General features: G+C 38.9%; 1 protein-coding gene and 1 non-coding gene across 2 annotated transcripts; both read left to right on the top strand.

The window, feature by feature from the left end:
• The first annotated feature begins 61,031 nt into the window (after positions 1-61,031).
• LOC107894544 (uncharacterized) lies at positions 61,032-65,497 on the top strand. The gene is made up of 7 exons (XM_016819806.1): positions 61,032-61,202; positions 61,752-62,247; positions 62,572-62,834; positions 63,361-63,394; positions 63,548-63,803; positions 64,107-64,174; positions 64,821-65,497. The coding sequence occupies exons 1-7, from the start codon at positions 61,032-61,034 to the stop codon at positions 65,495-65,497; spliced, it is 1,965 nt and encodes a 654-aa protein (XP_016675295.1).
• A 6,304-nt stretch (positions 65,498-71,801) lies between these two features.
• Positions 71,802-71,908, top strand: LOC121213200 (small nucleolar RNA R71). The gene has a single exon (XR_005908572.1). It is a non-coding gene; the product is annotated as a small nucleolar RNA R71 (small nucleolar RNA).
• Positions 71,909-72,089: the final 181 nt, after the last annotated feature.

Below are 72,089 nucleotides of genomic sequence, written 5' to 3'. Positions count from 1 at the left end.
ATTTGAGTTTCATAGGCCCAAATTAGGAACTTTTAGAAAAAAAAGTTTTAAGTTTGACCAAGTTTTCATAAGTCGTAAATGATTGTATGCATGTGGTTAAGTCAGGTAATGCCTCCTGCCAAGTCCCAGCCTCGGACTCGGACTTGGGTGAGGGGTGTTACAACACAGTTCTAAAATAAATTAGTACCATGGCCAAATATGCATTAAGCTTATCATAATGAACAATCATAAGCCATACATATAATTACTTTAAACCGTAAGCATATAACAAGCACACCACATATATATGACATGCATATTACTTAACTAATATATTACTGTAAGCATATACCAAGCACACCACACATATATGGCATGCATATTACTTAACTAATATATTACATACTATAACTCAACAAGTATCCACCATTTATCTCATTGCCGAAACACATGGCCAAGCACCACAACATATATACCATGAGATTACTTTCCATATAAGCTTAAACCATGACCGAATTTACACAACCATTAGCATTATAATCAAGCCATTTTTGCATGGCTAAATATATACATACTTTAAGATAAAACATATTATCTAGCCTATACATGCCATAGGTTCAAAGTTCAAACTTATAAAATACCGAAAAAGCGATCGATAGTGTGACGAAGTTCCTTGACGATCCCCGAGCTCATAACTAGCTTCCAAAATCTATAAAACAACTAACGAGCACACACATAGTAAGCTTACATAGCTTAGTAAGTCATAAGCAAATAAAATTATTAAAAGAAAATTAGCATTATAATTACAACTAGGCCGAATATGAACAATCTCAGATACATATAAATCACTCTTTTAACATGCATAGTTCATATCATCATATCAAGTACGATAGTTACCTTATTTTCATGAACAATAAAATTTGCAAGTACCTGTACCATTTAGATTGATTTCACATTCGATCTTATCTCAACATTGCCCGTTGAACCAGTCGGAATCAATAAGGATACTAGGATAACTCGAAAAGCTCGTATAATGCCAACGTCTTCGATGTGGTCCTACATGTAATCAACTATTGATGCCACTGTCCAAAATAGGGTCTTACACGTAAACTCTCTAATCGATGTGAATGCCTCAGACGTGGTCTTACATGAAATCACTTATCGAAGTCCTATGTTATAACATCTATTACTAAGGTTCATACAGGGCTTTCAGACGTCGTAATTCGATCTATTCGTGCTCGTAATAAATCATTCCATGCAAAATTCAATTCTGCAATGTAGTTATACATACATACAATTCAATTCGGCTATGTACATAATAAATTCATTCAATTTAACATCATTTATTCACTTATGAACTTACCTCGTACGGAGACGAATGGACTGGAATGATTAATCGACAACTTTTGATTTCCCCTGATCCAAATCCGATTTCCTCTTTTCTTGATCTAAATTAATACAATTTTGACTTGTTTAATCATATATTCATTCAAATTCATCCATAAACACATAAATGGGCAAATTACACTTTTACCCCTAACATTTCATATTTTTCACAATTTAGTCCCTATTTCACAAAACACAAAATATTCAAAATTTCACCACACCCAAGCATAGTCAAATTTTACTAAGGTCCCTAGCAGCCAAATTCTTTTATTTATTTCACATTTTGACCCCTAAATTTTCAAATTTCACAATTTAATCCTTAATACACATTTTTACCAAAAATTCACTTAATTAAACATGATAATCTAACAACATGTATTTATTTTTCATCATCAAACAACAAAAACCACAAGCTATTGATACGTGATATTCACAACAGGTTTTAAAAATTTATAATTAATCATTCTTGAAACTAACTATTATCACGATGAAGGCAAGTGTACCTATCGAACAGTAGTATAGCTTTAGCAAGACCGGATTGTCGAACCCAAAGGAACCAAAAGTACTAGTAATTACTTCCTTTTTATTATCTAGCCTAAAAATTAAGGGGTTGGTTTATCTAAACTAATTAACTAAAGTAAGGATGCACAGAGAGAAAATTGGGGAAAAGCTTTTGAGAAAACTCAATTGATTAAGACAATACCTAAGGAAAAATCCACCTAGACTTCACTTGTTATTTGACTCTGAATCAGACGATTTATTCATTTGACTTGATCTGTAGAAATCCCTAAGTTATATTATTATCTCTCTCAAGACTAATAACGTCTAATCCAAGGTTGATTAATTGAAATCTGTTTCTAATTAACACTTAGTGTTGCATTAACTCGATCTATGGACTCTCTTATTAGGTTTCACCCTAATCTGGCAAAATCTTGTCACCCTATCTCTAGGCGTGTAATCAACTCCACTTAATTACAACAAATTTACTCTTAGACAGGGACATTTCCTCCTCTGAATAAGAGCAATAACTTGAAACAATATCCTGGAATATTAAAACAAGAATTAAGAACAGATAATTAGGAACAAGTCAAATACTTATCATACAATTCAGATAATAATAACAAGATCTGTCTTAGGTTTAATTCCCCTTAGGTATTTAGAGGGTTTAGTTCATAATTATGAAATAAAACATCTCAAAAGAATAAAGATAACAAAACATAAAGAAAACCCAAAACCCCTGAATGGAAATTGAAGGGAGATCTTCAGTCTTGACGATGAATCCAGCTTCTGAGATGGATCAATCGGCTTCCCTTGAGTAATTCCTTGCCTCCTACTCCGTGTGTCCCTCCTAAGTGCCTCCTCAGGTGTTTAAATAGGCTTTAGAATGCCTAAGAGCCCTCAAAAGTAGCCTTTTCTGAATAGTACTATACTTGGGCTCGACAGGGACACACCCATGTGCGATTGCTCCAACCTGTGGTCAAGGCTGTTAAATAGGCGTAGACTTGTAGTCTACCCTAAGTTGTGCTTCGATCCTGCCCATGTGAGGAAGTCCAAGCCATGTTGATTTCCCATGTGGGTCCATTTTCTCTGTTTTCGGTCTGTTTCTCACTCTTTTTAGTCTCCTATGCTCACTTAAGTATAAAACATGAAATTAAAGAATTAGGAGCATCGAATTCACCAAATATAAGGAGAAACCATCCATAAATGTGCTAAGCATGGCATAAAAATATGTATAAATTACGATTTATCAGCTATCATCAATGGCCATTCATGAATAAATTAACAAATTCAAAAATTCAGTATATTACAAACATCTAAATTCAGTATATTACAAAGTATACAAACATTAAAGGTCTCACCCATAAAGAGCCATAAAAAAATCATACAAGTACTTTAATTATTTGAGCATAATACAAATAGTCATTTATGCAATTATTTGGTACAATGTCCATTCATGCATGAGGATATTTCGGTCACATAGGACTTTTTGGCTTGTAGCGTTATGAGGCTTAGGACAGGTATGTAGTTCAAGAACAGTAAGCATCAAGAGGTTTACAAATAAAAAAATAGTTTGGCACATCCTATCAATCCCTATTCTTCCTCCCTTAGTGACCCTTACTTGCTTATCGACTTTTTTCTCATTCTCTCACCCTCCTTGTTTCTCCATATAGGAAATCATAGCATAACAAAGTAACTACAGCTAGCCTACGAGTTTTTATGCATTAATGAATGAGTTTTTCTTATGCCTGTGACTTTGTCACGTTTCTATTTTTCTCATGCATCTCACTTATGAATGCTTTTTCACTGTTTCAAGACTTTTTCTTCTCGTACTACTTTTGCTTTTTGAATTTTTCTGTTGTTTTGTACTTTCAGGCTAACCTATAGTTCCCATATTGCACCAATATTTCCTATTTAACTCTTTTTTTACAAACCTCACCATGATGTATCTACTTAACCCTTAATACATATGGCCAAATGTCTATAGTCGTGTAGTACAAGACCAAAGAAAAAGGGTAAATACAAATTAACATTTTTAGGCTTGGGATTTGTTATGAGGTTCATCAAGAAGTGTCAAAAGACTCAAAAATTGGTACTAAAGTTGAATATGAATAGATCAAATTTTTGGCTCTGGATGTGTTCGAAACAATGCCCTAGGTCATCCCTTAATATATCACTATGAACAAATTAAATCCACCAAACAAACTCACATTCAACCATTTATCATTCATACTAGCATGCTCGTTACCTTGTATTTTCTATATCATTTGGTACAATTGATTACTTAATACCTATTTACAATGTAACATATAGAACTTAGTAGTTTAATAATCAAAATTTTAAAATCACCTATCATCATGCAAAATTTATTTGTAAACACAAGCAACCTATGTACATGCTCCTAACCAATAACTTGTATTTCTACAAGCTCAAGCATGCAAAAGTTAAAAAATCAAAGAAAAATGTAGAAATTGAAAACAAATAAACAAATTTTTTATGTTACCCCCACAATTTAGTTGATATATTGTCTTTAATGTGTAGCCCCTAAAGAGATAAGAAAATAAGTTACCCGATTGATCGTGGTCGCTCCAACTGCTAATGGTGGATTCCTTTGTTCGTGTAACGCTCGAATTGTTTGTGTCTCTTTCGTGTTGGGTTCCTTCATAGAAAACTTAAGCAAAATATAACTAAAAATCTACCATTAATTCTACTTTTACTTTGTCTGAATCAGTATCATCTAAAAACTAATACAAGTCTTTAAGAACAAAATTAAAAAAAAATTGTTCAATCTTCTTCTTCAAAATCCATCTCCTCACTTCTGTCATCCTCTTCATCCTTTCATTCCCCTTTGCTTTCACTTCTCTCTTCTTCTTGTTCAAGATTTGTTGGCCCAAACATGTCAGGTGTATTATTGGGGACTTGGATGTTGTTTTACCTAGAAATTTCCAAAAAAGTGGTCCCGACTCTTGTATCCATTGAATCATCCAATCTAACTTTGGATGACTACTCTCATCAACTTCTAATTGAGCTTGTGCCAACCTTTGTGATGAAGTTGGTGTAGTTGTTACTTGTTCCAATCTTTTATCTGTTTGGCTCATAGTTCTATAAATTGTTGGAACATTGTGTCCTCAATAATACTTCGGGAAGGTTTCAGCGACTACTCAGTAGATGTCATAGATACACTCATATTTTTACACAAGGTCGTCACTAGATGGGGAAAGAAAACTCCCATCTTCTGGACATAAATGCATCTCTTCATGTTTTGGTGGATCCATTTGCTAATACATACCTACCTTTTTTGCAAGATTGCATATAGCAAAACTACTCGAAAGGTATTAACATTAGAAACATTTAAAGCTGGCACTATTTGTGTGCACACAAATTGAATCCACATTTTAGCCTCTAGAAACATAATAGCTGGATGAAAGGACACGGGAACATTAGTACCTGAGTGATATTTCCATTCGCCCTTCCTTCAGTTAGAAAATCTATAATGTTATCCATGTCTATGCCTCGAACATACTCTAGATTAGTTTCCTCAATAAAAACTTTTTCATAATATGCAACATTATAAAAGTCGCAAATAATTCGAGGGGTTACTTGCACATCTTTCCCTTGCACAAGTACTGATTACCACATACAACCTTCAGTGCTCTTCGACTCTTGGTCCCATAATGATGCATAAAATTCTTGAGCAATAGGGACCACAACACTATCTTTAAGGATCGTCCAAAAAGGTTCCTACCTATGATATCTGATTAAAGGCCATATTTCTTTACACACAATCATGGATGGATCAATTCCTCTCTCTTGAATGAATGTTTTTCCCTGAAGTTCATTAAAATATTTTTCAACATTTAGATTTGGTAAAATAGAGAGATTTTGAACCATCGATGGCTCCATTTCCATAGCTCGCCTAATTTTTCTAGGAGGCATGATGTTTTAATTCAACAAACTAATGAAGTACTAAGCAAACAAACTCAATGGAGCAGTAAAAGTTGAATTTAGGAACCCTTAACCTCAGATATATTGTTGGATTCCTTGTCACACTTTGTTTTCTCGTTGTTCCTTAGATATTCTTTCATCTTTTCCGGCATCACATGAGTTTGAGAGAAGAAATACCTCTACTTAAATCAAGAAGCAAAAGAAAAGGCTGAGTTTTTAAGGTTTTAGGGGTATGGGGAGATTTAAGAGATTGAATGGGGTAAAGTGTGTTTAAATATGAGTTAAGAATGTTTTTAGGTTAAGGAATAGGTGTTTTAGGTGTTTAAAATCGAGTAGATGAAAAGTTAGTTTGTTGGGTTGCGTGAACAAGTTGAGTCAACCTTGTAAAAAAATTACAGTGATGTGCGACACAGGGGTTCCATGACGTGACAGATCTTTTAGTTTTGAAATTTGGGGATATTGTCCCCCATGTCCCTACTCGCTTCTTCCATGTCATGGCATCGGGTGGTTTCTTGTGTTCCTGTATTCTGCATGATATGTCATGACATAAGGTTGCCGTGTTGCAACACCAACTCTGTGTCAACCTAAATTTCCATCTCTGAAGAGTTTTAAATCTTGAATGAACATATATCAAAAAAAAGTTAACATCTAAACTTTTTGGTTAGTTAAATATACAATAATTTACAAAATTTAAGCAATTCAAATATTTTAAGTTTTACTGCTAGATTCATTTGACAATATCATCAGTTCACCAATGAATGATTCTTTAGTTCTATCAACATTAGTCCAGCTTCCATCGTGTCATTCCACTTGTGCCAACTTGTCCCTTTCCTTAAACTTGTTAATTCTTCCTACATGCATAAAAGGAAGTGTCTCCATTGACTTGGGGATGTTAGAAGTAAATAATTTTTTGCATTGCTCCCCTAACTATCTCCAACCTTCCTCACTTAATTGATGGCCACATTTAAAAGTTTCAAACTCACCATTGATTTTCATAGTTAATTCATTTTTCTCTAAATCAATGGTAGACCTAGAAGTAGCCAGGAAATGTTTACCTAATAATATCAGTATTTTACGATCTTCCCCAAAATCAAGTACCACAAAATCTACTGGGATAATGAAACTATGCACTTTAACTAACACATCTTCTAATATACCTCTTGGATGTACTAAATATTTGTCAGCTAACTATAGTGTTATATGTGTATTTTTATGATCCCCTAACTCGAGTTTTTCAAAGACAGATAAAGGCATCAAATTAATACTAGATCCTAAGTCACATAGAGCTCTATTTGTAACACCCCGTACCCGAGTCCGTCGCCGGAGTCGGACACGAGGGGTTTGCAGACTTAAATCACTTCTTTGCACAATCCATTTTAAATTTTCCAGGCAAGCTGGCTAACTGCGTCACTGTCACCTTAAAAATCATATCTTGAGTTTCACAACTCAAAAATCAGCTTCGTTATTTTTCCCTGAATCTAGACTCATATATGCATCTACAAATTTTTTCTAGAATTTTTGGTCGGGCCAATTAGTACAGTTTATTAGTCAAAGTCTCCCATGTTACAGGGATCGACTACACTGACCTTTGCGCATTACGACTTGGATATCTCCCTGTACAAAGCTTCAATACTGATGTCGTTTGTTTCTATAGAAACTAGACTCAAAAAGGAATCTATGCATATATGGAATGACTTCTAATTATCTCTGGTTAATTTATAATGAATTTCCAAAGTCGGAACAGGGAATCCAGAAACTGTTCTGGCCCTGTCTCACGAGAACCTGAATATCTCCTAACATACTGTCCATATGATCGTTTCGTTACTTTACTATGAAAATAGATTCATCAAGGTTCGTTTACATAATTTATTCACTATTTAATTCCATTCCTACTATTTTTAGTGATTTTTCACATCCACATCACTGCTGCTGCCAGCATCTGTTTTTTTAGGTAAACTTTACCTATTTCATGATTCTCCATGGATCAACTAGAGTTTGTCATACATATTACAAAAGTAATCAAGAATAACCCTTCCCATGGCTAACCATTACCAACATTTCCATACCTCTCGACGAACAACATACAAAACGATTATAATGCTATGATCAAAGTATATTTAAGCCATTTTCGCATGGCTATCCAAATTTACACAAAACCGAAGGGTACTTGACCAACAACAAAAGGGTAGTCCTATACATGCCATTTCAAAGTTCAACCAAAATTGTACCAAAAGGGGGCTTTGATAGTGTGGGAGACTTCGACTTCCAAAAATCCCGAGTTCGATAGCTGACAAGCCAAAATCTATAGAACAGAGAAACAAAGAAACGGAGTAAGCAATTTATGCTTAGTAAGTTTTGAGCAAGGGATTCCAGCACAACAAAAGTATAGCATTCATATAGCTAAACGGATAATTTCATATGCACAAATTTTCAATATCATACTTACTTCACATTACCAACCCTTATGTTCATACACAAAAGATCAACTTAGCCAAAGGCCGGTAGCTCATTTATCGACTGAGCGAATATAGATTTGTAAGGGATCAACTAATTCAAAGCACACACGAAACATACCTCATCGCTGGGATTTTACGAGCGTATTAATTTAAATTTTTACAGCAAGATCGCTCGTTCCCAAATCAAGCATCTTCGGGGTTTAGCCAGATATAACCACTCGCACAAGGCCTTCGGGTCTTAACCCGAATATGGTCACTAGCATAAATGCCTTCGGGACCTAGCCCGGATATAGTCGCTAGCACAAATGCCTTCGGATCTTAGTCCGGATGTAGCTGCTTAGCACAAAAGCCTTCGGGACTTAGCCCGGATATCATTCGAGTAACCATCCACATATATCAATAAATCATGACACATTCATATTTCATTTTCATTACCAAAGCTCAAACATAAGACACTTATCACATTTACAATTTCGGCTCAATAGCCACATATAAGAGCATGATTTTGATTTACTTAAGAAATAATCTAATCGAATCATAATTTAAGTCCCATTACTCGAAAACTTACCTCGGATGTTGTCGAACGATTCCGATGACTATTCGACCACTTTTTCCTTCCCTTTATCGGATTTAGTTCCCCTTTGCTCTTGAGCTTAATTTAACAAATAAATTGATTTAATCATTTGAGCATCGAAAAGAGGAACTCAAGGTACTTGGCCCACATATATTCATTAGACATTAAAGTCACATATGTACGGAATCATGAATCAAACTCAACACATTAGTTAATACTCTCCTTAGCCGAATTTTCTAAGTCAAGATAAAGCCTTCAATATGCTTACTTATGGCCGAACAACACATCAACCTATGTACTCATTCATGTGGCCGATTATGCATGTCTATGTTGAGACCAATTATATACTCAATACCACACACAAATGGCATACCTTTTACTAACTAATGCATTACATATTATAACTCAATACGCATCCATCATGTACTCCATAACCGAAACACCATCATATGTAAATATATACCTTGAGATATTGTATATGTCATACCAATACGTCATGTGCAAACATATATATATATGTGCAAGAGCCGAATCTCAAAGTTGATTATAACTAAACATGAACATAAATCCAAAACACAAATCTTACCTACCATGCAATAAGCATAAATCATACTTATGGATATACCATGGCCGAATACATCACAACACCAAACCATTTCAATTTTGGTCATGGTTAAACAAAGAACTTAATGTCTCACTCAAAAATGCTAAAAAGAAAATCCAAGAGTCATCAATCCACCATCACATGTATCATTAACAAGCTTCATATTTAGCATGCAATGGCATTAACACAAAATCCACCTAGGCCGAATATCATCCCCATGACATAGCAAAGATTTGAACCATGGGCTAATTAGAACTCAAGCTAGCAACTAAAAACATGCATGAATCTCATGGCACAACCTCAAACATACCTTAATCTAGATACAAGTATGGCCAAACCTCCTCCTAATCCTCTTCCAAACCAAACATGAAGCAAGAACTCCTTCCTCCTTCCTTAGAATTTTCGGCCAAAAGAAATGAAAAAGGATGAACAATTTTTTTTTCTTTTCTTTAACTCACGGCAATGGGGGGGAACACTCACACACATTCTTTCTTTTTTTTCCCATTTCTTTATTACCCATACTTCTTATTTTATTTTTCCTAACATACCTCACTAACATAACATGTTTGTGACATGTTTCCACTCATAGCATGGCCGGCCACTACTAATTAGAGGGGGAAATTTGACATGCAAGTCCTCCCTTTTTATTACATGCACTATTAGATCCTTATAGATTAGCCTATCACATTTCAAAAGTGTCACACAAATCCTACTAACTGAATTCACATGCAATCGACTAAATCGAAGCTTGAAATTTTCACACATTCATAATTACATACTCTAGACAATAAATATCACATTCAAACATTTCGATGACTCGGTTTAGCGGTCCCGAAACCACTTCCCGACTAGGGTCAATTTTGGGCTGTCACAACTCTGCCCCACTTAAGAAATTTTCGTCCCCGAAAATCTTACCGGTAAATAAGTTTGGGTATCGTTCTTTCATGGCATTCTCGGTTTCCCAAGTAGCTTCTTCGACTCCGTGTTTGAGCCATAACACCTTTACTAACGGAACCCTTTTGTTTCGCAACTCTTTCACTTCACGAGCTAGGATACGAATCGGTTCTTCTTCATAACTCAAGTCAGATTGAATTTCAACTTCTGATAGATTAATCACGTGTGACGGATCGGATCTATAACGTCGAAGCATCGAAACATGAAAGACGTCGTGAATCTTTTCAAGTTCAGGGGGCAAAATCAATCTATACGCAACTGGACCAACTCATTCGGAGATTTCGTACGGCCCAATGAATCTCGGACTCAACTTGCCCTTACGGCCAAATCTGAGTACCTTTTTCCAAGGCGAAACTCTAAGAAACACTTTATCTCCCACCTGATATTCAATGTCTTTTCGTTTCAAATCCGCATACGATTTCTGACGATCTGTGGCTGCCTTCAGACTTTCACGGATTACCTTTACTTTCTGTTCGGCATCTTTAATCAAATCAACTCTGAAAATTTTACTTTCACCGAGCTCGGTCCAAAACAATGGTGTACGGCATTTACGACCGTACAAAGCCTTGTAAGGTGCCATCTTAATACTTGATTGAAAACTATTGTTGAAAGCGAATTCAATCAAAGGTAAATACCGTTCCCAGAAACTACTAACTCGAGGATGCAACATCTCAACATATCCTCAAGTATCTGAATTATCCGCTCGGATTGACCATCGGTTTGGGGGTGAAAAGCAGTGCTAAAATGCAGCTTGGTACCCAAAGCTTCTTGCAATTTCTTCCAAAATCGTGAGGTGAATCTCGAATCTCTATCCGACACGATAGAAATAGGTACCCCGTGTAATCTCACAATCTGAGAAATGTACAATTCAGCTAGTTTATCCAATGAAAAATCCGTACGCACGGGGATAAAGTGAGCCGACTTAGTCAGTCTATCAACAACAACCCAAATGGCATCCTTCTTACTTGCTGACAATGGCAGTCCGAACACAAAGTCCATTGTGACTCGATCCCAGTTCCACTCGGGTATCATGATCGGCTGAAGTAATCCTGAAGGCACTTGATGTTCCGCTTTCACTTGTTGACATATTAAACATCTTGAAACAAAGTCGGAGATGTCTCATTTCATACCATGCCACCAAAATCGACGTTTCAAATCGTTGTACATTTTCATACTCCCCGGGTGAATTGACATTCGGCTACAATGGGCTTCGTTCAGAATCATCGAAATGAGTTCCGAATTCTTTGGAACATAAAAACGACTTCTGAACCTCAAACAATCATCATCATCAATTTGAAACTCCGATTCCTTGTTCAGAACACACTCAGCCCGTTTTGCAACCAATTCATCGTCGACTTTCTGAGCTTCACGAATTTGATGAATCAATAATGGTTCGGCCTTTAATTCAGCTACTAACACATTGTCGGGTAGAACAGACAAGAGTACATTCATCGCTCGTAAAGCAAACAGTGATTTCCGGCTTAAGGCGTCCGCAACCACATTAGCCTTTCCCAAGTGATAGTCAATGACAAGCTCATAATCCTTTAACAACTCGAGCCAACGTCTTTGTCGCAGATTTAAGTCCCTTTGAGTCATCAAATATTTGAGACTTTTGTGATCCGAAAATACATGGCACTTTTCACCAAATAAGTAATGTCGCCATATTTTTAAAGCGAATACGATGGCAGCTAGTTCGAGATCATGGGTCGGATAAATTTTCTCATGTGGCTTTAATTGTCTCGACGCATAGGCCACAACTCGACCTTCTTGCATCAATACACAACCTAACCCAAGTAGGGACGCATCACTATAAATGACAAACTCTTTGCCTGATTCGGGCTGCACTAGAATTGGAGCTTCGGTCAAATAAGTTTTCAGTTGATCAAAACTTTTCTGACATTTTTCCGTCCATTCGAACTTAACATCTTTTTGAAGTAGCTTCGTCATCGGTGTGGCTATCATCGAGAAACCTTTTACAAACCGTCGGTAGTAACCGACAAGTCCCAAAAAGCTCCGAACCTCAGTAATATTTCTTGGAGGCTTCCAGTTAAGTATGGCTGAAATTTTGTTTGGGTCAACTCGAATACCCGATGCGGATACCACGTGGCCCAAGAAGCTAACCTCTCTTAACCAGAACTCACACTTACTGAACTTAGCATATAACTGCTTATCCCGTAAAATTTGCAACACTAATCTCAGGTGCTCAGCATGTTCGGTCTCATCTCTTGAATAGACCAAGATGTCATCAATAAACACAACTACGAACCGATCCAAATACTGTCTGAAGATCCGATTCATCAAGTCCATAAATACCGCAGGGGCATTAGTGAGCCCAAACGGCATCACTAAGAACTCGTAGTGGCCGTATCTCGTTCTGAAAGCAGTTTTGGGTATATCCGAATCTCGAATTCGCAACTGATAATAACCCGATCTCAAATCTATCTTTGAAAACACTGAGGCTCCCTTTAGTTGATCAAACAAATCATCAATACGCGGTATCGGATATTTATTCTTTATTGTCACTTTATTCAGCTGACGATAGTCGATGCACAACCTCATGGTTCCGTCCTTCTTCTTCACAAACAATACTGGTGCACCCCAAGGTGAGAAACTTGGTCGAGCAAAACCTCTATCAGTCAACTCTTGCAACTGAGCTTTCAACTCCTTTAACTCGGTTGGTGCCATACGATACGGAGCTATCGAAATTGGCGTAGTTCCAGGTACAAGCTCAATACCAAAATCTACCTCCCGAACAGGTGGTAAACCCGGTAATTCTTTAGGAAAAACATCCGGGTATTCACAAACCACCGGCACAGATTCGGGTTTCTTTTCTAATTCTTTGTCATCAAGTACATATGCAAGGTATGCTTCGCACCCTTTTCTTACATATTTCTGGGCCAACATTGAGGATATTACAGCTGGCAACCCATCCAAGTCCGTAGACTCAACTCGGATCATCTCGTTATTTGCGCACCTCAAATCCATAGTCTTGCTTTTGCAATTCACAACCGCATCATGCACGGTCAACCAATCCAAACCAAGAATAACATCAAATTCATCAAACGGCAAAACCATCAAGTCCGCCGGAAAACAGGAACCTCGAATTACTAGGGGACATTTCTTACACACTTTGTCGACAAGCATGTAACGACCCAAGAGATTTGACACCCGAATTACGAACTCAGTAGACTCAATAGATAAAGTCTTACTGGATGCTAAGGTTTCGCATATATAAGAATGAGTAGAACCAGGGTCAATCAAAGCAATCATATTAGTATCAAAGAGAGTAAAAGTATCGGTAATAACATCTGGCGAGGAAGCATCCTCGCGTGCGCGTATAGCATAAGCCCTAGCAGGAGCGCGAGCCTCGGATCTGGTCGTAGCATCTCTAGATCCTCTCTGACCACCACTAGCATTGCCCGTATTTCTAGATGGTCTACCTCGAGCAGTGGTAGCACCCAGTTTCCCACTCTGATTTACATTCTGTTCAGACAACCTCGGGCAATCTTTAATGAAGTGGTCAACTGATCCGCACTTGTAACAGGAGTGGTCATGGAATCTACAACTCCCCGAATGCCATTTACCGCAATATCGACATTCCGTTCTGTCCCAACGATCATTTCCAACACTGGCGACCGAAGTGACTCGTGTGCTCACAGGGGGTCGATCGCGATCTCGTCTAGAGAAACCTGAAGTGTCCCTAGACCGGCCTAAGTCATCTCTAAATTTCTTCGATGACTGTGGGAAGGGCTTCCCCGAAGACCTCTTACGAAACTCCTTTGCTCCCATATCAGCTTTTCTTTTCTCCATACTTAGCTCCTCGGCTTTACAAGCTCGCTCAACAAGTACCACAAATTCTCGGATTTCCAAGATGCCAACATACAGCTTTATATCATCATTTAGTCCATCCTCGAAACGTTTACACATCACAGCTTCTGAAGAAATGCATTCTCGCGCATATCGGCTAAGCCTCACAAATTTTCGTTCATAGTCGGTAACCGACATGGAACCTTGTTTGAGTTCAAGAAATTCCTTCCGTTTTTGGTCAATGAATCTCTGACTGATATACTTTTTCCGAAACTCGGTTTGGAAAAACTCCCAAGTTACTTGCTCTCTAAGCACAACAGAAGTCAACGTATTCCACCAATAGTAGGCAGAATCACGTAGCAAGGAGATAGTACACTTTAGGCACTCATCGGGTGTGTAAGATAGCTCGTCGAGTACCCGGATAGTGTTGTCCAACCAAAATTCAGCTTGCTCAGCATCATCGCTATTCGTAGCTTTAAATTTAGTAGCCCCGTGTTTTCGGATTCTGTCAACTGGGGGCTTATTTGACCTTATTTGGTCAGTTGCCAGAGGTATTGTAGGTGCGGGGGTGGCATTAGTCGGGAATGGAGGTTGTGGAACGGCCGTATTAGTTCGAATGTATTGGTTGAACCAATCATTCATTACGCTATAGAAAGCTTGTCTAGCTTCGTCATTCGGATTACTAGCAATCGGTTGAGAGTCCGCCGGAGCTGTCCCTTGTGCGGGAGCAGGTGCCACACTCTCAAGATCATCAGCTACCGCTCGGTCGGGATCGGGATCCATTACTATAAATAAACACATTTTCAATCGTAAGAAATCACCACACTATCAAATAATCACAAAATGGCATGTATAGCTAGACCCAAACGTATTAGGGTAGTCCTAGAATTGACTAAACCGTAGCTCTGATACCAATAAAATTGTAACACCCCGTACCCGAGTCCGTCGCCGGAGTCGGACACGAGGGGTTTGCAGACTTAAATCACTTCTTTGCACAATCCATTTTAAATTTTCCAGGCAAGCTGGCTAACTGCGTCACTGTCACCTTAAAAATCATATCTTGAGTTTCACAACTCGAAAATCAGCTTTGTGATTTTTCCCTGAAACTAGACTCATATATGCATCTACAAATGTTTTTCTAGAATTTTTGGTTGGGCCAATTAGTACATTTTATTAGTAAAATTCTCCCATGTTACAGGGATCGACTACACTGACCTTTGCGCATTACGACTTGGATATCTCCCTGTACAGGGCTTCAATACTGATGTCGTTTGTTTCTATAGAAACTAGACTAAAAAAGGAATCTATGCATATATGGCATGACTTCTAATTATCTCTGGTTAATTTATAATGAATTTCCAAAGTCGGAACAGGGAATCCAGAAACCGTTCTGGCCCTGTCTCACGAGAACCTGAATATCTCTTAACATACTGTCCATATGATCGTTTCGTTACTTTCCTATGAAAATAGATTCATCAAGGTTCGTTTAAATAATTTATTCACTATTTAATTCCATTCCTACTATTTTTAGTGATTTTTCACATCCACATCACTGCTGCTGCCAGCATCTGTTTTTTTAGGTAAACTTTACCTATTTCATGATCCTCCATGGATCAACTAGAGTTTGTCATACATATTCCAAAAGTGATCAAGAATAACCCTTCCCATGGCTAACCATTACCAACATTTCCATACCTCTCGACGGACAACATACAAAACGATTATAATGCTATGATCAAAGTATATTTAAGCCATTTTTGCATGGCTATCCAAATTTACACAAAACCGAAGGGTACATGACCAACAACAAAAGGGTAGTCCTATACATGCCATTTCAAAGTTCAACCAAAATTGCACCAAAAGGGGGCTTTGATAGTGTGGGAGACTTCGACTTCCAAAAATCCCGAGTCCGATAGCTGACGAGCCAAAATCTATAAAACAGAGAAACAAAGAAACGGAGTAAGCAATTTATGCTTAGTAAGTTTTGAGCAAGGGATTCCAGCACAACAAAAGTATAGCATTCATATAGCTAAATGGATAATTTCATATGCACAAATTTTCAATATAATACTTACTTCACATTACCAACCCTTATGTTCATACACAAAATATCAACTTAGCCAAAGGCCGGTAGCTCATTTATCGACTGAGCGAATACAGATTTGTAAGGGATCAACTAATTCAAAGCACACACGAAACATACCTCATCGCTGGGATTTTACGAGCGTATTAATTTAAATTTTTACAGCAAGATCGCTCGTTCCCAAATCAAGCATCTTCGGGGTTTAGCCGGATATAACCACTCGCACAAGGCCTTCGGGTCTTAACCCGGATATGGTCACTAGCATAAATGCCTTCGGGACTTAGCCCGGATATAGTCGCTAGCACAAATGCCTTCGGATCTTAGTCCGGATGTAGTCGCTTAGCACAAAAGCCTTCGGGACTTAGCCCGGATATCATTCGAGTAACCATGCACATATATCAATAAATCATGACACATTCATATTTCATTTTCATTACCAAAGCTCAAACACAAGACACTTATCACATTTACAATTTCGGCTCAATAGCCACATATAAGAGCATGATTTTGATTTACTTAAGACATAATCTAATCGAATCATAATTTAAGTCCCATTACTCAAAAACTTACCTCGGATGTTGTCGAACGATTCCGATGACTATTCGACCACTTTTTCCTTCCCTTTATCGGATTTAGTTCCCCTTTGCTCTTGAGCTTAATTTAACAAATAAATTGATTTAATCATTTGAGCATCGAAAAGAGGAACTCAAGGTACTTGGCCCACATATATTCATTAGACATTAAAGTCACATATGTACGGAATCATGAATCAAACTCAACACATTAGTTAATACTCTCCTTAGCCGAATTTTCTAAGTCAAGATAAAGCCTTCAATATGCTTACTTATGGCCGAACAACACATCAACCTATGTACTCATTCATGTGGCCGATTATGCATGTCTATGTTGAGGCCAATTATATACTCAATACCACACACAAATGGCATACCTTTTACTAACTAATGCATTACATATTATAACTCAATACGCATCCATCATGTACTCCATAACCGAAACACCATCATATGTAAATATATACCTTGAGATATTGTATATGTCATACCCATACGTCATGTGCAAACATATATATATGTGCAAGAGCCGAATCTCAAAGTTGATTATAACTAAACATGAACATAAATCCAAAACACAAATCTTACCTACCATGCAATAAGCATAAATCATACTTATGGATATACCATGGCCGAATACATCACAACACCAAACCATTTCAATTTTGGTCATGGTTAAACAAAGAACTTAATGTCTCACTCAAAAATGCTAAAAAGAAAATCCAAGAGTCATCAATCCACCATCACATGTATCATTAACAAGCTTCATATTTAGCATGCAATGGCATTAACACAAAATCCACCTAGGCCGAATATCATCCCCATGACATAGCAAAGATTTGAACCATGGGCTAATTAGAACTCAAGCTAGCAACTAAAAACATGCATGAATCTCATGGCACAACCTCAAACATACCTTAATCTAGATACAAGTATGGCCAAACCTCCTCCTAATCCTCTTCCAAACCAAACATGAAGCAAGAACTCCTTCCTCCTTCCTTAGAATTTTCGGCCAAAAGAAATGAAAAAGGATGAACAATTTTTTTTTCTTTTCTTTAACTCACGGCAATGGGGGGGAACACTCACACACATTCTTTCTTTTTTTTTTCCATTTCTTTATTACCCATACTCCTTATTTTATTTTTCCTAACATACCTCACTAACATAACATGTTTGTGACATGTTTCCACTCATAGCATGGCCGGCCACTACTAATTAGAGGGGGAAATTTGACATGCAAGTCCTCCCTTTTTATTACATGCACTATTAGATCCTTATAGATTAGCCTATCACATTTCAAAAGTGTCACACAAATCCTACTAACTGAATTCACATGCAATCGACTAAATCGAAGCTTGAAATTTTCACACATTCATAATTACATACTCTAGACAATAAATATCATATTCAAACATTTCGGTGACTCGATTTAGCGGTCCTGAAACCACTTCCCGACTAGGGTCAATTTTGGGCTGTCACACTATTAAAATATATGCTTCCTATCTCTATGAGAATTGTAAAACTTACCAGGTCTTTTAATTTTTGGGGAACCCGTCTTGAGATAATATCACTCTAAGGAGCGTTTATACTAACATGTTCATCTACCTTAATTTTCCTATGCCTAGACATAATTTCTTGTAAATACTTGGCATACTTAGGAACTTTCTCTATTAATTCAATTAAAGGTAGGTTAACATTTAATGTTTTGAACAAGTTCAGGAAACTTACAAATTCGTCATCATCCTATTTTTGTTTTTCCTCTAGTCTTAAAGGGAATGAGATTTTACACCGGTAGAATCTTTAGTTATTTCCTTCTCTATCTCTGCTACCAATGAGGTTACCTCCTCTAGCCCTAGTTCATCTTCAGCCTCTAAGGATTCCTCTTAAGGGTCATCATTATTCTCCACAATTGTCTCTAAAGTAGTGGTTTCTAAGCTATTCAGTACTTTGCCCGATCAGAGTTCTATCACTATCACATGCTCCTTAACTTCCCTCTGTGGATTGTCTTCCGTATTTTTGGGAATACCTGTGCCAATTTTCCATTTGATGTCACCCATCATGCTCATCAATTGTTCCTTACCCGTATCCTACGTTGGGACAGGGTACGACGCATTACTGGACTTAAACACAAGCATACAAACAATTTTGAGTCATAAAATTTCGCTCAAATTTAAAACTTTCAAACTTCCTCTTAACGTCCCTAATATGGACCTACAAGGCCCAAAACATGCTTTGGAAATGGTTCAGGAATAAACCAAACACTTTAGATAACTTTGAAAATTTTCAATGCAAGCAAGGGCACACGCCCGTGTGTCCTCTTAACATGGCCATGTTGAAGGCCCGTGTAGTTCGCACGGCCTGAATGTATCGAGACACGCCCATGTCCCTAGCCTATGTGGATTTATTTATCAATTCGAACCTACAGGGGTTTTCACACTGCCTGGCACACGCTTATGTCCCGTGTCCCTCACACAGCCATGACACGCCTGTGTCTCAGCCCGTGTACTAAACGTTGACATTCTGTTTATGATGTCATCAACCATATAGGGGCACACGACCGTGTGCTAGGCCGTGTAGTGAATTTAATTTTGCATTTAAGGTGTAGACTTCACATGGCCTGGGCACATGCCCACGTGCTATGTCCGTGTCCTCCACACGATTGAGACACATGGTCGTGTCTCCACCCGTGTGGCTACTACTGGTCATTTTGTTTTTCCAAATTGAGGTGTAGGGGACACACGGCCGAACCACATGCCCATGGGGTAGACCATGTGTCACACACGACCTAGACACATGCTCGTGTGGCTACCTGTGTGGACAAAAACAAGGCTATTGACCAAGCCTTTTTGTCACCCTTACTTACACCAGCCAACAAAATATCAAACAATACTAATAATACATAGACACATGACCATATTAGCCAAAACTAAGGCATCTACACATCATTTTCAAGATATTTTCTATCACATACAACATCTCCTACTTATCAACACAAACCATGCAATAACCACATCCATGAAAATTCTCATCAAATGCATTTAGCAATAATCAATATTAGCCAACATCAATGGCCTATACAAAATGAATATCACATCAATATGAGCAAACACTTATGGCTAAACCAACATGACACTTAACAAAAAGACCAAGTCCCTATACATGCCATACTCAAAATGATAAATCTATCTATACCCAAATGTTTCGATTGATAGTGTGATGGAGCCTTCAATGTCCTTTGATCCCCGAGCTAGCTTGGTGATGCTATAAGAAAATGGAAAAGAGAGAGAGTAAGCATAAAGCTTAGTAAGTTACATATAAATAATTAACAACACTTTACCAAGTAATATCATACTCATGACTTATTATACACTTGCACAATATTCTTAAATGACTATAGACATAACTTACTCATTTTAATCCTTAATACTCATTTATGTAACCCGAGCTCATTCTCGTAAGTTTCGTGTAGGTACCTATACCACTTGCAACATAATCATAACTTCTCTCAATCGTGACATAATCTTTAAATCACCCGTTGAACCAATTGGAATACTAAAGAATACTTGATAAGCCTCATACAAAAGGGTAAGATGTCGATGCCATGTCCCAGACATGGTCTTACACTGGCTCTCATAACAATCCCGATGCCATGTTCCAAACATGGTCTTACACTGGCTCACATATTGACGTTGATGCCATGTAGCTGGATGGTCTTACCCTATCTCTCATAACAATGCCGATGCCATGTTCCAAACATGGTCTTACACTGGCTCACATATTGAGGCCGATGCTATATCCCAGACATGGTCTTACACTAGCTCTCATAACAATACCGATGACATGTTCCAAACATGGTCTTACACTAGCTCACATATTGCCCTAGTATCATGGCATGGATATCCGATCTCTTCCTACGGTTCAACCGGGAGTTTTCCTACATCAAGTCTCGTCATGCATATTCGTTACAAAAATCACACATTCCACGCAATAACAATTATTCAATACATAATAACAATAGAATGGTGAAATTTACGTGCAACTTACCTCGGTATACAAAATATGGGCGACTAGTTTGATTTAGTGCACAAGCTTGGTTTTCCCCCGGTCTAAGTTCGGATTCTATGTTTTTTGATCTATAATGAAAAATTCACTTATTTAATCACTACATTAATCAAGACAAACTATAATTCACACCTGGGAAAAATTACCATTTTGCCCCTAGACTTTCAGATAATTACGGTTTTGCCTCTAGGCTCGTAAAACGATTTCAATCAAATTTCATCCTTTAAAAAGCCTAGTAGAACCTTTGTTACTCTTATAGCAATTCATAATTTCAATTATTTCACACATTTACCATCCCTTTTTGGGGTTTTTCATGAAAGCCTCTTCACAAAAGTTGTTTATTTAACAACCATAATTCATTTTCTTCCATAAAAATCTAGCAAACAACATGAGTACTCAAATGGCAAGACCTTAGAATCTCAACCATTTTGCAAAATAGTCCCCCCATTAGTTAGCTTATACTACAAAAGTCCCAAAAATACAAAAATCATCAAGAAAGACCATCAAAATCACTTACTTGTAAAGGAAGCAAGTAGCTGAAATTTTCAAGCTTTAAAAACCCCCTTTTTGCTGTAATTTTCGGTGGTCAAGAGAAGGAATCAAAAAGATGATAGCTAGTCCTTTAAGTTTATTATTTTATTATCAATTAAGTCACCTAACATTTGACCATTCCTTCAATTAAGGTTCCATGTCTAGCCAGTAATATTTTATTGGTCTATTTACTCAATAAGGACTTCTAATTTAATGTTCCATAGCTATTTGACACCTTTAGCTAGTAAAATAAAACTTTAGTACTTTATGCAATTTAGTCCTTTTTCAAAATTATGTATGCAATCACTGAAATTAGTTTACCAAAAATTTCAAACACTCATATAATCATGCTATAACACATAAAACAATATAAAAAAATTATCTTCGACCTCAGATTTGTGGTTCCGAAACCACTATTCTGACTAGGCCCAAAATTAGACTATTACAATTCTCCCCTGTAGGGATTTTCGTCCTCGAAAATCTTACCGTTAAAAAGGTTAGGGTGTTGGTCTCTCATAGTCTCCTCGGGCTCCCATGTGGCTTTTTCTACCCCATGTCTATGCCATAGTACATTCACGAGTTCTTTACTTTATTTCTTAATTGGTTGACCTCTTGGGCCAAGATCTTAACCGGCTCTTCGCAATAAGTCATGCCTGATCGAATCTCAACCTCTGTTGGTGAAAGAACGTGAGAAGGGTTAGAACGGTAACAGCGCAACACCAACACATGGAAAACATTGTGGATCTTCTCTAACTCGAATGGCAAGGCTAGTCGATAAGCTACTGGTCCAATTCTCTTAATCACCTCATAAGGTCCAATAAAACGTGGACTTAATTTTCCTTTCTTACCGAATTTGAGGACTTTCTCCCACAGGGATACTTTCAAAAATACCTTATCACTGACTTGAAACTCAATTTTTTTTCGTTTCAAATTCGTGTAAGATTTCCGTCTATCCAAAGAGACCTTCAAATAGTCACAAATTACCTTTACCTTCACTTTAGTCTCTTTGACTAAGATAACCTTATCTAATTTTCTTTAAGTTCGGTCCAATACAAGGGCGTTCGGCACTTTCGCCCATACAAAGCCTCATAAGGCGCCATTTTCAAACTCGACTGATAGCTATTGTTGAAAGAAAACTCTACCAGCAGTAAATACTTTTCCCAACTACCTTAGAATTCAAGGACACAACACCGCAACATGTCTTCAAGAATCTGAATTACTCTCTTCGACTGACTATCTGTAACAGCCCTTACCCATACCCGAGACCGGGACAAGATGCGGGGCATTACCAAAAATTACGAGTTACAAAATTTCATTTAAAATTAAAATCGATCAAACAGAATCATATTGTCCCAATTATGGACCTACGAGGTCCAAAACATGCATTAAAAGCGATTCGAGACTAAATCGAGAAGTTTAGAAAACATTAGGGAATCTCTAGGTTCAAACCTCACATGCCCGTGTGGAGGAAATGCACATGCCCGTGCATATTGGGACACATCTGTGTCCCTTACCCGTGTTGAATTATTGGAATTTATTTTTCATTTTGAACCTACAAGGATTTTCACACGGCCGAGCACACGCCTGTGTCTTTGGCCTGTGTCCCTTACACGGTCTAGACACCCCCGTGTCTAAAAACCTGGACATTCTGTTTATTATGTCATCATTCATTTTGAGGCACACGGCCAAGGCTCATGCCCGTCTGCTAGGCCGTGTCCTCCCTACGGTTGAGACACACAACTGTGTCTCTACCTGTGTGTTTACTACCATGCATACTGACCTAAAATTTTAGGTGCAGGGGACACACAGTCGTTCAACACGCTTCAAGTGACCTAAACCATCCAACTATGACCTAAACCACCTTCAAGTGATTTGGCTACATTTCACATGTCCATTCATGATATACAACATTTAACCATCACATGAAACATTTAAGCATAACATGCACAATTAGTAGGTTTACAACCTACATTAAAATGAGCCATATCCCATGGCCATATACAAAATGAATGAGTATATCATTCAAGCCCTTACATTGGCTAACCAAATGACACATATAAAAAAATGACCAAGAATCCCATACATGCCATTATAACAAACTAAAAGTTTCTATATACCAAAGCAAAACAAGTTGATAGTGTTGACAATGCTCCAACCATCTTCCAATCTTCATGAGTCTGCGAGCTCTGTAAGACAAGGAAAAGAAACGGAGTAAGCATTAACATACTAAGTAAGTTCGTATGAAGAAAAGTAAACTTACCAGACATTTAAATGCACAGTCATTATATGCCATGTCATCCATCAATTATAATTACACTTTTTCCTAACACATACACTGAATCGTCAAGTTAGTCTCAAATATACCAAAATACATAGATGAGCTCATCATATCAAGTACACATTCTAATTCATGTCTTCTCATGACACTTTCACATACATTTGTCCATTGAATCATTGATCTCCGGATGGATATTTCACTGATCCATATTCAATTGTTTCCCCTTTTTGGGAACCATCTCGAGTCTCAATTCATGCAATGGAGTTGCCAGTCCAGGCTAATTTCTCATTATACCATGTACCATAAGGCTTTGCTGGATTGCCAGTCCAGGCTAAATCCTCAATATAACAAACCATTTCTCTTAGAGTCAATCTGGGTGGCCAGTCCAGTATTTATCTAGTCAATTAGGATTACCCATCCAAGTTGAATCCTTTCCATATCAGAATCAATGGATTACCCATTCGAGCTGAATCCTTTTCATCATATTTACTCAAAAAGTTCGTTTCAAGATTACCCGTCTGGGCTAAATTCTTCCTACACTGAGATAAATGGGTTACCCTTCCTGGCTAAATTCTTTCTGTAACACATACAGGATCTCATTTCTCGTGTAATATATCATATCCATCAGGGTACAATAATCCTAATGGATTTTTACCTTTTTCAAACAATTTAGGGATTTAGAGAAATTTCATGTAATTTATCATTCATAAATCACACAATCAATTCAACACTACAATAGATTCAATACATTTAAATATATAACCGGTTGAGTTACACGAACTTACCTGATAGTCGTTCAGGATTCGTTTCTCGGTTATTCCAAAACCTTTCGTTTTTCCACGATCGACCTCCAGATTTGGTTCCTCAGGGTCTATATCAGTGAAGATAGATTATCAATACCTCACATTGTTCATTTCCGTCGTAAAACGTATCCTAGGGTAAAATGACCTTTTTGCCCCTAACCTTTCAAACTTTTTACAATTTAGTCCTAAGGCATGTATAATGAAATGCATGTAATCTCTTGGCTACCTAAGCCTAGTCGAATATTTTTCATACTTATGGCAGTCCACATTTTCCTTCATTTCACATTTTTGTACCCATCTTTACAACTTTTACAAATTGGTCCCTTACACCATATCCATGAAAAACCACTTAGTAAAAGTTGTTTACCATCCTTTAAACTCTCATGTTTCTCCATAAATCATCAAAACACAAGCATCTCATGCATGGTTAAATTTTTAAACATGAACCCTAGCTTGAAATATGGGTAGAAATAGAGAGAGTATGTTACGAGGATCTCAATAATACAAAGAACATTAAAAACGGAGCTAGGGTGCACTTACTATTGAGCATGAAAATGTTGAAAACCCTAGCTATGTTTCTCTTCAAAATTCAGCAGCCATTGAGAAGAAATGGTTGAATTTTGCTTATTTTTTCCCTTTTTTTTAATTTTATTACAAATGACCAAAATGCTCTTCCGTATTAAACTTTCAAAATTTTCCATGCATGCCTATTTTTGTCTAAAAATTTAGAAATTGGGCAAACTGCTATTTAAGACCTTCTAATTAATAATCCAAAGTAATTTCATACAATTTTCTTCTAGAACCAAAGTTTTACAACTTATTTAATTTGGTCCCTAATTACCAATTGGACGCCTTATACTTAGAATTTCTTCATGAAACTTTAACACATGCTTATTTTCATATCCTAGACCTCATAATAATCATAAAAAAATTAGTTTAATGTCAGATTGGTGGTCCCAATACCACTATTCTAACTAGGTCCTATTTTGGGACGTTACATTTCTCCCCTTTAGGGACTTTCGTCCTCGAAAGTCTTACCAGTAAATAGGTTCGGGTATTGACTTTTTATGGCTTCTTCAACTTCCTATATGGCTTCTTCCACTCCATGTCGATGCCATAAAACTTTGACCAAGGCTATATTCTTATTCCTCAACAGTTTCACTTCTCGAGCTAAAATCTTGTCTGGTTCCTCAGTAGGTGAAATGAAATGTGAGGGGTCTGATCTGCATCTACGCAACATAGACACATGGAATACATCATGAATATTTTCTAAATTAGAAGGCAACGCTAATCGGTAGGCTAATGGTCCAACTCTTTCGATAATCTCATATGGTCCGATAAACCTTGGACTCAGTTTGCCCTTTCGACCAAATCTCAAGACCTTTTTCCATGGAGATACTTTCAAGAACACTTTATGTCCAACTTGGAGCTCAATCACTTTTCTTTTCAAATCAGCATATGACTTTTGCCTATCCATTGCCTCTTTCAAGCAATCTCGTATCACTTTTACCTTTTCCTCAGTTTCCTTGATCAAATCAACTCCATGAATCTGGTGTTCTTTGAGTTCTGCCAATACAACGGAGTTCGACACTTCTGGCCGTACAACGCCTCATAAGGTGCCATCTTTCAACTCGTCTGAAAACTATTGTTGTAGGCAAATTCCACCAAAGACAAGTATTTTTCCCAACTACACTGAAATTAAAGGACGCAACACCGTAACATGTCCTCGAGAGTCTGAATCGTCTCTCAGACAAACCATCAGTCTATGGGTAGAATGCCGTACTAAAACTCAGCTTTGTACCCAAGGCTTCTTGTAGTTTCTTCCAAAATCAAGAAGTGAATCTTGAGTCCCTATCTAAAATGACCGACAACGGTATCCCATGTAATCTCACGATCTCAGAAATGTACAAGTCGGCCAACCTATCAAGAGAGTAATCTGTCCGTACCAAAATAAAGTGAGCCAACTTCGTTAGTCTATCAACCACAACCCAAACAACATCTTTCTTTTTTGCTGTCAACGGTAATCTAGTCACGAAATCCATGGTAATCCTATCCCACTTCCATTCGCAGACCATCAAAGGCCGCAATAAACCCGAAGGTACTTGGTGTTCAGCCTTGACATGTTGACATATTAAGCATTTCGACACAAATTCAGAGATGTCTCTTTTCATACCATTCCACTAGTACATTGTTTTTAAATAGATAGACGACTATCATGTGCCTCTTGCAAAATTTTCCATATAAGTTCATCATCATTGTGTACACAGACCCTATCTCGAAACATCAAGCAACCATTAGGACCAATCTAAAAGTCTGATCCAACGCTCGTCTCACATTGTGCTCTCTTGACTTACAAGTCACTATCATTGATCTGAGCTGCGCAAATTTCTTGGAGAAAGGTCAGTTTAGCTCTTAACTCTGCCAAAACCAAACCATCATCAGACAATGCCAATCGTGTGTTCATACCCCTCAATGCAAACAAGGACTTCCTACTCAAGGCATTGGCAACCACATTCGCCTTTTCCAGGTGATAATCAATTATCAGCTCATAATCTTTCATCAGCTCTAACCATCTCCGCTATATCAGATTCAATTCCTTTTGAGTCATCAAGTACTTCAAACTTTTGTGATTAGTGAATACGCGGTAAGTTTCACCATACAAATGGTGTCTCCAAATTTTCAAGGCAAATACAATGGCAGCCAACTCTAAGTCATGTGTTGGATAATATTTCTCGTGCGGCTTTAGTTATCTTGTAGAATAGGCTATTACTTTTCCCTCTTGCATAAGCACGCAACCCAGTCCATTCAAGGATGCATCACTATAGACTATGAATTCTTTTCCCGGCTCGAGTTGCACTAAAACTGGAGCTTCAGTCAACAATGTCTTCAATTTCTTGAAACTCTATTGACACATTTCTAACCATTCAAACTTAACGTCTTTTTGCAATACCTCGTCAAAGGAGTCGCAATCATTGAAAATATTTTCACGAAGCAGAGATAGTAACCGGCAAATCCCAAAAAGCTTCAAACATCAGTTACATTCTTCGACGACTTCCATTCGACAATAGCAGATATCTTACGTGGATTAACTCAAATACCTTCACCCAAAACAATGTGACCCAAGAATCCTACCTCTCGGAGCCAAAACTCGCTCTTGCTAGATTTAGCATACAACTGTTTGTCCCATAAAGTCTGTAAAATAGTTCCCAGATGTTCCGCATGTTCAGTCTCATCCTTGGAATAAATCAGGATATCATCAATAAATACAACAACATACTTGTCTCAGTATGGCTGAAATATCCCATTCATCAAGTCCATAAACATAGCCGGAGAATTCGTCAATCCAAAAGGCATCACAAGAACTTCGTATTGGTCATACCTTGTTCTGAAAGTAGTCTTAGGCACGTCAGACTCCTTAACTCGTAACAGATAATAGCTAGATCTCAAATCTATTTTGGAAAACACAGTGGCTCCCCTCAACTGGTCAAACGGGTCATCGATCCTTGGCAATGGATACTTATTCTTAATAGTTACCTTGTTGAGTTGGCGGTAATCTATACATAGCCTCTTCGAACCATCTTTCTTCTTTACAAATAATATAGGCGCACCCCAAGGCGAAAAGCTTGGTCTTGCGAAATCCTTATATGTCAGCTCTTGCAACTGTGCTTTTAACTATTTCAACTCGGTGTGAGCCATCCTGTACGGGAAAAAGAAATAGGTGTTGTTCCTGGCACTAGCTCAATACCAAATTCTACTTCTATAGCAGGAGGTAAATCAAACAACTCTTTCGGGAACACATCCAGGTACTCGCATACTATCGATATCGACTCAATCCTCAACTTCGATTCCTTAAAGTTCAGTATAAAAGCAAGGTAAGCTTCATACCCTTTTTTTATATACCTTTGAGCCATCATTGAAGTAATCACAACCGATGGTGTATTCGACTCACTTGAATCAACTCGAAGAATTTCACCATCTGAGCATTTCAATTAAATATACTTACTACCACAATTTACAATCACATCATGCACAGCTAACCAATCCATGCCAAGTATTACATCAAACTCATCGAAGGGAAAAATCTTAAGGTTAGCCAGAAAACAATGACCTTGGATCGTCAAAGGACAATTCTTACAAACATTATCTACTAATACAGACTTGCCTAGAGGGTTTGACACCTTAATCACAAACTCCGTAGGTTCTACAGACATATTCATGCTAAACACCAATTCATGAAAATATACGATTGGGTCAATCCTGGGTCAATCAAGGCAATAGCATGTACATTATGAAGAGATAATGTACCCATAATGACATCAGGAGCTGAGGCTTCCTCTCTAGCGGGTATAGCATAAGCTCTTGCCAGACCTTGAGCCTTTGATCTGGTAGTAGAGTCCTTCACAACATTACGGCCATTGCTGGTACTTCTGGGATATCTCAGAGGCTTGCCTTGAGAGATAGGAACATTTGGTTTTAGAGTTGGCTCGATCTCCCTGTCATTTCGCTCTGGACAATCTTTAAGGAAATGGTCGAGAGAACCACACCTAAAGTATGCTCCACTTCTCTTTCGGCCTTCTCTGAAATGGAGTTTATTACAGTTGTTACACCACAGCTTTTGATTTCCCACACTCCCCACACTAACCGTCATGGGAGGGAGAGACCGCGGATTGGGGCGTTTAAAGCTTCTTGCTTTACCCGAATATCCCACTACTGAAGTAGAACATTCTTGATGGCTTCTCGACTTCGTTGTGGGAGCTGTGTATGTATTATCCGTGAATCTTTTACTCAGAACTCGAGCTTTCCTCTTTGTTTGCTTCCTTTCATTACTTAACTCTACAACTTTCTTGGCTCTGTTGGCCAGCACAGTGAATTCTCTTATCTCAAGTACTCCAATCAATAGTTTAACATCCTTGTTTAGTCCTTCCTCGAAGTTCTTACACATTTCCGCCTTAGTTTGGACCCACTCTCGAACATACTGGCTCAATTGGACAAATTTCCGTTCGTATTCTGACACAGTCTAATTTCCTTGCTTGAGTTCCAGAAATTGTTTTCTTTTCTAGTCTAGAAACCTTTTACTAACATACTTCTTTTTAAACATACTTCTTTTTAAACTCAGCTTGGAAAAACTCCCATGTAATATTTTCCTTCAGTACCACTGAGGATATAGTTTTCCACCAGTGGTATACAATATCCTTCAAAAGAGATACAGCACACTTTAAGCATTCCTTGGGTGTACACGATAACTCGTCCAAAACTCGTATAGTGTTCTCAAGCCAAAACTCAGCTCGTCCAACATCATTATCGATCTTAGCCCTAAATTCCTCTGTTCTATGTTTCTTAAGTTTATCCACTGGGGCATTAACAATTCTTACGGGTGCCATACCTTGTGGCACTTCTTCTTTAGGTTGAGCAGGGGGCAGAGGAGGTCATGGTATATTGGGGTGATTTCTCAGGTAATCCCCAAGCCACCCATCCATCATCTCGAAAAAAGCAGCTTTTTCCTTTTCCTGGCCCTCAAACATAGGCCTTCTACTACTACTAGAAGTAGTTCACTATAGGAAATTGGAGCATGGCTCTCGGCTCCCTCGAACTCATCTTGGGCTTGATCGAAAGTCATTTACTATATTCAAATATGATTATAAAGGTTAGAAGACATCACACTATCATAACTTGTATAATAGCATGTATAGCAAACTCATTACATGGTACGTTAGTCTGAGAATCAACTAAACCGTAGCTCTGAAACCACTAAATGTAACACCCGTTACCCATACCTGAGATTGGGATAAGATAACGGGCATTACCAAAAATTACGGGTTATAAAATTTTATTTCAATTTAAAATCGATCAAATAGAATTATATTGTCCCAATTATGGACCTACGAGGTCCAAAAGATGCATTAAAAGCGATCCGAGACTAAGCCGAGAACTTTAGAAAACTTTAGGGAATATCTAGGTTTAAACCTCACACGCCCGTGTAGAGGCAATGCAGACGCCCGTGTCCCTTACCCGTGTTGAATTATTGGAATTTATTTTTCATTTCAAACCTACTGGGGTTTTCACACGGCTGAGCACATGCCTGTGTCTCTGGCTCATGTCCCTCACGTAGCCTAGACAAGCCTATGTCATCACCCGTGTCAAAAAACCTGGACATTCTTTTTATGACGTCATCAGTCATTTTTGAGGCACACTGCCAAGGCTCACGCCCGTGTCCTAGGCAGTGTCCTCCACACGGTTGAGACACACGGTCGTGTCTCTACCCGTGTGTTTACTACCATGCATACTGACCTAAAATTTTAGGTGCAGGGGACACACGGTCGTACAACACGCCCATGGGGACTGACCATGTGTCACACACGGCCTAGACACAGGCCCGTGTGTCTACCCATGTGGACCTTTTTGTAGGCTATATTCCAAGCCTTTAGTCACCCTCAAACATCTATACACCCTAATATGTTCCTTGGACATCTATCATGGTATAAATATACCTTTATAACCTTCTTAGTCAAGGTCATGGATGTTGCTTCAAGTTTTTTCTTAACCTATATTGATAGTACCCTCTTTGTTTTAGGGTTACCATCATCAATTATGACCTAAACCATCATCAAGTGATTTGGCCACTTTTCATGTGTCCATTCATGATATAGAACATTTAACCATCACATGAAACATTTAAGCATAACATGCACAATTAGTTGGTTTACAACCTACATTAAAATGAGCCATATGCCATGGCCATATACAAAATGATGAGCATATCATTCAAGCCCTTACATTGGCTAACCAAATGACACATATAATAAAATGACCAAGAATCCTATACATGCCATTATAACAAAATAAAAGTTCCTATATACCAAAGCAAAACAAGTTAATAGTGTTGACAATACTCCAACCGTCATCTAATCTTCACGAGTCCGTGAGCTCTGTAAGTCAGGGAAAAGAAAGGGAGTAAGCATTAACATGCTTAGTAAGTTCGTATAACGGAAAATAAACTTACCAGACATTTAAATGCACAGTCATTATATGCCATGTCATCCATCAATTATAATTACACTTTTTCCTAACACATACACTCAATCATCAAGTTAGTCTCAAAGATACCAAAATACATAGATGAGCTCATCATATCAAGTACACATTCTAATTCATGTCTTCTCATGACACTTTCACATATATTTTTCCATTGAATCATTGATCTCCCGATGGATATTTCATTGATCAATAATCAATTGTTTACCCTTTTTGGGTACCATCTCGAGTCTCAATTTATGCAATGGAGTTGCCAGTCTAGGCTAATTTCTCATTATACCATGTACCATAAGGCTTTGTTGGATTGCCAATCCAGGCTAAATCCTTAATAAAATAGAGCATTTCTCTTAGAGTCAATCTGGGTGGCCAGTCCAGTATTTATCTAGTCAATTAGGATTACCCATCCGGGCTGAATCCTTTCCATACCAGAATCAATGGATTACCCATCCGGGTTGAATCCTTTTCATCATATTTACTGAAAGTTCGTTTCAGGATTACCCATCCGGCCTAAATCCTTCCTACACTGAGATCAATGGTTTACCCTTCTGGGATAAATCCTTTCTACAACACATGCAGGATCTCATTTCTCGGTAATATATCATATCCATCAGGGTACAATAATCCTAATGGATTTTTACCTTTTTTCAAACAATTTAGGGATTTAGAGAAATTTCATGTAATTTATCATTCATACATCATACAAAAAATTCAACACTACAATATATTCAATACATTTAAACATATAACCGGTTGAGTTACACGAACTTACCTAATAGTCGTTTCGGATTCGTATCTCGGTTATTCTGAAACCTTTCGTTTTACACGGTCGACCTCTGAAATTATTTCCTCAGGGTCTATATTAGTGGAAATAGATTATCAATACCTCACATTTTTCATTTCCGTGCTAAAACTTATCCTAGGGTAAAATGACCATTTTGCCCTTAACCTTTTACACTTTTTACAATTTAGTCCTAAGGCATGTATAATGAAATGCATGTAATTTCTTGGCTACCCAAGCCTAGCCATATATTTTCATACTTATGGTAGCCCACATTTTGCTTCATTTTACATTTTTGTACCCATCTTTACAACTTTTACAAATTGGTCCCTTATGCCATATACATGAAAAACCACTTAGTAAAAGTTGTTTACCATCCTTTAAACTCTCATATTCCTCCATAAATAATCAAAACACAAGCATCTCATGCATGATTAAATTTCTAAACATGAACCCTAGCTTGAAATATGGGTAGAAATAAAGAGAGCATGTTATGAGGATCTCAAAAATATGAAGAACGTTAAAAACGGGGCTAGGGAGCACTTACTATTGAGCTTGAAAATGTTGAAACCCCTAGCTATGGTTTCTCTTCAAAATCTGGCAGCCATGGAGAAGAAATAATTGAATTTTCCTTTTTTTCCCTTTTTATTAATTTTATTACCAAATGACCAAAATGCCCTTCCTTACTAAACTTTCAAATTTTTCCATGCATGCACATTTTTGTCCAAAAACATAGAACTTGGGCAAATTACTATTTAAGACCTCCTAATTAATAATCCAAAGCAATTTCATACAATTTGCTTCTAGAACCAAAGTTTTACAACTTATTCAGTTTGGTCCCTAATTACCAATTGGACACCTTATACTTAGAATTTCTTCATGAAACTTTAACACATGCTTATTTTCATATCCTAGACCTCATAATAATCATAAAACAATTATTTTAATGTCAGATTGGTGGTCCCAAAACCACTATTCTGACTAGGTCCTATTTTGGGATGTTACACCGTCGATTTGCGGTTAGAAAGCCGTGCTAAAATTCAACTTTGTCCCTAAAGCTTCTTGTAACTTTTTCCAAAATTGCAAGGTAAAACTCAGATCTCTATCCGAAATAATCGACAAGGGCACTCTGTGAAGTCTCACAATTTCAGAAACGTACAAATCGGCCAACTTCTCAAGTGAATAGTCTGTACGCACCTATATAAAATGAGCTGACTTTGTTAACCTATCAACCACAACCCATATGGCATTTTTTTTCCTCGGCGTCAAAGGCAACCCAGACACAAAATCCATAGTTATACGGTCCAACTTCTACTCGGGAACCATGACAAGCTGAAATAATCCCGAAGATTCTTGGTGTTCGGCTTTTACTTGCTGGCAAATTAGGGATTTAGAAACAAATTTTGAAATGTCTCTTTTCATCCCCGACCACCAATACATTTTCTTCAAGTCATGGTACATCTTCACACTACCCGGATGGATAGACAAACAACCACTATGTGCCTCTTGCTAAATTTTCTGAATAAGCTCATTAGTTTTAGGTACACAGATCCTATCCCAGAACATCAAACCATCATCGGTACTAATCCAAAAATTTGATTCATTAACCGTCTCACACTGAGCCATCTTGGCTTGCAAATCTTTATCCCTTTTCTGAGCTTCACAAATCTCTTGAAGAAACATTCGTCTAGCTCTCAACTCCGCTAGAATCGAACCATCCTCAGTTATAAACAACTGAGTATTCATAGCTCTCAAGGCAAACAATGACTTCCTACTCAATGCATCTGCAACCATGTTCGCCTTTCCCGGGTGACAGTTTTTCATACAATTACAAGTGGTGTCTCCAAATCTTTAATGCAAATACGATGGCAGCCAGTTCTAAACCATGTGTTTGATAGTTTTTCTCATGTGGCTTCAATTGTCTTGAGGCATACGCTATTACCTTGCCTTCTTGCATAAGAACACATCCCAATCCATTCAAGGATGCATCGCTATACACTACGAATTCTTTTCCTGGTTCTGGTTGCATTAAGAATGGTGCTTCAGTCAATAGTGCTTTTGGTTTCTCAAAACTTTGTTGGCACTTCTCTGTCCAGTCAAACTTGATATCTTTCTGTAGCAACCTCATCATCAAAGTAGCAATCATGGAAAATCCTTTAACAAATTGTCTGTAGTATCTGACTAAGCCTAAATCCTTTAACAAAACGTCTGTAGTATCCAGCTAAGCCTAAAAGGCTTCTAATCTTTAATACATTCCTCGACGGTTTCCACTCAACAATAGCCGAAATCTTACTTGAGTCAACTCTAATCCCATCACCCGACACAATGTGTCCCAAAAATCTGACCTCTCGAAGCCAAATTTCACTTTTACTAAACTTGGAATACAGCTACTTATCTCTCAAAGTCCTCAAAATAGTTCTCAAAAGCTTCGCATGTTCATTCTCATCGTGAGAATAAATTAATATATCATCAATAAAAGCCTAAATAAATTTTTCCATGTATGGCCGAAAAATACAGTTCATTAAATCCATAAACACTGCAGAGCATTCGTTAAGCCAAAGGGCATTACAAGGAACTCATAATGGCCATACCTCGTCCGAAATGCGGTTTTCGGCATATCTTGCTCCTTAACTCTCAGCTGGTAGTAACCAGACCTCAGGTCTATCTTAGAAAACAACATGGCTCCCTTTAATTGATCAAACAAATCGTCAATCCTTGGCAAGGGATACTTGTTCTTTACTATTACCTTGTTAAGCTGCCGGTAATCTATACAAAGTCTCATTGAACTGTACTGCTTTTTCACAAAAAGCACCAGAGCACCCCACGGGGAGTAACTAGGTCTTGCGAAACCTTTATCCGTTAATTCTTGTAACTGATCCTTCAACTCCTTCAATTCTGTCGGAGTCATTTTATACGGGGCAATTAATATAGGCACAGAACTAGGGACCAGCTCAATACCAAATTCGACTTTCCTAGTAGGAGGCAATCCGGGCAACTCTTTTGGAAACACATTCAAAAAATCACATACTACTGGCACTGAATCAATCTTTACTTCTGGTACTTGGTTATTCAACACAAACACAAGATAAGACTCATACCCTTTTCTCATATAACTCTGAGCTATCATAGAAGATATCACTACAGGCAAGCTATCCGGTTCACCTGATTCAACTCGAAGAATATCCCCATTTTCACACTTCAGTTCAACGAAGTTTCTTCTACAATTTACTATCACATCATGAGCGGTCAACCAATCCATACCAAGAATTATGTCAAATTCATTAAATGGCAACAACATGAGGTTAGTTGGAAAATAATGACTTCTAACCGACAAGGGACAATTTCTACATATTTGGTCAACTAACACATGATTGCCTAATGGGTTTGACACCTTTAGGACAAATTCTGTAGACACGACAGGCATATTCATACTAGACGCCACATTCACACAAATATACAAATGGGTAGATCACGGATCAATCAAAGCAACAATAGAGATATTATGAAGAGAAAAAGTACTCGTAATCACATTTGGGGATGAAGCCTCTTCGCGAGTGCGAATGGCATAAGTCCTTGCAGGCGCTCTACCCTTGGACCTCACGGCAGGATCTCTAGGTGTGGCTCTACTGCTAGCCCCACTTCCCGGGTTCTTTTGTGGTCTACCCCTCAAAGGGGCGTTACCCAACCTCACACCTTGATTCCTATCTTTCTCAACCATCTCAAGCCAGTTCTGAATGAAGTGATCTAGTGATCCACATTTGAAACAGCCTCTATCATTCCCTCGACACTCACCGAAGTGATGTCTACCACACTGTGACCATTCTAGTCTATTCGGTCGAGCGCTACCAACACTCGCGATAGAAGTGGTTTGAGCTTTAGACACAGTGTACTGCTTACTCCTATTTCTATCAGAGAACCCAACTGAAGCATTGGATCAAGTAGTAAACTCTCTCGACTTCTTAGACGAGGATTGAAATGATTTCCCCATCTGTATTTTCTTTGAGTCACGAGACTCAATATCAGCTTTTCTTTGCTCTTTGGACAATTCTTCAGCCTTACAAGCTCTCTCAACAAGTACCACAGACTCCCTTAATTCTAGAATACCAACTAATAATTGAATGTCTTCATTTAATCTATCCTCAAACCTCTTACACATGATGGCTTCGGTGTATATGCACTCTCGAGCGTATTTTCTGAGCCTCACAAACTCATGCTCATACTCCATTACTGTCTTTGGGCCTTGCTTTAACTCATGAAATTCCTTTCTTTTCTGGTCGATAAATCTCTGGCTAATATGCTTTTTTCGAAACTCTTCCTGGAAGAATTCCCAAGTTATCATTTCCTTCGGTACAACTGACACAAGGATGTTCCATCATTGGTAAGTTGAGTCTCGTAAGAGTTGTACAGAACACTTCATGCACACCTTAGATGTGCAAGACAATTTGTCGAATACCCTGATGGTATATTCAAGCCAGAACTCTACTCTTTATGGGTCATCATCTATATTCACTTGAAACTCCTCAGTCTCTTGCTTCTGAATTCTATCTGTAACACCCCAAACCCGGCCTAGACGTTATGGTCGTATCTGGTGCGTCACATTGAAGTGTTTTAGTGAAAACTGTGTTTTCATTGAAAACCCTTCTTAAAATAAAGAAACCTTAACTATCTTTAAATAAAACTCATTTCCAACACTTGTTTAAAATATATGATTTTATGAAAATATGTCATTTTAAAATGTAGTTGCGGAAACGTAGAAGTGACATACTATAGTTTAAGAAACCATGCTCAACTCCTTATAATTACGTCACATAAAAATGATAATAATCCAAATAATAACAAAATGGAAGGCCTTATTACAATCCAATTTGAAATCACTTAATAATCAGAAACTTATATGCTTTAAAATGAAAAAAAATGTCTAAATTGTCTTGCTAGCTGGCCACCCAGAGTCCCTCCAAACATTGAATCTCCTACTGAGCATCACTTGAAAATAAAATAAAAAGGGGGGCGTGAGTTTTCGCAAACTCAGTGTGTACAACCCTCGACGGAAAACAAGCATTCAAAAATCATCATACATCAAACATGCAATGCAATCCCATTCAAATTATCCATCCGCTACACTCTAGCTCCGTCCCCCATCACACCATGTGGGGATATAAATATCGACCCACCTAGCACACACACCAATGGTAGCCCGGTTGCGAAAGTACCTTCATTTACATATTGGGCTTTAAAAGCCGTTGGTGGATCCATGATTGTCAGGCAACGATGCGATCCTCATATAGTTCCTACGTACCATAATTCCCACCCTATATGCAACCTAAGCAGAACATCATATGTATGCATGTCACATCCACAAAACTTACATTCAACATCTAGGGGTATTTCGGTTATTTTTTCCCTTAGGGCATTTCGGTAATTTTCCCTTAATTACGGTTTTCACTTAGCTTGGCCCATGAACAAGCCCCGCGAGCTAAGGTGAATGAATAATATGCACCAGTTAGGATTTCAGAGAAGAGGAGGTGGGTCGTTAAGACCGCTTAAGTACCAAGCTCTCCCTAGATCTAATCCTAGACATGCACATACCCGTTACCACACATTAACCCTATGACTTGTCAACGGTCTCAATTAATTAATTAAGTTTTATGTAGTCATCATATACTAGGCCCAATACCGCTACATACATGCATATAGCCCACTAGGCCCAATCTTATTCAAATGGCCCATCTAACCCAGTTAATATTCTTATGGCCCACTAGGCCCAATTCACCTTCATATGGCCCATTAGGCCCAAATCATATTATACTCATGCTTACATACAAATTTTATAACACATAGCATCACTTATCAATCTTTGCCTACTATGGGCCCAACAGCCCATCAGGCCCATTTAGCCTATTCTGGCCCATTTGACCAATTCTCAACCCAAGTCCATGGAATCACCCGTGGCCCTCAAGTAACCTATCGGTTTCCTCTTCACGAGTTTTCGTGCACTCGTGTGACTACTGTCGTCCAACTTTTGGCTTTTCGGTATTTTGGCTTTTCAGCATTGCAGCTTTTGCCGATTCATTGTGTGTGTGCAGTGTATGTACACACCTGATAAGCAAGCGTGATGCGATCTCCTTAGCCCAAACCTACAATCGATATCACTTAAAGATTAATCTCACATACTTATCAAATACCTTACCAAAAGTCGGAATCTCACCTTAACCTTACCTTGCGCAATAAGTATAACTGCCTCTTCACTAACCACAATAAACTCCTAGATTTGCACCAATTGTAACTATTAAAACCAGAATAATAGGTGACTCATATCCAACACAAGCCCCCTTACCTTACTATGGCTATTCTGCCAACCTTAGCCAATGGATGAGGAATACTTACCAAAACTGCAACACCTAAGGAGCAATTTGGCAATGAGCGAAGATCCGAGATCCGATACTAATTCCCTACCACAGTTGATTAGAAAGAGTGAGGGACAATATTCGATACTTAGCAAAGAATCCGATTGGGAGAATAACACTTACACTAGATTTGACCGAAGTAGAAGGAGTAGTGATTGCACCAAGGGTACTCGGCCAAAGAGGTTTGGCCCCGTTACGATTTGTATGGTAAAAGAGAGTTATTCAGCTCCAAGGAAAAAGAAAGAAAAGTCAGCAATGAGGTAGAGGAAGAATAGAATTCGGCACAAGGAAGGAGAAAAAGAAAAGAAAGGAGAGGGTTTCCGACTTTTAAAGAAACGAGTTTCTGGTAACAGGGTGAAGGAAATTCGGTCATTAGCCTCATACCCTAGCATTCGGCACCTATTTATAAGCCTTATAGCCAAATTGTCCCATGCCCAATTCCCCATTCGGCTCCATTACCTCTCCCTTCTTATCTCCTCATTTTTCTCCCTGATAACCCCTTGATCCTTTCCTTAATTTTCTCTCCTGAACACTTCCCTTAGAGTCCATTTTCACGCCACTTCCATCCTTCTAGAAGGCCAAAATTAAACTTTTAAAAACACTAAGCTAGGAATCAAACCTTGAACCTCCTTGCTAACTATTAATGCCACCTCCCTACACTCTAAGTGGCGTCACTTAGCCACTCTTTTACAAGGCTTTTTGATACTATTTTCCCTAACTTTATTTAAAAGCCCAACTACTTGCCAGCCCTGATTCTTTTAACACCTAAACTATAATTTCATTTATTCCTAGGTTTGAACTCAAACCTTAACTAAGACCTGCTAAAATTATTGCTTGGATAAGAATATTAAACACAATTTTTATCAAAACCGAAACCAAAAAAGTTCGGGATTTCTGGATTTTTGGGTTTCGGGATTTTTGAGGCATTACGACTCTACCCCCTAAAAGAAATTTCATCCTCGAAATTCCCAACTACTAACACAAACTACCACACCACACTTCTGCTGCGCACTCTAATTCCAAATTAGGTAAATAGCACACTATGGGTAAGTACGTACCATTATTCGCCTCTAGAGCGTCTCCATCCTCTTGACGACGTGCTGCATAGGCCAAAGCTGGCTGCCTCGCCTTAGCATGATTAGCACCTCTGCCTGGTTATCCACGACCTAAACCGTTTCCACCCCTAGCCTGATCACGGCCTCTCAGCGGTAGCTGACCACCCTTCGGTGGCTGTACACCACCTCGGTCCACGACTGGCACCTGAGCTAACATTCTAGGGCAATTCTTGATCCTATGCTCCATAGATCCACAAGCTAGACAAGCTTCTGTCGTCTTCCAACACTCGCCTACATGACCTTTCCCACAATCAGCACAAAGTGGTACCCCTAGATTAACAGCAGGGGGCCCTACTCTATCTGGCCCATTAACTCTTGCTCAAGCATTAGGCATCTGTCCTACACCAGGAGTCTCAGCCTCCCTCTAATTCTTACCCCTTTCTTTCTTCCGATTTAAGCGCTCAGTGTGTTTTACCTCCTCTGCTATCTTTGCCTTCTCCACCAACTCTGAGAAACTCGCTCCCTTTGTGGAGCTATCAGTACCCTGAGGCTATCTCTAAGTCAATCCTCAAACCTCATGCAACGCTCATACTCCGTTGCCACCATTACTCTTGCATGCCTACTAAGGCGTAAAAACTCCGCCTCATACTCCGCCACCAATTTGTTCCCTTGGGTCAAATTCAGGAACTCCTTCCTTCTAGCATCCACATAGCTTGAACCCACATACTTCCCTAGGAATGCAGCTTTGAAAAACTCCCAAGTGACCCGCTCTGGTTGGGTGCCCTCTTTTGTTCCGGTGAATAGTCTAGGTCCTCCATTATCCTTTCAGTGGCCTCTAACCAATATTCAGCCATGTTTGAAGCCACACCAGCCATGCCCTTAAAGATTTCAGCCCCGTTCGATTGCAGTCGCTCCGAAATGGACCCCCGATTTCTAGTGCCATTGTTGGGCCCAGCGACCCTTTCCAAAATTCTCAGCATTGCCTGTGACAATGCATCTTCTCTCACGGCCCAATCATACGATCCATTCCCAGCTATAGGTGAGGCCAGAGCCTCTTCTACTCCAACATCGGGCATATGTCCCGATGCTGACGATTCAACCCTAACGCTTCTGCGGCCACGGCCCCTTGTACTTCTTCTAGCACTCATCGTCGATTCGCGTATTATCTGAATTAGAAATTTTTATGAAGTTTTAGTTAGTTTAATAATTACACCGATGTTTTATGAAAATATTTAAAGAGAAGATTGTTTTTGAAAATCCTCTACAGTTTCCAGATCGTACGGGCTTTAGTTCCATTCTAACAAATTCATCTAAAGTAGCCCTCTAACTATCTACTGTACAATTTAAACAAATTTAAGAATACAAGTACTTACTTGGTTCGACATCAGAGACTCGGTGTGCCGCTCAGTAAGACTTCCCCTTTTCCAAATCAATGTAAATTTTTTTTAAAACACAAAAAGAAATCAAGTAATAAGGCCCACTTCATAGCTCGAGTTTTGCAACCTAGGCTCTAATACCACTAAATGTAACACCTTAAACTCGACCCAGACGTTATGGCCGTATCTGGTATGTTACATTGAAGTGTTTTAGAGAAAACTGTGTTTTCATTGAAAACCCTTCTTAAAATAAAGAAACTTTAACTATCTTTAAATAAAACTCCTTTCCAACACTTGTTTAAAATATATGATTTTATGAAAACATGTCATTTTAAAATTTAGTTGCGGAAACGTAAAAAAGACTACTATAGTTTAAGAAACCATGCTCAACTCCTTATAATTATGTCACATAAAAATGATAATAATATAAATAATAACAAAACGGAAGGCCTTATTACAATCCAGTCTGAAATCAGTTAATAACCATAAACTTATATGCTTTACAATGAAAAAAAAAGGTCTAAATTGTCTTGCTAGCTGGCCACCTAGAGTCCCTCCAAACATTGATCCTCCTACTGAGCATCACCTGAAAATAAAATAAAAGAGGGGGATGAGTTTTCACAAATTCAGTGTGTACAACACTCGACGGAAAACAAGCATTCAAAAATCATCATACATCAAACATGCATTGCAATCCCATTTAAATTATTCATCCGCTACACTCCAGCTCTGTCCCCCATCACACCATGTCGGGATATAAATATCGACCTACCCAGCCCACACACCAATGGTAGCCCGGTTGCGAAACTACCTTCATTTACATAGTGGGCTTTAAAAGCCGTCGGTGGATCCACGATTGTCAGACAACCATGCGATCCTCATATACTTCATTCGTACCATAATTCCCACCCCATATGCAACCTAAGCAGAACATCATATGTACGCATGTCACATCCACAAAACTTACAATCTACACCTAGGGGTATTTTGGTCATTTTTGCCTTTAGGGGCATTTTGATAATTTTCCCTTAATTACGGTTTTCACTTACCTTGGCCCATGAACAAGCCCCGCGAGCTAAGGTGAATGAATACTATGCACCAGGTAGGATTCCAGAGAAGAAGAGGTGGGTCATTAAGACTATTTAAGTACCAAGCTCTCCCTAGATCCAATCCTAGACATGCATATACCCGTTGCCACACCTTAACCCCATGACTTGTCCACAGTCTCAATTAATTAATTAAGTTTTATGTAGTCATCATATACTAGGCCCAATACCCCTACATACATGCATATAGCCGACTAGGCCCAATCTTATTCAAATGGCCCATCTAGCCTAGTTAATATTCTTATGGCCCACTAAGCCCAATTCACCTTCATATGGCCCGTTAGGCCCAAATCATATTATACTCATGCTCACATACATATTATACTCATGCTCACATACAAATTTTCTAACACATAGCATCACTTATCAATCTTTGCCTACTATGGCCTAACAGCCCATTAGGCCCATTTAGCCCATTCCAGCCCATTTGGCCAATTCTCAACCCAAGTCCATGGAATCGCCCGTGGGCCTTAGGCAACCTATCAGTTTCCTCTCCACGAGTGTTCGCGCACTCGTGTGACTACCGTAGCCCAACTATCAACTTTTCGGCATTTTAACTTTTTAGCTTTTCAGTATTTTGGCTTTTATCGATTCATTGGGTGTGTTCAGTGTATGTACACACCTGGTAAGCAAGCGTGATGTGATCTCCTTAGCCCAAACCTACAATTAATATCACTTAAATATTAATCTCACATACTTATCAAATACTTTACCAAAAGCTGGAATCTCACCTTAACCTCACCTTACGCGATAAGTATAACAGCCCCTTCACTAACCACGATCAACTACTAGATCTGCACCAATCATAACTATTAAAACTAGAATAATAGGTGACTCGTATCCAACACAAGCCCCCTTACCTTACTATGGCTATTCGGCCAGCCTTAGCCGATGGATGAGGAATACTTACCAAAACTGCAACACCTAAGGAGCAAATCGGCAATGAGCTAAGATTCGAGATCCGATACTAATTCCCTACCACATTTGATTAGAAAGAGTGAGGGACAATATTCGACACTTAGCAAAGAAACCGATTGGGAGAACAACACTTACATTAGATTTGACCGAAGTTGAAAGAGTAGTGATTGCACCAAGGGTACTTGGCCAAAGAGGTTCGGCCCCTTTACGATTTGTATGGTAAAAGAGAGTTATTCGGCTCCAAGGAAAAAGAAAGAAAAGTCAGCAATGAGGTAGAGGAAGAATAGAATTCGGCACAAGGAAGGAGAAAAAGAAAAGAAAGGCAGAGGGTTTTTGGTTTCTAAAGAAAAGAGTTTCTGGTAACAGGGTGAAGGAAATTCGATCATTAGCTTCATACCCTAGCATTTAGCACCTATTTATAAGCCTTATAGCTGAATTGTCCAATGCCCAATTCCCTATTCGGCTCCATCACTTCTCCCTTCTCAAATCTGCACTGGACTCGATTTCTAAAATTTCCTTACCTCGCTTACCTTCGGGATCATGTAGTGTGATTTCATCTTTGCCTAAGTTGATCGTATGAAAGCGTCTTTCATTTGAGAGGTATTGAAGTTGAAAGTTATCTTTCGATCTTTCGGGAACCTGAAATGTAGCAACACAAGAAAAATTCATATCTTGGTTAGTGGAAACATTCCTCACTAGCCTTTCCTCGTCTTTTTCTTTTGTTTCTTTTTCTAACTCATTTTCTCTTCTTTCTTCAACTTCTTTTTCAATTTTCTTTTCTGTTTCACATTCCTTTTCACTCTCAATCTCTTTTTGCTCTTTTTCATTCTCTTTTTCTTTTTCCTCACTTGTTTTAACAGAATTTCTCAGTTTGATTTGGTCCTCATGGACTTGTTCCGGAGTGAGCAGCACTAAGGTGATTTTCCTTCCTTGATACTTGAAAGAATACCTATTGGTACGACCATCGTAAGTGACCTTTCGATCTAGTTGCCATGGTTCTCCTAGCAACAAATGGCAGGCTTGAATAGGTACTACGTCGCACACGACTTCGTCTTGATACTTACCGATAGAAAAGGCGATGCGCACTTGTTGAGTGACCTTAAATTGGCTTTCGTTGCTAAGCCCTTGTAGTTGATAAGGTCGTGGATGCTTGGTAGTGGTTAAGCAAAGCTTTTCCACCATCGTCGTGCTGGCTACGTTCGAGCAACTTTCACCATCAATAATAACTCTACAAAGCTTACCTTGTACATGGCAGCGAGTATGAAAGAGATGTTCTCGTTGCTGCTCGCTCTTTGGTTTTGCAAAAGAGGGTTGTCCACGATCATGAAGATCATAATCAGTTCTAGGGACACGCCGAGGAGCGCGCCTATGAGCAGGAGGCTGGTTATCCACATCGTCTTTAATTTGATCTCGATATTGAGGCTCTTGATTCAACCGCACCTCATTGATAGTAGCAGTCAACGCTCGAAGTGCAGCAGCCTGTTCGTCCAACTGTTGTTGGAATCTTTTAAATATGTCCTCATTATTATCACCTTTAGACATTTTCAAAAACCTGTAAAAAATAAACACTCAACACTCAAAAATAAAAGTTAGCAAACCTCACCGTTAATCACTCAAAAAGAAAATTCAAATTCTCAATGAGGTAGAATTCAATCTTGTGAGTTCTTTATCAGAGTTTATATCAACCAATTAGAGAGTGTGAACCAGACTACCAAAGAATCCTAATTTGCACTAGGATGCCAAAAACGGACGAGACACCAACTGATTTGTGTTGCACCGAGGAAGAATTGTGCACACTTTAAAAATCCTACTAACACAAGAAACAAGAAGGTGTTAGATAGTGTAAAGGAAAATAAAGGCAAACAAATGAAAACCTACAGCTAAGAATCAATAGAATTGCTGAAAACAGAAAACCCGAAAAACTGCGGAGTAACTTGACAACTTCGTTCGAGGTGTTCCCGATCTCCAAAAATCACGAAATTAAATCTGGAGTGTCCTTATATATTGAATTTTTGATCTGAAAATTGTGGGCACCAAATTCAACCCGCTGAATCTTTTTTAAAATTTTTATTGAATTTTGTCTTTTTTGATTTTTTTGACTTTTTTGACTGATTTTTTTGCGGGAATAATTTTTTTATATTCAATCACAGTGCCAAAAACATGTATGTAAAATTTCAGATCAATCGGACAACGTTTACCCACTCAAAAGAATTTTTTTTGAATAATTTTTCTGGGTAAAACTGCTGTTTATGCTTTAAAAAATAGAGATCAGTTTAGAAATCAACCAAGAACACCCAAAACGCCCAAAATCTGATACCAAATGATAGTGGAATGCGCGCGGACCAAGATCAAGTTGCTAAGTCACGGGAAACTCCTACGAAAGCTCTAAACGAACAGATCTGAAATCAAACAAAGAACGAGATTAAATCTGGAAATTTAAAATCTGGAATAAGAACCCTAAAAATCAACAAGATCTAATCAAGGAACGAAACACTTATGAAAGAGGTTTCTTGAAACCAAGAACACGAAATTGATTCCCAAGAATGAATTCCCACAAGCCGAATCTGTCAAAGAACACCAAATCAGCAAGCAAATTAGATCGACCAGAATTTCTTGAAACAAATTAGGGTTTATGCGTCAATGAGAAAGAAAGAAATTGAAGGCATAAAACGGCTATTGAGGCTGAGAAAGCGAGGGCGATCTGCTCAATTGACCACCACGAAAGTTTCCCCTAAGTTTCCACAACCAAATTCACCCAAGAAGAATAAGTGTGCATTCGGCAAGAACCCTAGAATTTGGGGATTTAGGGCTGATTGTCGAACTCCAGCAAAAAAAGTGAAATTGATCAATTCTTTAAAATAAACGAGGGCTAGAAACACAAATAAAACAGCAAATAGATTAGAATTAAGATTCGGCACAAGTAGAATTAAATAAAAGAAATTGAACAGCAAAAATTAAAGGATAAGTCCTAAAGATCCTTGAAATCCCGAAAGATTTCACAAATCTCTTCAAACGGCTCTAATCTCCCCTCCAAAGAATATCGATGGCAAGAAGAAGGTTGAAGATGGCTCCCACAATCAAAAGATTGTTAAAACAACTTCTAAAGAAAGCTCAAGAGAGAATTCTTGGAGTAAACCCCAAAGAAAATTCTGCACTCTAACAAACTGAAATTTAATGTATTGAATGATAATAAGATGTTTTTACAAAGGGTGGCTGGCCAATGCTTATGTAGGCCTCCAACAAATCCTAATCTCACAAGTAACTAATAAAAAAATAAACCTAATTAATAAAATAACAAGGTAAATTCGGCCATGCACTTATATGGGCTGTTTTGGGCCGAATTTTACATGTAATGCTCCTAAAGATTAAAAAATTAAATTAAACAAGTAAGATGTTTACAAATTGGGCTCTTTGACATTTTGGCCTGATTTTCAACTAAGTATGAAGAAATTTCTTGATTGGGCTGGATTTTGGTTATTGGGCCTCGCCTTCAAGAATTTGGGCTCGTGATCCATCTCCTACCAAAATTGGGTCGTTGACGCTCGTAATGGAGATCCAATACGTTTTGGCTGCAAGATTTGGTTTCTTGGACCAAGATTTCCAAGATTTGAAATCTTGATTTTCTTGATTCTTGAAATCTCTTCGAACAGCAAAATTGGGCCAAGATTCGATTTCTTGATTTTCTTGAAAACAAGAAAGTGAATCTTGATTTTCTTGTTCTCTCGTGTATGCATCTAAGGCCTTGCTAACAAGCTCTTGAATGGTTTCATTTAGTTTGGACCGCATTTTTCGGGCCTTTGATCTCGTTATTGGGCCTTGTGGCAATTTGAGCCCATCACGTTCTTGAACTTGGATTGGGCCTTTATGACTCGTATCACCATGCCACCAAAACCGACGTTTCAAATCGTTGTACATTTTCGTACTCCCCGGGTGAATTGACATTCGGCTACAATGGGCTTCGTTCAGAATCATCGAAATGAGTTCCGAATTCCTTGGAACACACAAACGACTTCTGAACCTCAAACAATCATCATCATCAATTTGAAACTCCGATTCCTTGTTCGGAACACACTCAGCCCGTTTTGCAACCAATTCATCGTCGACTTTCTGAGCTTCACGAATTTGATGAATCAATAATGGTTCGGCCTTTAATTCAGCTACTAACACATTGTCGGGTAGAACAGACAAGAGTACATTCATCGCTCGTAAAGCAAACAGTGATTTCCGGCTTAAGGCGTCCGCAACCACATTAGCCTTTCCCAGGTGATAGTCAATGACAAGCTCATAATCCTTTAACAACTCGAGCCAACGTCTTTGTCGCAGATTTAAGTCTCTTTGAGTCATCAAATATTTGAGACTTTTGTGATCCGAAAATACATGGCACTTTTCACCAAATAAGTAATGTCACCATATTTTTAAAGCGAATACGATGGCAGCTAGTTCGAGATCATGGGTCGGATAAATTTTCTCATGTGGCTTTAATTGTCTCGACGCATAGGCCACAACTCGACCTTCTTGCATCAATACGCATAGGACGCATCACTATAAATGACAAACTCTTTGCCTGATTCGGGCTGCACTAGAATTGGAGCTTCGGTCAAATAAGTTTTTAGTTGATCAAAACTTTTCTGACATTTTTCCGTCCATTCGAACTTAACATCTTTTTGAAGTAGCTTCGTCATCGGTGTGGCTATCATCGAGAAACCTTTTACAAACTGTCGGTAGTAACCGGCAAGTCCCGAAAAGCTCCGAACCTCAGTAATATTTCTCGGAGGCTTCCAGTTAAGTATGGCTGAAATTTTGTTCGGGTCAACTCGAATACCCGATGCGGATACCACGTGGCCCAAGAAGCTAACCTCTCTTAACCAGAACTCACACTTACTGAACTTAGCATATAACTGCTTATCCCGTAAAATTTGCAACACTAATCTCAGGTGCTCAGCATGTTCGGTCTCATCTCTTGAATAGACCAAGATGTCATCAATAAACACAACTACGAACCGATCCAAATACTGTCTGAAAATCCGATTCATCAAGTCCATAAATACCGCAGGGGCATTAGTGAGCCCAAACGGCATCACTAAGAACTCATAGTGGCCGTATCTCGTTCTGAAAGCAGTTTTGGGTATATTCGAATCTCGAATTCGCAACTAATAATAACCCGATCTCAAATCTATCTTTGAAAACACTGAGGCTCCCTTTAGTTGATCAAACAAATCATCAATACGCGGTATCGGATATTTATTCTTTATTGTCACTTTATTCAGCTGACGATAGTCGATGCACAACCTCATGGTTCCGTCCTTCTTCTTCACAAACAATACTGGTGCACCCCAATGTGAGAAACTTGGTCGAGCGAAACCTCTATCAGTCAACTCTTGTAACTGAGCTTTCAACTCCTTTAACTCGGTTGGTGCCATACGATACGGAGCTATCGAAATTGGCGTAGTTCCAGGTACAAGCTCAATACCAAACTCTACCTCCCGAACAGGTGGTAAACCAGGTAATTCTTCAGGAAAAACATCTGGGTATTCACAAACCACCGGCACAGATTCGGGTTTCTTTTCTAATTCTTTGTCATCAAGTACATACGCAAGGTATGCTTCGCACCCTTTTCTTACATATTTCTGGGCCAACATTGAGGATATTACAGCTGGAAACCCATCCAAGTCTGTAGACTCAACTCGGATCATCTCGTTATTTGCGCACCTCAAATCCATAGTCTTGCTTTTGCAATTCACAACCGCATCATGCACGGTCAACCAATCCAAACCAAGAATAACATCAAATTCATCAAACGGCAAAAGCATCAAGTCCGCCGGAAAACAGGAACCTCGAATTACTAGGGGACATTTCTTACACACTTTGTCGACAAGCACGTAACAACCCAAGGGATTTGACACCCGAATTACGAACTCAGTAGACTCAATAGGTAAAGTCTTACTAGATGCTAAGGTTTCGCATATATAAGAATGAGTAGAACCAGGGTCAATCAAAGCAATCACATTAGTATCAAAGAGAGTAAAAGTACCGGTAATAACATCTGGCGAGGAAGCATCCTCGCATCCTCGCATGCGCGTATAGCATAAGCCCTAGCAGGAGCGCGAGCCTCGGATCTGGTCGTAGCATCTCTAGATCCTCTCTGACCACCACTAGCATTGCCCGTATTTCTAGATGGTCTACCTCGAGCAGTGGTAGCACCCGATTTCCCACTCTGATTTACATTCTGTTCAGACAACCTCGGGCAATCTTTAATGAAGTGGTCAACTGATCCGCACTTGTAACAGGAGCGGTCATGGAATCTAAACTCCCCGAATGCCATTTACCGCAATATCGACATTCCGTTCTGTCCCGACGATCATTTCCAACATTGGCGACCGAAGTGACTCGTGTGCTCACAGGGGGTCGATCGCGATCTCGTCTAGAGAAACCCGAAGTGTCCCTAGACCGGCCTAAGTCATCTCTAAATTTCTTCGATGACTGTGGGAAGGGCTTCCCCGAAGACCTCTTACGAAACTCCTTTGCTCCCATATCAGCTTTTCTTTTCTCCATACTTAGCTCCTCGGCTTTACAAGCTCGCTCAAAAAGTACCACAAATTCTCGGATTTCCAAGATGCCAACATACAGCTTTATATCATCATTTAGTCCATCCTCGAAACGTTTACACATCACAGCTTCTGAAGAAATGCATTCTCGCGCATACCGGCTAAGCTTCACAAATTTTCGTTCATAGTCGGTAACCGACATGGAACCTTGTTTGAGTTCAAGAAATTCCTTCCGTTTTTGGTCAATGAATCTCTGACTGATATACTTTTTCCGAAACTCGGTTTGGAAAAACTCCCAAGTTACTTGCTCTCTAGGAATAACAGAAGTCAACGTATTCCCCCAATAGTAAGCAGAATCCCGTAGCAAGGAGATAGTACACTTTAGGCACTCATTGGCTGTGCAAGATAGCTCGTCGAGTACCCAGATAGTGTTGTCCAACCAAAATTCAGCTTGCTCGGCATCATAGCTGTCCGTAGCTTTAAATTTAGTAGCCCCGTGTTTTCGGATTCTGTCAACTGGGGGCTTATTTGACCTTATTTGGTCAGTTGCCGGAGGTATTGTAGGTGCGGGGGTGGCATTAGTCGGGAATGGAGGTTGTGGAACAGCCGTATTAGTTCGAATGTATTGGTTGAACCAATCATTCATTACGCTATAGAAAGCTTGTCTAGCTTCGTCATTCGGATTACTAGCAATCGGTTGAGAGTCCGCCGGAGCTGTCCCTTGTGCGGGAGCAGGCACCACACTCTCAAGATCATCAGCTACCGCTCGGTCGGGATCGGAATCCATTACTATAAATAAACACATTTTCAATCGTCAGAAATCACCACACTATCAAATAATCACAAAATGGCATGTATAGCTAGACCCAAACGTATTACGGTAGTCCTAGAATCGACTAAACCGTAGCTCTGATACCAATAAAATTGTAACACCCCATACCCGAGTCTGTCGCTGGAGTCGGACACGAGGGGTTTGCAGACTTAAATCACTTCTTTGCACAATCCATTTTAAATTTTCCAGGCAAGCTGGCTCACTGCGTCACTGTCACCTTAAAAATCATATCTTGAGTTTCACAACTCAAAAATCAGCTTCGTGATTTTTCCCTAAAACTAGACTCATATATGCATCTACAAAATTTTTCTAGAATTTTTGGTCGGGCCAATTAGTACAGTTTATTAGTCAAAGTCTTCCATGTTACAGGGATCGACTACACTGACCTTTGCACATTACGACTTGGATATCTCCCTGTACAGGGATTCAATACTGATGTCGTTTGTTTCTATAGAAACTAGACTCAAAAAGAAATCTATGCATATATGGTATGACTTCTAATTATCTCTGGTTAATTTATAATGAATTTCCAAAATCGGAACAGGGAATCCAGAAACCGTTCTGGCCCTGTCTCACGAGAACATGAATATCTCTTAACAAACTGTCCATATGCTCGTTTCGTTACTTTCCTATGAAAATAGATTCATCAAGGTTCGTTTACATAATTTATTCACTATTTAATTCCATTCCTACTATTTTTAGTGATTTTTCACATCCACATCACTGCTGCTGCCAGCATCTGTTTTTTTAAGGTAAACTTTACCTATTTCATGATCCTCCATGGATCAACTAGAGTTTGTCATACATATTCCAAAAGTGATCAAGAATAACCCTTCCCATGGCTAACCGTTACCAACATTTCCATACCTCTCGACGGACAACATACAAAACGATTATAATGCTATGATCAATGTATATTTAAGCCATTTTCGCATGGCTATCCAAATTTACACAAAACCGAAGGGTACATGACCAACAATAAAAGGGTAGTCCTATACATGCCATTTCAAAGTTCAACCAAAATTGTACCAAAAGGGGGCTTTGATAGTGTGGGAGACTTCGACTTCCAAAAATCCCGAGTCCGATAGCTGACGAGCCAAAATCTATAAAACAGAGAAACAAAGAAACGGAGTAAGCAATTTATGCTTAGTAAGTTTTGAGCAAGGGATTCCAGCACAACAAAAGTATAGCATTCATATAGCTAAACGGATAATTTCATATGCACAAATTTTCAATATCATACTTACTTCACATTACCAACCCTTATGTTCATACACAAAAGATCAACTTAGCCAAAGGCCGGTAGCTCATTTATCGACTGAGCGAATACAGATTTGTAAGGGACCAACTAATTCAAAGCACACACGAAACATACCTCATCGCTGGGATTTTACGAGCGTATTAATTTAAATTTTTACAGCAAGATCGCTCGTTCCCAAATAAAGCATCTTCAGGGTTTAGCCGGATATAACCACTCGCACAAGGCCTTCGGGTCTTAACCCGGATATGGTCACTAGCATAAATGCCTTCGGGACTTAGCCCGGATATAGTCGCTAGCATAAATGCCTTCGGATCTTAGTCCGGATGTAGTCGCTTAGCACAAAAGCCTTCGGGACTTAGCCCGGATATCATTCGAGTAACCATGCACATATATCAATAAATCATGACACATTCATATTTCATTTTCATTACCAAAGCTCAAACACAAGACACTTATCACATTTACAATTTCGGCTCAATAGCCACATATAAGAGCATGATTTTGATTTACTTAAGACATAATCTAATCGAATCATAATTTAAGTCCCATTACTCGAAAACTTACCTCGGATGTTGTCGAACGATTCTGATGGCTATTCGACCACTTTTTCCTTCCCTTTATCGGATTTAGTTCCCCTTTTCTCTTGAGCTTAATTTAACAAATAAATTGATTTAATCATTTGAGCATCGAAAAGAGGAACTCAAGGTACTTGGCCCACATATATTCATTAGACATTAAAGTCACATATGTACGGAATCATGAATCAAACTCAACACATTAGTTAATACTCTCCTTAGCCGAATTTTCTACGTCAAGATAAAGCCTTCAATATGCTTACCTATGGCCGAACAACACATCAACCTATGTACTCATTCATGTGGTCGATTATGCATGTCTATGTTGAGGCCAATTATATACTCAATACCACACACAAATGGCATACCTTTTACTAACTAATGCATTACATATTATAACTCAATACGCATCCATCATGTACTCCATAACCGAAACACCATCATATGTAAATATATACCTTGAGATATTGTATATGTCATACCAATACGTCATGTGCAAACATATATATATGTGCAAGAGCCGAATCTCAAAGTTGATTATAACTAAACATGAACATAAATCCAAAACACAAATCTTACCTACCATGCAATAAGCATAAATCATACTTATGGATATACCATGGCCGAATACATCACAACACCATACCATTTCAATTTTGGTCATGGTTAAACAAAGAACTTAATGTCTCACTCAAAAATGCTAAAAAGAAAATCCAAGAGTCATCAATCCACCATCACATGTATCATTAACAAGCTTCATATTTAGCATGCAATGGCATTAACACAAAATCCACCTAGGCCGAATATCATCCCCATGACATAGCAAAGATTTGAACCATGGGCTAATTAGAACTCAAGCTAGCAACTAAAAACATGCATGAATCTCATGGCACAACCTCAAACATACCTTAATCTAGATACAAGTATGGCCAAACCTCCTCCTAATCCTCTTCCAAACCAAACATGAAGCAAGAACTCCTTCCTCCTTCCTTAGAATTTTCGACCAAAAGAAATGAAAAAGGATGAACAAATTTTTTTTTCTTTAACTCAAGGCAATGGGGGGGAACACTCACACATATTCTTTCTTTTTTTTTTTCCATTTCTTTATTACCCATACTCCTTATTTTATTTTTCCTAACATACCTCACTAACATAACATGTTTGTGACATGTTTCCACTCATAGCATGGCCGGCCACTACTAATTAGGGGGGGAAATTTGACAGGCAAGTCCTCCCTTTTTATTACATGCACTATTAGATCCTTATAGATTAGCCTATCACATTTCAAAAGTGTCACACAAATCCTACTAACTGAATTCACATGCAATCGACTAAATCGAAGCTTGAAATTTTCACATATTCATAATTACATATTCTAGACAATAAATATCACATTCAAACATTTCGGTGACTCAGTTTAGCGGTCCCGAAACCACTTCCCGACTAGGGTCAATTTTGGGTTGTCACATTGCTAGCTATTAACCCCACCTCCCTACACTCTAAGTGGCGTCACTTAGCCACTCTTCTACAAGGCTTTTTCATACTATTTTCCCATAACATTATTTAAAAGCCTAACTACTTGCCAGCCCTAATTCTTTTAATATCTAAAACTATAATTTCATTTATTCCTAGGTTCGAACTCAAACCTTAACTAAGACCTACTAAAATTATTGCTTGGGTAAGAATATTAAACACAATTTTTATCAAAATTGAAATAAAGAAAGTTTGGGATTTCGGGATTTTTGGGTTTCGAGATTTTTGGGGCATTACACTATCAACCAGAGGCTTTTCTCCTCTAATCATTTCCACCACTTGATGAGCTATAAGGGTAGGTTGGGGAATTGGAGGGTGTGGAGAAGGTGGAGCGTTCAAATTTGTACGAACAAACTCTGAATACCAAGCACTCATCATGTAAAGGAAGGCTGCTCTAGCCCCTCTGCCTTGATTAAGTGTCAAAGGCCCACTTTCAACTGACGCAGTTCCATCAGCGAGAGCTGGCACATTGCTCTCTACATCATCTGCCACTACTCCGTCGGGATCTATTTACTATATGACAGCACAATTTAAGTTCGTCAAGAGTCATCACACTATCATATTACTTATATGGCATGTATAGCTAGACTCGTGCACACATTACGTTAGTCCAAGAATCGACTAAACTATGACTCTGATACCACAAAATGTAACACCCTTTACCCGTATCTTACGTCGGGACAGGGTACAAGGCGTTACTAGACTTACACATAGGCATACAAAAATTTTCGGGTCATAAAATTTTGCTCAAATTTAAAACTTTCAAACTTCCTCTGAACGTCCTTAATATGGACCTACAAGGCCCAAAAAACGCTTTGGAAACGGTTCAAGAACAAACTGAACACTTTAGATAATTTTGAAAATTTTCAATACAAGTAGGGGCACACGCCCTTGTGGAAAGGCGACACGCCCGTGTGTCCTCTTAACATGGCCATGTTGAAGGCCCGTGTAGTTCACATGGCCTGAAAGTATCGGGACATGCCTGTGTCGCTAGCCCGTGTGGATTTATTTCTCAATTCAAACCTACAGGAGTTTTCACACGGCTTGGCACATGCCCTTGCTTATGGCCCTTGTCCCTCACACGGCCATGACACGCCCATGTCTCAGCCCGTGTACTAAAACCTTGACATTCTGACTCTAACGTCATCAACCATTTAGGGGCACACGGCCAAGGCACACGCCCGTGTGCTAGGGCCTTAATTTTTCATTTAAGGTGCAGACTTGACACGACCTGGGCACATGGCCACGTGCTATGGTCATGTCCTCCACACGGTTGAGACACACGATCGTGTCTCCACTCGTGTGGTTACTACTGGGCATTTTGTTTTACCAAATTGAGGTGCAGAGGACACACGTCCGGACCACACATCCAAGGGGTAGACTGTGTGTCACACACCCATGTGTCTATCCGTGTGGACAAAAATAAGGCTATTGACCAAGCCTTTTTATCACCCTTACTTACACCAAACTACAAAACATCAAACAATACTAATAATACATAAACACATGACCATATCAGCCAATACTAAGGCATCTACACATCATTTCCAAGCTATTTTCTATCACATATAACATCTCCTACTTATCAACACAAACCATGCAACAACCACATCCATGAAAATTCTCATCAAATGCATTTAGCAATTATCACATCAATATGAGCCAACACTTGTGGCTAAACCAACATGACACTTAACAAAAAGACCAAGTCCCTATACATGCCTTACTCAAAATGATAAATCTATCTATAACCAATTGTTCTAATTGATAGTGTGATCGAGCCCCCAATGTCCTTTTACCCCAAGCTAGCTTGACGATGCTATAAGAAAATGGAAAAGAAAGAGAGTAAGCATAAAGCTTAGTTAGTTACATGTAAATAATTAACAACACTTTACCAAGTAATATCCTACTCATGACGTATTATACACTTGCACAAGATTCTTAAATAACCGTAGACATAACTTACTCATTTTAATTCTTAATACTCATATACACAACCTGAGCTCATTCTCATGAGTTTCGTATAGTCACATGTACTACTTGCAACATAATCATAACTTTTCTCAATCGTGACATAATCTTTAAATCACCCTTTGAACCAATTGGAATAGTAAAGGATACCCGATAACCTCATTCAAAAGGGTAAGATGTCGATGCCATGTCCCAGACATGGTCTTACACTGGCTCTTATAACAATGTCGTGCCATGTTCCAAACATGGTCTTACACTGGCTCAGATATTGAGGCCGATGCCATGTCCCAGACATGGTCTTACACTAGCTCTCATAACAATGCGATACCATCTTTCAAACATGGTCTTACACTGGCTCACATATTGAAGTCAATGCCATGTCCCAGACATGGTCTTACACTAGCTCTCACAACAATGCTGATGCCATGCTCCAAACATGGTCTTACACTGGTTCAAATATTGCCCTAGTATCATGCCATGGATATCCAATCTATTTCTACGATTCAACTGGGATTTTTACCACATCAAGTCTTGTCATGCATATTCGTAAAAAAACATCACACATTCCATGCAATGACAATTATTCAATACATAATAACAATAGAATGGTGAAATCTACGTGCAACTTACCTCGGTATACAAAATATGGGTGACTAGTTTGATTTAGTCCACAAGCTTGGTTTTCCCTCAGCCTAGGTCCGGATTTCGTATTTCTTGATCTACAATGACAAATTCACTTATTTAATCACTACATTAATCAAGACAATCTATAATTCACACCTAAGCAAAATTACTATTTTACCCCTAGACTTTCACATAATTACGATTTTGCCTCTAGGCTCGTAAAATGATTTTAATCAAATTTCCTCCTTTAACAAGCCTAGTCGAACCTTTATTACTCTTATAGAAATTCAAAATTTCAATTATTCCACACATGTACCACCCATTTTATAACTTTTACAAAATGATCCCTTTTTTGGATTTTTTCGTGAAAGCCTCTTCACAAAAGTTGTTTATTCAACAACCATAATTCATTTTCTTCTGTAAAAATCCAACAAACAACATGAGTACTCAAATGGAAACACCCTAGACTCTCAACCATTTTGCAAAATAGTCCCCCATTAGTTAGCTTATATTACGAAGGTCCCAAAAATACAAAAATCATCAAGAAAGACCATCAAAATCACTTACTTGTAAAGGAACCAAGTTGCTAAAATTTTCAAGCTTCAAAAACCCCCTTTTTGCTATAACTTTCGATGGTGAAGAAAAGGAATGAAATAGATGATAGCTAGTCCTTTAGGTTTATTATTTGATTATTAATTAAGTCATTTAACATTTGACCACCCCTTGAATTAAGGCTCCATGTCAAGCCATTAATATTTTATTTGTCCATTTACTCAATAAGGACCTCTACTTTAATATTCCATAGCTATTTGACACCTTCAGCTACTGGAACAAAACTTTCGCACTTTAAGCGATTTAGTCCTTTTTCAAAATTAAGCATGCAATCACTGAAATTAATTCACCAAAAATTTCAAACACTCATATAATCATGCTATAACACATAAAATAATATTAAAAAATTCTTCGACCAAGAATCTGTAGTTTCGAAACCACTATTCTGACTAGGCCCAAAATTGGGCTGTTAAAAATTGGCTTTTTTGATCCTCGAGTTTAGTCAACATTCTTGTTGAGTTGGTACAATCAGATTACACGTGCTTGACTCTATTTTTATTGATTACATTTCACCCTCAATTCTATCTAGACGTTGACCATATGTAGTATGGCCACTTAGGTTGACCCTATCTTGTTTCTACAAGTAAGGGAGTTGAGAATTAGTATTTTTAGCTTGATTTGAATTGTTACCTCCTCCTTGGTTTCCTCCCCATCTCATGTTTGGGTGATCCCTCCAGTCAGGATTATATGTATACAAATAAGGGTTTCCCCTATTCCCAATGTAATTTATGTAACGCCTCAAAAATCTCGAAACCCAAAAATCCTGAATTTTTTTTCTTTTTGTGCTTAGAAATTCCGGTTAAGTGTTAATTACGCGATAGTAGGTCTTGGTCAAGGTTTGAGTTCAAATCTAGGGGTAGAAGAAGTTATAGTTTAATAATTAAAAGGACCTTGTTGTCAAGTAGTTGGGCTTTTAAATAAAGATAAGGGAAAATGGCATTAAAAAGCCTTGTGGAAGAGTGGCTAAGTGACGCAACTTAGAGTGTAGGGAGGTGGCGTTAGTAGCTAGCAAGGAGATCCAAGGTTCGAATCCTAGCTTAGTGTTTTTAGAAGTTTAAATTTGGCCTTCTAGAAGGTTGGAATTAGCGTGAAGATGGACTCCAAGGGGAGTGTTCAGAAGAGAAAATTAAGGAAAAGATCAAGGGGTTATCAGGGAGAAAAATGAGGAGATAAGAAGGGGGAAGTGATAGAGCCGAATAGGGAGTTGAGGGCCAGAAAATTTGGATATAAGGGCTATAAATAAGTGTCGAATGCAGGGTTGCCAGGCTAATGCCGAATTTTCTTCACCCTGTTACCAGAAAACCTTTTCCCTAAAAGTTAAAAACCCTGTTGTTTTACTCTCTTTTCTTTGTGTCGATTTCTATTCTTTCTCTACACAATTTCCTTTGTTTCGCTTAGTTGTTTCCTTCTTCTACTCTTCTTCTTTAATCTGTACCAAATAAACCTTATTCACCATACTAAGTTTAAAAGCCGAAAAGCTAAATCTTCCAAGGGCCAAATACTCTTCGACTAAATCTAGTGTAAGTGTTTATTCTTCCAATCGGTTTTGCTAAGAATCTATTACGATGTTCTTTCCTCTCTCTTTCTAATCAACTGTGGTAGGGAATTAGTATCGAATCTCGGACCTTAGCTCTCTGCCAAAATTGCACTTTAGGTGTTTGCGATTTTGGTACGTATTCCTCTCCCATTGGCTAAGGTGGCCTAATGTTCATAGTTAAGGTAAGGGGACTTGTGTTGGATACGAGTCACCTATTATTCTGGTTTTAATAGTTAAGATTGGTGCAGATCTAGGAGTTGACCGTGGTTAGTGATTTAAGAAGGGGTTGTTATACTTATCACGCAAGGTAAGGTTAAGGTGAGGTTTCAGTTTTAGTAAAGATATGTATTGAGCATGCGATTAATTGAATGGTGATATCATTTGGTTACTAAGGGAATCACAACACGCTTGCTTACCAAGTGTGTACATACACTGCACACACAAGTAGATCGGCAAAAGCCGAAATGCCGAAAATTCAAAAGTTTGGCTGCGGTAGTCTTGCGAGTGTGCAAACACTCATGAGAAGGAAACCGATAGGTTGTCTGAGGCCTATGGGCGATTCCATGGACTTGGGCTGTGGTTTGGCCAACCAAGCCAGAATAGGCTAAATGGGCCCACAATAGGCAAAATTTGATAATTGATGCTTTGTGATAGAAAATTTGTGTGTGAGCATGAATATAATGTGATTTGGGCCCAACGGGCCATATAAAGGTGATTTGGGCCTAATGGGCCATATGAATATGAATTGGGCCTGATGGGCCATATAAATGTGAATTGGGCCTGATGGGCCATATAAATGAGATTGGGCTAAGTGTGCCATATGCATGTATTTAGGGGTTTTGGGCCTAGTATATGATAACTACATAAAACTTAATTAATATATTGCAACCATGGACAAGTCATAGGGTTAAAGTGTGGCAACGGGTATATGCATGTCTAGGATTGGATCTAGGGAGAGCTTGGTACTGAAGAGGTCTTAATGACTCACCTCCTCTTCTCTGGAATCCTACCTAGTGCATAGTAATCGTTCATCTTAGCCCACAAGATTTGTTAACGGGTCAAGGTCAGGAAAAATTGTAAGAAAAGGAAAATTACTAAAATGCCCTAAAGGGCGAAAATGACCGAAATACCCCTAGATGTTGAATGTAAGTTTTATGGATACGCATATCTGCTGTATACATATGATATTTTGCTTAGGCTGCATATGGGTTGGGAATTATGGAACGGAGGAAGTATATGAGGATCACATGGTTGCTTGACTATCGTGGATCCACCGATGGCTTTTAAGCCCAATACGTAAATGAAGGTAGTTCCGCAACCAGGCTACCATTTATGTGTTATTTGGGTGGATCAATATTTATATCCCCACATTATGCGACGGGGGATAGAGCTGGTGTGTAGCGGATGGATTATTGGGATGGGATTGCATTGCACATTTGATGTATGATGATTTTTGAATGCTTGTTTTTCGTTGAGGGTTGTACACACTGAGTTTACGAAAACTCACCCGCTCTTTTATTTTATTTTCAGCTGATGCTCAGTAGGAGGTTTGATATTTGGAGGGACTCTGGGTGGCCAGCTAGCAAGACAATTTGGACTGTTTTTTCATTTTAAAGCATATAAGTCTCTGATTATTAGGTGATTACAGACTGGATTATAATAAGGCCTTCCATTTTGTTATTATTTGGATTATTATTTTTATGTGATGTAAGTATAAGAAGTTGAACACGGTTTCTTAAACTATAGTACGTCTTTTCTACGTTTCCGCAACTAAATTTCCAAAGTGACTTATTTTCATCAAATCATATGCTTTGAACAAGTGATTGAAAGCAGCTTTTTTTATAATTAAAATTTCCTTTTATTTTAAGAAGGGTTTTCAATGAAAACACGATTTTCGCTAAAACACTTTAATGTGACACGCCGAATCCGGCCATAACATCTGGGTCGGGATTGGGGTGTTACATTTAGTGGTATCAGAGCCTGGTTGCAAAACTTGGGCTGTGAAGTGGGCCTTGTTATTATTTGGTTTTTTTCTACTTATTACTTGGATTTTAAAAATATTTTGAATCATAATCGTGCTGTACGGCACACCGAGTCTCCGACATCAAACCAAGTAAGTATACTTATTCTTAAGTTTGTTTAAATTGTTATACAGTAGACAGTTAGAGGGCTACTTTAGATGATTTTGTTAGAATGGAACCAAAGCCCACAGGAACTTGAAACTGTAGAGGATTTTCGAAAACAATCTTCTTTTTAAATATTTTCATAAAACATCAGTTTAATTATTAAACTAACTAAAACTTCATAAAATTTTTAATCTAGAAAATACATGAATCGACGATGAGTGTTAGAAGAGGTGCAAGAGGATGTGGCCAAGGCCACGGAAGTGTTAGGGCTGAATCGTCGGCATCGGGCCATATACCCGATGTTGGAGTAAAAGAGGCTCTGGCCTCACTCGTAGCTAGGACTGGGCCGTATGATCGGGCCGCGGGAGAAGATGTATTGTCACAGGCAATGCTAAGGATTTTGGAGAGGGTCGCTGGGCCCAATAATGGCACAGGAAATCGGGGGTCCATTCCGGAGCGACTTCGATCAAATGTGGCTGAGATTTTTAAAGGTATGGCTGGTGTGGCTCCTAACGTGGCTGAATATTGGTTGGAGGCCACGAAAAGGATAATGTAGGACCTGGACTATTCACTGGAACAAAAGTTAAAAGTAGCCATGTCACTACTTAGGGAAGAAGCCTACCAGTGGTGGCTGACGGTGAAAGAGGGCACCTAACCGGAGCGGGTCACTTGGGAGTTTTTCAAAGCTGCATTCCAAGGGAAGTATGTGGGTACAAGCTATGTGGATGCTAGAAGGAAGGAGTTTCTAAACTTGACCCAAGGAAACAAATTGGTGGCGGAGTATGAGGCGGAGTTTCTACGCCTTAGTAGATATGCAAGAGTAATAGTGGCAACGGAATATGAGCGTTGCGTTAGGTTTGAGGACGGACTGAGAGATAGCCTTAAGGTATTGATAGCTCTACAAAGGGAGTGATTTTTCTCATAATTGGTGGAGAAAGCAAAGATAGTGGAGGTAAAGCGCACTGAGCACTTAAATCGGGAGAAAGAAAGGGGTAAGAATAAGAGGGAGGCTGAGACCTCAGCTGTTGGACAAAGGCCTAGGGCTAGGGCAAGGATTAACGGGCCAGTTAGAGCAGGGCCCCCTGCTGCTAATCCAGGGGTGCCACATTGTACTAATTGTGGGAGAAGCCATAGAGGCGAGTGTTGGAAGAGGATGGGAGCTTGTTTCGCTTGTAGGTCTATGGAGCATAGGATCAAGGATTGCCCCCGAATGCTAGGTCGAGAGCCAGTAGTGGGCCAAGGTGGTGCTCAGCCACCAAAGGGTGGTCAGTTGCCGCCAAAGGGTCGTGGGCAGTCCAGGGGCGATAACAGCAATGGACGAGGATGTGGAGCACCAGGCGAAAATACAGGCCATGCTGAGGCGAGACAGCCAGCTTTGGTTTATGCTGCTTGTCGCCAAGAAGACGGGGATGCCCCAGATGTGATAACGGGTATGTTCTTTATATATGAGTTACCTTACAAAGCATTGATTGATATTGGATCGACGCATTCATATGTTGCATGCAATATGATTAAATCTTTGGGTGATATGTTTGAAATTACTGCGAATGAGATGACTGTGATAAGTCCGTTAGGGCAGTCAGTAGGAGTGAATAAGTTGTTTAGGGTATCCTTAGTAGTCTAAGGGGTTACCTTTTTAGCGTATTTGATGGAGCTGTCGCTTACGGAGTTTGACTTAATGTTGGGCATGGTTTGGCTGGTGAAGCACCGAGCCACCTTGGATTGTGCTGTAAAGTGAATGGTGATAAGAACAGTGAAGGATAAGGAGGTGGTGGTGATTGGTGAACACCGGAACTATCTGTTGAATGTGATTTCAGCATTAAGGGCTAAAAAGTTAGTACAAAAGGGATGCGAAGCCTTTTTGGCTTATATTAGTAATACAGAGGCGAAGAGCCCTACTGTTAAGGAGTTCAGAATAGTTAGGGAATTTCTAGAATTTTTTCCCGAGGAGCTACCTGGGTTGCCAACTAGCAGAGAAGTGGAATTTGGAATCGAGTTGTTACCTGGGACGGCTCCGGTGTCTATCGCTCCTTATCATATGGCACCAAAGGAGTTGGTGGATCTCAAGGCACAAATTTAGAAATTGTTGGATTGAGGATTCATACGACCAAGTGTGTCTCCATGAGGAGCACTAGTGTTATTCGTGAAGAAGAAGGATGAAACCCTGCGAATGTGCATCGACTATCGATAGTTAAAACAAGTTAACTGTTAAAAACAAGTACCCTCTGTTGAGAATTGATGATATTTTCGATCAGTTTAGGGGAGTGTCCCTTTTCTTGAAGATTGATCTATGGCTAGGGTATCACAAATTGAGGGTTAAGGAGGCCGATCTTCATAAGATAGCTTCCAAAACTCGTTATGGGCACTACGAGTTCTTGGTGGTGCTATTCAGGCTAACGAACACACCTTTCACTTTTACGGATTTCATGAATCGGGTTTTCCAACCTTACTTGGATCGGTTTATGGTAGCATTTATAGATAACATTTTGGTGTACTCAAAAGATGAGGATGAGCATGATGCACACTTAAGGATTGTGTTGCAGACTTTGAGAGAGAAGCAGCTGTATGCCAAATTCAGTAAGTGTGAATTTTGGCTAAGGGAGGTTACTTTTCTAGGACATATGGTGTCAGCTGAGGGGATTAAGGTGGATCCTCAAAACATCAAGGTAGTGTTAGAATGGAAAACACCCAAGTCGGTGTAAAAAATTTGAAGTTTTCTAGGCTTGGCAGGATACTATAGGCGGTTTGTTGAGGGCTTTTCAGTAATTGCTGCACCCTTAACTAAATTGTTGAGGAAGGGGGTACCGTTTGTTTGGATGGACAAGCAGAAAAAGAGTTTTGGAAAACTCAAGAAAGTTTTAACTAAGGCCCCTGTGTTGATTCAGCCAGTGCCTGGGAACGAGTTTACAGTTTATAGTGACACATCGTATGTGGGGTTAGGATGTGTATCGATGCAAGAGGGAAAGGTGGTTGATTATGCATCACGGTAACTTAAGACTCACGAGGTGAATTACCCAACCCATGATTTGGAGCTAGCTGCGGTGGTGTTCGCGCTTAAAATATGGAGGCATTACTTATACTGGGAGAAGTGCGTAATTTATTCGGACAACAAGAGTTTGAAGTACCTCCTTACCCAAAAGGAGCTAAACCTTAGGCAGTGTAGGTGGGTGGAATTATTGAAGGATTATGACTGTACGATTGAATACCACCCTGTCAAAGCGAATGTGGTAGCCGACGCGTTGATTCGTAGAGCTAAGTTAGACTTGAGAGCTATGCTTGCCCGTTTAAGCTTGTTGGATGATGGTAGCTTGTTAGCTGAGCTTCAAGTAAAGCCAGTGTGGGTCGAACAGATAAGAAGTAAGCAATTAGTGGATGAGACTTTGAGTGCTCATTTTAAACAAGTGGAAAGTGGGGAGACATCGAACTTTTAGATAAATAGTGAAGGAGTATTGTTTCCATGGGAGAATGTGTATACCAAAGGACGATGATCCAAGGCAGTCCATTCTGCGAAAAGCACATAGCGGTCTCTATGCAATGCATCTTGGTAGAAACAAGATGTATCAGAATTTGCGTGAGCATTATTGGTGGCCAAGACTTAAGCACGAGGTTATGGAGTTCGTAAACAAATGTTTAGTTTGTCAAAAAGTGAAAGCAGAACATCAGTTGCCTTTAGGATTACTTCAGCCAGTGAAGATTCCACTCTGGAAGTGGGAAAGGATCACTATGGACTTTGTTAGTGAGCTACCCTTGACGCCTACTAGGAAAGACTTGTTATGGGTTATAGTGGATCGATTAACCAAGTCTGCCCATTTTATACCGGTTCGCATCGACTACTCGTTGCAAAAGCTGGCTAGGTTGTATGTGGCAGAGATTCTAATATTGCATGGAGTGCCAGTGTCCATAATATCTGATAGGGACCATGTTTCACTTCGCGATTTTGGAAGAAGTTGCATGAGGTGGTACTAGGTTGAACTTCAGTACAGTTTCCACCTTTAAACTGAAGGACAGTCTAAAAGGGTGATCAAAGTATTGGAAGATATGTTGAGGGGATGTGTGATTGAGTTCCGAGGTAGCTGGGAGGACTATTTGCCATTGGCCGAATTCGCATACAATAATAGCTATCAAGCAAGTATTAGGATGGCTCCGTATGAGGTACTGTATGGGCGAAGGTGTCAAACTCCACCATGTTGGACGGAGTTGGGCGAACAAAGGGTTTTGGGCCCTGAGTTAGTAGCCGATACTGAGGATAAGGTGAAATTGATCCGAGATCAGTTGAAAGAGGCCTCGGATAGGCAGAAGTCATATGCTGACCTTAAGCATCAAGAAATAGAGTTTGCAGTGGGGGACTTAGTTCTTTTTAAGGTCTCTCTTTGGACGAAGGTATTAAGGTTTGGATGGAAAGGTAAGCTAAGCCCAAGGTTCATTGGGCCATATCGAGTTATAAGGCGGATTGGGCCAGTCGCTTATCAGCTAGAATTACCTCCTGAACTGAGCCAGATCCACGACGTGTTCCATGTTTCCATGCTGAGACGGTATCACTTGTATCCTTCACATGTCGTGGCGACTGAGGAAATCGAGGTTAAGCCAGACCTAACTTTTGAGGAAGAGCCCATACAAATAATTGGTCGATATGTCAAAGAACTGAGAAGGAAGTCCGTTCTATTAGTCAAAGTGCTTTAGCGGAATCACAAGGCTGAGGAGGCTACTTGGGAACCTGAGGAAGTGATGCAACATCAATATCCTCAACTGTTTAAATCAGGTAAAATTTCAAGGATGAAATTTCTTTTAGGCGGTAGAGTTGTAACGCCACAAAAATCCTGAAACCCAAAAATCCCAATTTTTTTTTCTTTTTGTGCTTAGCAATTTCGATTAAGTGTTAATTATGCGATAGTAGGTCTTGTTCAAGGTTTGAGTTCGAATCTAAAGGTAGAAGAAATTATAGTTTAATATTTAAAAGGACCTTGTTGGCAAGTAGTTGGGCTTTTAAACAAAGATAAAGGAAAATGGCATCAAAAAGCCTTATGGAAGAGTGGCTAAGTGACGCAACTTAGAGTGTAGGGAGGTGGCATTAGTAGCTAGCAAGGAGATCCAAGGTTCGTGTAACGCCCCGATTTTTAGGCCTGGAAGTATTGGGCCTTGAGTCTGGGTTCGAGTGGAAAACAACCCGAATAATTTGGATGTTATTATTATTATTTCATATGTTTAGTTTAGTAATTAAATAAGTTAAAAAAGGTTTATGGTGTGGGAAAAAAGGCCCAAAAGTAAATTTAATTCGAGGCAATTCCTGAATTTTAATTTTGGGAGAGAGGGTTCTGGCGATATGGGCTTTTAAAGTTGAGGTGGTAAAATAGGACACAAATAAGGCCTTGGTAAAGTGGCAAGGTGGCGCCACTAAGTTCCTAAAAAAAATGGCGTCTGGGAAGGAATTAAAGGTCCAGGGTTCAAGTTGCAAGGTAAGCATATTGTTACTTTTTAATTTTAGGCATGTGCCGGGCATGTGATCACTTAAGTGAATTTCAGCAAGGGCCTTAGGGAGGTTGGGCCGATTATTTTAGTTGATATTAGGGTTAAGTTCTTTTCTTTTTCTGTCTTGGAGAATTAGGGTTAGCCACCTGAAAGCTTTCGCTGCCATTCATCTTTTCTGAGTTCTCACAAAAGCCGAAAACGCAAATTCCTTCTCCTTGTTGTCGATTTCTTCTTCCTCTCTTTTCTTTCTTCCTTTTTGCTTTTTCTTCTAGTTGAAACCTTCTGATCAGATTACTCACCTCCTCCGTCAATCCCATCCTCCACAAAACCTCCATAGTCGATTGCCATAAAAGCCGAAATCCCGAAAACTCACTTCTTGTGCCGATCTCTCCAAGCCAAAATCCTTCAGTTATTTTTGTTCTTTTTGATAAACTTTAATCTTCTCTAAACCCTTAGTATCTATCGGCAACATTACTTCAAAGTTATAGCCTCAAATCGTCATCTTCTTCATCGCTTAAAAAGCTGAAATACCATAGATTTAGGGACTTATAGCCGAAACTTTAGATCTCCTGGATTCGAGTTCTACTATCGTTTGGAGGATAGATCTTCATCAGATCTGCATAGAAATCAAATAGGAATAAGTGGTTAGTGCTCATCACTTCAGATCTAGTCTTATTTTACACTTTAGAAAAGCCGAAGTCCCTAAAATCGAGGGAGGCTGTCGATTTCGGCATAGGGCTTTAAGGGTCTTTAACCGATGATTTCTTTTGGTGATTAGTGTCTTCTAGAGGTTTGATCGAAGGCTTGGATCTTTGGAACAACTAGATTTAGATCTAGTCATCGGTTTTCGGCAATAAGGTAAGATTCTAAAAGCTTTAGGGGCATGGTTCGAATATGGGTTGCTGAATATTGGGATTGGTTGTTGTGGGTTGCAATCTAAGAATTGTGGTAATCAATTGTAGGACATCGTAAGGGATCTCAATAGCAGTCGTCGCGAAATAGGTGTGTATCGAACACCCTCTCATAGTTCAAATCGGCAAAAGCTAAAATATCGAAAATTCGGTATTCCGTGGTCTAGTGAGTGTGCGAGTGCTCACAAGACGTTTAGAAATCATTAGATCTGAAATTGCAAAGTGGTAAGTTAGTCGTATATAAAATTTCGTGCACTTCGGTAATTGGGCCTCGATAGGCTAAAACTGGGCCCAATAGGCTTACGGGCCCATATGGGTAAAATAATAAAAAATTAGACAATAAGTATGTTCTATTAGACTGTAAAATCGAAACTGCTTAAACTGGTAAATTGGTCATAAAACTTGAATTAAATTGGCTTAAATTGCTAGTGGACACTGTAGGGCCCATTAGGGGTTTTAAGGCCCGATGGCTAAAATTGTGAAATTGAGATAAATAAATTATTGCGATGACAATGGGCTAGTAAGGACAGTAACATTCGTGAGAACCCTTAAAACTGATAAAATTACTGAAATACCTTTATAGGTGGAAAGTTTACAGTTTTACCCGTAGGAGTAAAATAACTGATATACCCCTAGGGTTAAGGTTGACCTGAATGCATGTTTGACTGTTACTATTTACTGCATGCCATGTTATTATTATCTGACGCATGGGACTGGGTTATTGATGGAGGAGGTACTGAAAGTGGTTTGACCACGTACTGGAGGCTTTGCCTCAACTTACTGATATCTGAGCAGCTATGCTGCAACTGTGGAATGTAGGGCTGGGTGGGTTGAGCTATTCCCCACATGGAGTGGAGGGCTGGTACGGGTGGAGCGTAGCGGTTGGTTATAGGTTGGGTTGGGCTTGCATACTTGAATATGTCTGTTCTGGAATGGAATGGGCCTATAAGCCATACTATTATCTGAAAAGGGGCTAAGGCCCAGTTTACTGTATTCTGAAAAGGGCTTCTGCCCAGTACCTGCTGTTATCTGAATAGGGCTTAGGCCTAATGGGCTTGAGCTAACTTGGGCTTTGGATGGGTTTTCCATACACACTGAGTTTTCCAAACTCACCCCCTCTCTCTTCCATCCTTGCAGGTGAGCCCTAGTTGGTGGACTTGGAGCTGGATGGGATTCAGAGTGGCCACGAAGATTAAATTTCTGGTTTTTAAATAAGTTTTAATTAGCTTCCTTTTAAATTTCACATTTATTTTTGATTATATCTATTTTGGTTAAAGATGTAATAAGGCCGCTTTATTATTTTTATTTTGGGTTTTTAAATTACTTAAATCATTTTCAACTTGAGATTCACATTACTTAAATTGATTCCTTAAAATTGAATAGCCCTAGGGCGCATTTTATAAAAGTTACTTATTTTCAAAATATCACAATAACCGAGCAAAGCTTCCGCAACGTAAATGTTTTCAAAGGAAATAAATATTTTAAATAGACTTGAACTTAATTTGTTGTTTGTGGACAAGTAATAAGCTTAAAGTGTGGCAATGGATGTGTGCATGTGTAGGATTGGATCATGGAAGAGATAGGTACTTAAGCAGTCTAATTGACTCACCTCCTCTTTTCTTGAATCCTACCTGGTGCGTAGCTTCCATTCACATTAATTTAAAACGAAAATATTCTCTAAACACTAAGAAAGATTTTAGATAAAACATGAATTCTCTAATAACGCCTCAATGTGACATGCCAGATTCGATCGTAACGTCTAAGCTGGTTTGGGGTGTTACAGTTCGAATCCTAGCTTAGTCTTTTTAGAAGTTTAATTTTGGCCTTCTAGAAGGTTGCAAGTGGCATGAAGATGGACTCTAAGGGGAGTGTTCAAAAGAGAAAATTAAGGAAAAGATCAAAGGGTTATCAGGGAGAAAAATGAGGAGATAAGAAGGGGGAAGTGATGGAGTCGAATGGGGAGTTGATGGCCAGGAAATTTGACTATAGGGGTTATAAATAAGTGCCGAATGCAGGGTTGTCAGGCTAATGTTGAATTTCCTTCACCCTGTTGCCGGAAAACCTTTTCTCAAAAAGCCAAAAACCCTGTTGTTTTACTCTCTTTTCTTTGTACCGATTTCTATTCTTTCTCTACACAATTTTCTTTCTTTCGCTTAGCCGATTTCTTCTTCTACTCTTCTTCTTTAATCTGTACCAAATAAACCTTATTCACCATACTAAGTTTAAAAGCCAAAAAGCTGAATCTTCCAAGGGCCAAATACTCTTCGACCGAATCTAGTGTAAGTTTTTCTTCTTCCAGTCGGTTTTGTTAAGAATCTATTACGTTGTTCCTTTCTCACTCTTACTAATCAATTATGGTAGGGAATTAGTATCGGATCTCGAATCTTAGTTCTCTGTCAAAATTGCTCTTTAGGTGTTTGCGGTTTTGGTAAGTATTCCTCTCCCATTGGTTAAGGTGGCCAAATGTTCATAGTTAAGGTAAGGGGACTTGTGTTGGATACGAGTCACCTATTATTCTGGTTTTAATAGTTAAGATTGGTGCAGATCTAGGAGTTGGTTGTGGTTAGTGATTTAAGAAGGGGTTGTTATACTTATTGCGCAAGGTAAGGTTAAAGTGAGATTTCGGTTTTAGTAAATATATGTATTAAGCATGCGATTAATTGAAGGGTGATATCGTTTGGTGACTAAGGGAATCACAACACGCTTATTTACCAGGTGTGTACATACACTGCACACACAAGTAGATCGACAAAAGCTGAAATGCCGAAAAGCCAAAAGTTTGGCAGTAGTAGTCTTGCAAGTGAGTAAACACTCGTGATGAGGAAATTGATAGGTTGTTTGAGGCCTATGGGCGATTCCACGGACTTGGGCTGTAGTCTGGCCAACCGGGCCAGAATAGGCTCCCAATGGGCTGTTGGGCCCATAATAGGAAAAATTTGATAATTGATGCTATGTGATAGAAAATTTGTGCGTGAGCATGAATATAAGGTGATTTGGGCCTAACGGGCCATATAAATTTGATTTGGGCCTAATAGGTCATATGAATATAAATTGGGCCTGATAGGCCATATGAATGTGAATTGGGCCTAATGGGCCATATAAATGAGATTGGGCCAAGTGGGCCATATGCATGTATGTAGGGGTTTTGGGCCTAGTATACGATAACTACGTAAAACTTAATTAATATATTGTGACCGTGGACAAGTCATAGGATTAAAGTGTGGCAACAGGTATATGCATGTCTAGGATTGGATCTAGGGAGAGCTTGGTGCTTAAGCTATTTTAATGACTCACCTCCTCTTCTCTGGAATCCTACTTGGTGCATAGTATTCGTTCATCTTATCCCATGGGATTTGTTAACAGGCCAAGCTCAGTAAAAATCGTAATAAAGGGAAAATTATCGAAATGCCCTTAAGGGCAAAAATGATCGAAATACCCCTAGGTGTTGAATGTAATTTTTATGGATACGCATATCTGCTACATACATATGATATTCTGCTTAGGTTGTATATGGGTTGGGAATTATGGAACAGAGGAAGTATATGAGGATCACATGGTTGCTTGATAATCGTGGATCCACCGTCGGCTTTTAAGCACAATATGTAAATGAAGGTAGTTCCGCAACCAGGCTACCATTGATGTGTCGGTTGGGTGGGTCAATATTTATATCCCCACATGATGTGACGGGGACGAAGCTAGTGTGTAGCGGATGGATTATTGTGATGGGATTACATTGCATGTTTGATATTTGATGATTTTTGAATGCTTGTTTTTCGTTGAGGGTTGTACACACTGAGTTTGCAAAAACTCACCCCCTCTTTTATTTTATTTTCAGGTAATGCTCAGTAGGAGGTTCGATGTTTGGAGAGACTCTGGGTGGCCAGCTAGGAAGACAATTTGGACTGCTTTTTTCATTTTAAAGCATATAAGTCTCTGATTATTAAGTGATTACAGACTGGATTGTAATAAGGCCTTCCATTTTGTTATTATTTGGATTATTATTTTTACATGATGTAATTATAAGAAGTTGAACATAGTTTCTTAAACTATAGTATGTCTTTTCTACATTTTCGCAACTAAATTTCTAAAGTGACTTATTTTCATCAAATCATATGCTTTGAATAAGTGATTGAAAGGAGTTTTTTTTTTTTTGATAATTAAGATTTCCTTTTATTTTAAAAAGGGTTTTCAATGAAAACACGGTTTTCGCTAAAACACTTAAATGTGACACGCCGAATCCGGCCATAACGTCCGGGCCAAGATTGGGGTGTTAAATTTACATCCTCGGTTGGATTATTAATATAGTGGAAGAGTGGTTTGTCTCCTCCATGTATAAACAGTGTAGAAGTAGATTCGATATGATTGGGTTTATCCATTATCTACTAATACTTGTCCTCCTCTAGATAGTTTTGATCGTAATGGGTTTCTATCCATGTGCGAATTGTTCAATCGGCCACTAAAAAGAGTTTAATGCCATGTTTTCAAAAATTATGTATACATCCTCATACATCCTGTTCATAAGGGCTCTTCCTACTGCTCCGTCTAATCTAGGTCGTGCGTTTTCATCCAACCCGTTATAAAAGACCTATAGTCGCATCCAATTTGAAAACCCATGGTACGGTCATTTTTTAATAAACATTTTAGAACATTCCCACACTTCATAAAAACTTTCTCCTTTCATCTATCTAAAAATAGTAATCTCTCTTCTTAGTTGAACTGCTTTGCTAAACAGGAAGAACTTCTGTAAGAACTTTCCAGTGAGTTCATCCCATGTTGTGATAGACCCTAGTGCCTCTAAATCTAACCTAGAAAATGTGTTTTCAATCAAAGAGAAGGGGAACAACTGAAGATGAATAGCATCACCAGTTACCCCGTTATACTTAAAAGTTTCGCAG

The sequence above is a fragment of the Gossypium hirsutum genome, chromosome A13, assembly GCF_007990345.1.
Source record: "Gossypium hirsutum isolate 1008001.06 chromosome A13, Gossypium_hirsutum_v2.1, whole genome shotgun sequence".
In the NCBI taxonomy this organism is placed as follows: domain Eukaryota; kingdom Viridiplantae; phylum Streptophyta; class Magnoliopsida; order Malvales; family Malvaceae; genus Gossypium; species Gossypium hirsutum.
This window is presented reverse-complemented; position numbering and strand designations above follow the sequence as displayed.

What these genes read in the sequence shown, in the direction of transcription:
- LOC107894544 (XM_016819806.1), top strand. Translation starts at nt 61,032, where the DNA reads ATGAGTGTTAGAAGAGGTGCAAGAGGATGTGGCCAAGGCCACGGAAGT. An exon ending in TGCCCCAGATGTGATAACGG is followed by an intron (nt 62,248 to 62,571) that starts GTATGTTCTTTA and finishes TGATAAGAACAG; the next exon opens with TGAAGGATAAGGAGGTGGTG. An exon ending in GTGGTTGATTATGCATCACG is followed by an intron (nt 63,804 to 64,106) that starts GTAACTTAAGAC and finishes TGCCCGTTTAAG; the next exon opens with CTTGTTGGATGATGGTAGCT.